Below are 72,089 nucleotides of genomic sequence, written 5' to 3' on the forward strand. Positions count from 1 at the left end.
ATGAAGAAGAGGAGATTGCTATGCTAGTGGCCATGCACAAGAGGAAGAAACCGAAGCACGGTGGTTCCGTTTATGGTCGTGCGTTCATTCGGAGAGAACGGATTGATGCGCACAAATGGTTGGTGCGCAACTACTTTGCATCATCACCTGTTTTTCCAGAGAATTACTTTCGACGCCGTTTCAGAATGTCGAAAGACTTGTTCTTCCGCATTTGCAATTCTGTGAAGCAGCATAATCCAGTCTTCGAGCAGAGAAGGAACTGTGCCGGATTGCTTGGCCATAGCACTGAGCAGAAGGTCACTGCCGCTTTGCGCATGATGGCATATGATGTTCCGGCAGATTACATTGATGACAACTTGGCGATGGCAGAGAGCACTTCTATCTTCTATGTCAAGCAATTTGCAATAACTATGATAGAAGTGGTCGTGCGTTCTATCAGTTGATGGGCATTCGTGTTAACCCCATGCGCAAAGAGGAGCGCCTCAGACGTTTCATGAAGGTGTACAGCGAGATTAGAGACACCGATGTGCATGACCAACTCCAGAAAGATTTGATGGAAGAGCATTGGAAATGGCATGGCGAATGATCCGCATAGATTCATTATTTGTTTGTTCAAAACTATGTTGTATTGTGCAAAACTATGTTATATTTGTGTTGCATTTCATCTCCGGGATCTGTAGAACTATGTAATAATTTGATATTATGGACATGAAATTTTTTATGTTGTTTTAAAACATGTTTTATGCAATATGTGCGGTTGTACAGTGGCTGGACAGCGGCTGAACAGCAGCCGCGCGGCTGCTGGACGGTTTTGGACCATGAATTTGGACCATCTATTGGAGTTGCTTTTTTGGACCATGAATTTGGACCATCTGTTGGAGTTGGCCTTTTTCCTAAGCTCCAAAACACACTTTTTGGCGGTCCAAATTTTACATCTCCGGTTTTGGACCGTCAAATTTAGACTATTTATTGAAGATGCTCTTAGCAGGGATCTTATCCGTTTGTTGCATTGAGGGTCTCTTTGTTTGTCGACGGCAGTGAAGTTGGAGTAGTCGTAAATATCAGTCCAAAAGACCGGACCAAAAATTCTAAACGGAGATAGTAGTAAATATCAGTCCAAAAGATCGGATCCTCATTGAGATACATATATATGTTAGCTGTTGCCTGTTGGAGCCTTTTGGAGGGCCAAAAAGCCTAAAAATTCAGTTTTTAGGTATCTGGCTCATTTTCAGTCTAGCTGTTGGTGATGCTCTCAACAAGTATAGCAACCTACTCACTCCGGTCATGTAAAAGATGGATTTATAAGACCAACAAATATGTATGGATGGTGGAAGTACTTTATTTGAAATTAAAAGTCCACACATGTGATCTTCAAATATCCAATCTATGTATATTCATAAACATATTATTCTACTCTTGACCACAAATTACAAAATTCACGCCAAAGAGCATATCTTGGCCACATCACCGATCCGAGGCATCAACCGCTCCACCAATCAGAGCCTACCTCCTCGCTCCCATATAATAGCGTCGCTCCCTTCTTCCCACCACTTCGCCTATGCAATTCCCCACCTCTCTTCTAGCGAAATCACACCTTTGCTCCCGTCCACCAAGCAGCAGTGGCAGCATCCATGGCCCCCAAGGCGGAGAAGAAGTCGGTGCCGGTGAAGGAGTCCGCGACGGAGAAGAAGCCCAAGGCAGAGAAGAAGCGGCCTCATCGTGGATGGCGTCGATGACAGTGGTGATGGAGGGGCTCTGGCCATCGAAGGTACAGTTTGGATTTTTCTGAAAACACATTTCATATATCTCCTTCTTCTCTCTAACTCAGTCGAAGAAGACAAGCTGCAGATTCGATCATGGTGTATTTTTCATCTACTATTGTTGTGTTACAAATTATTTACCATCCATAGCAACGTACGGGAAATTACCTAGTCATAGATACTTTGTTAGCGCGTGCAGTTACCTAGTCATAAAAAAATTGCAAATCAACCCATGGTTGAATGGTTAGGAATACACTGGTATCCCTAACCCACCAGAGTTCAGTCATAGACTTTTACAGGTGTACACATTTTCGCTGAGTTGTTCTAGGCCTTGCGACGATGTGCGTTCAGTGAGAGTGGACGTTCCCGTCGACTACGAAAGCATTTGGGACGACTTTGTTAATCTCAAGATGATGTGTCGACTCAGTCTTTCGAGGGTGCTAGGGTGGGCGTCTGTGTGTTCATAGGGGTGGCGTATATATGCGTATGCATAAGCGTCTGCGTCTATGTTGTGCCTAAAAAAATCGTCAAAAAATGTACTCTAGCGTATTACATCCAATTTTCCTCTGAATCGAAGTAGAACACGTCCGGATTCAAATTTTATGCAAGCTACAGTCCCGCAGTTTACCTCTCATATTTGGAGAGCGATTGTGGCAGGACGGGAGGCTCTTCAGACGGGCATGGTCATGTGCGTTGGTGATGGTCACTCCATCTCGATTTGGGACGAGAAGTGGATCCTAGGTACCATGCGTATGTCTCCTACGTTCAGACCTACTAATATCTCTCTACAATCAGTGAGCGAGCTTATTGATGATGGTAACTGGACATGGAAAACAGAACTTGTTCGTGAAACATTTCTAGCTCCGGATGCAGAAGCTCTATTGAACATACCAATCCATAATGGTGGTGGGGATGATTTCTTTGCTTGGGCTTTTGAAAATTCAGATGTGTACTCTGTCAAGTCGGCGTACCGCACTCTTGTGAATCAAAAAGAGTGTGTTGCCCTAGAGGAAGGGACGGTTACCGATACTTCAAAATCAGAACAGCAGATGTGGACATCGTTCTGGAAGCTCAAAGTTGTGTCCAAGGTGAGGGTATTTTGGTGGATAGTACTACGCGGAATTCTCCCTGATGAAGCTACCCTTAAGCATAAACACATTAAACCTCTTAGCCGTTGCAATGTTTGTCTCATGCTCCCATGCACGCATATTTTGGGATGAAGTGCAAACATGGTTCGACTTCCATCTTCCAAGGTTGTATCCTACCACCTAGGCGAGAGATATTTTATGTGATGATCGGTCTACGGATCCAGTTAGAGCAAAGAGCGTACCGGTGATGTGCGCTATTTGGCATTCACGGAATCAATGGACTCGTGAGAAGGAGCATGTGGATCCGGTGTACTCTGTTCGTCGCATAAGAGAAGATCTGGCCTTGCTAGATATCCCTATTGCACAGGCGACTATACTGCCAGGTCACGGCCGGCGAGCCCCTGATATTGGGTTTATTAAGACAAATGGCGCAATAAACTCTGAAGCAGAACTCGCTGGTGCCGGCAGTGTAGCTCCATCATCTATGGCGTTGCTCGCTTCATGGTGCAAGCCACATGTGGGTGTTACAGACCCCTTCATTGCCGAGGCCTTATCACCAAGGGAAGGAGTTCTCTTTGCTAGCTTGTGTGGATTCTCACATGTGGTAATGGAAACCGACTGCCCAAAGATTGTGAATCTCTGGAACACTCGGCACAACTCTCGTTCGATTGTGGATTCTTTACTTGTAGAGATTGGACAGCATGCTTTGTCTTTTAATTTCTTTGTTATTTAGCATGTAAACAGGTCTGCTAATTTCCCGTCCCATCTTTGTGCGAAGCGTGCCAGCTCGCTGATGGTGGCCGAGAGTTGGCTCGACTCTGTACCGTTGTTCCTTATCGGTAGCCTGATGGCTGATGATCCTAGGAGCTCCTTTGTTTGAATAAAGCTCTCAAGATTTTCTACAAAATAAAGTCTTTTCGAATGGGAAATGATTCCCTTCAGTTGGCCGATCTTTGTGCGAGCGTCCGTTAGATGGGTTCTTAATCAAATGGTCGGGAGCCAACCTCTACGTGTCCATCTTCAGCAACTGGTCCATAGTTTCAGAAGGGGTTCTACAACTAGTCCCTTGTTGCAAACTGACACACGGCTAGATTCTGCAGCGGCCCATGTTGTGAAAAAAATATTCTGCAAGACGACCCATGTTACAAAGAAATCCCGCAACACAACCTACGTTGTAAAGAACCCGCAATATAACTTGTGTTGCAAATGTTTCCGTAACCAGACCTCTATTGCAAACTAGAGGAAAACGTACGGCTAATCGATTGTGTTAGTTCTCATGGCTCGCGAGGTAGTAGATCTTTTTGAAATATCAAACCATGGGGATTCTTTCCCCGTCAATCTAGAAAAAAACACTTACTCCCTCCATTCCCTTATACAAGGCCACAAACTCAAATTATAGGTACCTAGGTAAAATTTAATAACTACTTTGCAAGACAATTTTTCTTCTTGTTAACTGAGACAATTAATACGCCCACATGCATGCAAGGAAGGAATGAGAAGAAAATAGCACAATATCATTATGACTACATGCATACAAGTATTAAACAAGTTGCTACTACGAGAAAATATCATTAAATTTTGTCTCGGTTACTGTTAGTGGCCTTATATAGATGCAAAATGTATTTTTTATAGTGGCCTTGTATAAGAGAATGGTGAAAGTATGACAAGTTCCCACCACCAGAGATCATATTAAATCCTACTCGCCTCCTCGTTACTCGTTGTTGTTATTATTTATTTGTGCTTGGAATTAGTGCATGGGGAAGTGGGGAGTGGAAGTCGAAATATTAGAATTCTCCTTTTGCTTCTTGGACTACCACGCGACCAGGAGCATATATACTGGGTACTCTAGCGATCCAAATGTTCAGGTCCAGTGCCAACTGCCAAACAAAGCTAGCCTAGAAACGGAAGAGCTCCAAGATGAGCAGGCCGGTGCCGGGGAAGGAGGAGGCCAGCAACGCGACCGTGGATCTGGTAGGTTTCAACTGCCCCAGTTGCTCGCAATCCCTCAAGCCTCCAGTCTACCAGGTTCGTGCCGTGCCCGTGCGTATATATCGCTGAAAGAAAATCCAACATCGACTGATCGATCGGCATCCATCTTCACCCTCTCGATCGATCCTTGACTTGACGAATTCGTTTCGTTTCAATTTGCTGCTGCAGGACACGGCTGGGATGCTTGTATGCTCTTGTTGCTACGACAAGGTTACCAAGACGCCACAGCTGGGTCCGTCGCCGCAGTACAGTCGATGCTTCACGGTGGAGCGCATGCTGGAGTCGGTCCGGCTCCCGTGCTCCAACGCCTCGCGCGGCTGCGCCGCCATGACGCCGTACCACCGATGGGCCGATCACGAGAGCAGCTGCCCCCACTCACCCCACCCCTCGACCCTGCGCGCAGTCATGGTGGCGGCGCCCATGCCCCAAGGCGTGAAGTTCCGGCAAATAAAATAGAGCGGGACCCCTTGTACGGGCTACTACTACGTACTAGTACCTCTTGTCCCAAAATATAAAAACTACAGCAACGTTTTATATTTGGGTACACAGGAGTAGTAGTACATTATCTAAGTGACCTTGGCTACATAATGAAAACGCACTGTATGCGTTTCATCTAATAAGCTTTTTAAAAGGCTGCCATTCACATATCGTCGCACCATTAATTTGAATTTGAATTTCAAAACTGCAACTCTATTTTAGTTTCATCGTCAGAATAATAGCTCACCAGAGCTTGAGACCCAAAAGCAGTTACCGATGGGTATACATGCCCAAATGACAAATTAGGTGTATTATATTACTCAGTTGTCTTTCATATTACTATGGAGCCTTTAGCAACAATTCTACTCACCATATTTTGCAAAACACACACACACACACACTTCTACTCACCATAACTTCAAGAAAGATAGGGCCTCTTTGAGTCGTAGGATTGTAAAAATGCAGAAATAGAGAAATCATATGACTGAAATGCATGCACATACGAATCTTGTATAATTTGAGTTTGTAGTTTTATCTCCAAAACTGTTAACCTGATCGATGATCCGATTACATCATTAGCTTCCTCGCGACGACCTCCTGAAAACTAGTCCCCTATCAGCATTTTTGACAACCTTTTTTCATCATTACTTGTGAGATGACTGTCACTTACTCGCCATGTTATTGGCCATGTAGTTAGTCAGATTGTTGAGCGTTGATGTACGTGACTAAATAGACTTTCTTCATGGTAGTTGTGTGTTTTAAGTTTTAAGGTTCGTGCAGGACAGGATTTTGATGTAGTCCAGGCAACCAAATGGCCTGAAATTGCACCCCATGGGCCTGAGGGATATGCAGGTAACCAAACATTGACCATTAGGGCATCACCATTGTAGAGCTCTTGTGTAGACGCTTATGAAGAAAAAAAACACTGTAAAAAAACAGCTTAGCGCTTTCCATCCCAATGCTGAGAACTAACAACGGGTGATATTTAATCGCTAAAACCCTGCATGAAAAATCTGTTGCTACATGCATCTCTCAAGTCCTGTAGAAGAACAATAAAAGACAAAGCGTCCGCCTCCACCCTTTGCGCAGATGCCATGTAGTAAGGCGCTAGGAGTAGCTTTTTCTTAACCGCAAATAGACTTTATTTGCCATATGATGGTAATGTCGTTTACAAGTACATGAGAAACAAAGTCAGGAATTACATTATCCCAAGAACCCGAAGATCTAGCACTAAAAGAATGCTTAGCTAGCTCATCTGCTACCTGGTTAATTAGCTTCCCAGAAACAGTGTTTAAATGATATTTTGGCAAAGTCCATCACCAAATGCTTGCATTCAGAGACCAATGCAATGTCGGGTCCTAAATAAGAGTCCAATTGCTGAATTGCCTCCACCGCAAACGAGCAATCAGATTCAATCTCCACATTGTTGCACTCCAAATTTGCCAATGAGTATATTCTATTTCTAATTGCAATGAGCTCCGCTGAATCAACAGCTCGGATATGCGGAAAGTCACTGCTGCTAGTTCATCATGCACGATAGCACCACAACCTCAAGTAAAGTATCCACATGCATGAAATGATGCATCTACATTAACCTTGACTAGTCCATGAGACGGTTTTTGCCGCATATGTTCTTCTGAGTCAGGAGCTTTGGAGACATCGATTTGATGTAATTTGTAGCTAGTCGTGAATAGACAATGTTGTTTTCACAGGATTTTGAATCATGATTCCTTTCATAAGTTGTTGTTGTTCCCACCAAAGGTACCACGCCGCCACAACAGCCAGTTCAGCCACAGATAGTCCATCTGAAGCAACATATCAAGCTTAGATAAGATCTCCATAGTGACTAAGCCTGGCCTGTCCACATCAGTTGCTCTTTGAATGGCATTTAGAAGTTTTAGCTGAGACCACACTTCTTTCACACAACGACATTTGAAGAGATAGTGCTGCAAGTCTTCGGCACCCACCAAACATCATGGGCATTGTGGTGAATAAGGTATGTGGGCTGCCAAAGCTCCACGGTAGGGTAGGACTCCATGTAGCGCCTTCCAAGCAAAGTGTTTGACTTTCCCAGGCACCTGTAACCGGCATATGTCTTAACAAACATGATTAATATGCTCACTACCCTGCCCATCTAGCCTTGTCAACCGGGAACCAAGCTCGGTATCTACCTATGTTAGTCTAATTACCCTCTCTCTTCTTTAATTGTCTGCCGCATCAGCGTGTTTGCTAGTCTCGAATGCATGATACTAGCTAAGATACAACCACTATGACCAGCCTTAGACAACATAGTTCCACCCCTAGGCGTAATATCTCTCCATGATGCGCTTGTAGGAATCCATGGGTCTTGCCATATATTTATCTGGAGCCAACCCTCTATATGCACCCTTGCTGAAAAGTTTGAATACCCGCTACGATACTCTGTCAAGTGTAAGACGAGCCATTCTTAGGTCCAACTTTAAGAATATTTCCATCTTGATAGTATGTAGATCGCAGGACTTGTGCACACAAAGAGTCTGGATTTTGGATCAGTCGCCAACACTGTTTTCCTAGCAAAATTAAAACTATGAAGGTCCCTAAACCCCAGTCCCCCTTTTCTTCTTTGGAATACACAATTTCCATCACGCGAACCAATGCATCTTATTCTGCTCTTCATTATCTCCCCACCGAAACCCCAAAATTTCATCGGCAATTGGCTTGCAAATTTCCTTTGGTGATTTAAACACTGACATAGCATAAGAGGGCATTACCTTGGTTACTGACTCTATAAGAATCTCTTTATAAGACGCTATGATTAGTTAGTCTAACTGAATTCAGTAGGATATTAATCCTGGTGTTTGGGCATAGCGCCTGGCATTGTAGATGCGCCTAGGGCATATACAACGTTGGGCGCTAGCGTGGTGCCCAAGGATTACGAGTCGACAAGTCGACAAGTCGTTCCGAGGTTGAGACTCATAGACTAATCGGACTAGTCTTAGACTAGTGCTAGGCTAGTCGACATAGTACTGTAGTACTCAACTACTAATACCTAGTAGTAGTACGTAGTAGTATGTAGTAAACTGTACAGCACATTACAGTATATACATAATAAAACCAGCAGTGCTAGTCAACACTTGTCAGGCCCAGCCCAGCTCAGCACCGTGCAGCACGCCCACCAGCTGGCCCATTTGGCCCAAGTGGCCAGCCTACTTAGTCCCCCAACCACTGGAACCCTAGCTCTCGATCTACCCAATTGCCGCCGCCAGCGCCATCACGCACAGAGCACGCGACCCGCGCCTCCTGCCGCCTTCCGCCGACCTCAGCCGCTCCCGCCGGCGAGCCCGCCGACCACCACCATGCCTCCTCCTTTCCTCTCCCCTCTCTCTCTCTTCCTCCTCTCTCGTCTCAAGGCCGCGCGCGCCTACGGGTCACGGCCATGGCCGCCGCCTGAGCACGAGCTCCGGCCGGCTGCCGCACTTGGCTGCGCCATCCGCCGTCCCAGCGGTGGGTGGCGGCGGCGGTGGCAGGCCAGTGGGTGCTGGCGGCGCCTCGTCCCAGCTGAGGCAGCTCTCTCTGGAGCAAGCCTGGAATTTTTTTTGAGTCGAACGACTCAAGATGCACGACTAGTCAAGACTAGTCGTCGATTAGTCCTTCGACGGCTCGATTCGTATTTGTAGTCTACACGAGAAAAGGAGTCGACAGCTGAAGTGCGACTCGTAGACTAGTCGTCGTTCGACTCGTAATCCATGGTGGTGCCATGATTCAATTCCTCTTCGATGGTGCAGTTGGGCCATCCAATCCTGGCGACAGGTGCGACACCGACCCAAGAAAAGGAGTCCAGCGCTTGTGCTATTTTCTTGTACGAGATGGAGCGCTGCGTGAAACGGCCGGTCCCCTAGGCGCCCCTGCAATTAGCACTCAGCGATGTAACAATAAGTGCTCTGATGGGTTTTTGCTTTTGTGAGATTTGTTTTATTTCCCTAAGCGCCTATCTAGGCATCTTTCATTGAAGATGCCCTTACTCCCCAAATAGGGCAAATTTTGGCCACGTCACTTATCCGAGGAATCAATCATCCACCAATCGAAGCTGGCCTCCTTCCTCCTATATAATCTCGCCGCCCCCTTTTTCCCATCACAACCGCTTTGCAATTTCACGCATCTCTTCAAGCGAAACAACAGCTCCCTCCATCTGGCAAGCAGCAGCAACCGCAGCTGCATCCATGGCCTCCAAGGCAGAGAAGAAGCCGGTGGCGGCGAAGCAGCCCGCCGCGGAGAAGAAGCGGCCGGCGAAGTCCAAGGAGGGGAGAAAGACGAACAAGAAGAGCGTTGAGAGTACAAGATCTACCGTAAGTTGCACGGATACGGCGATACGGATATGGATACGGACACTGTGATACCGGGATACGTCAAATTTTCAAAAGTACAGATAGGGGAATACGTTTGTATATATCTATACCTAATAATAAAGAGGATATTGCTTCTAGCGGTAAGTCGCAGAAATTGCTCCCCAAGTTTTAAAATATTACCCACCAATGCCACATATAAGTGATCAAAAATATATTTTTTTTGAGACAAGATCAAAAATATTTTACACAGTGGAATCCCCCGCCTGGGCCAGGCCATACAGTGCTCCGCTAGGAGAAGACGCAGCGTGCCCGTTTGGGCCGGCCCATGTTCGGGCGGCCTGTTTTTCAAATTGCTTTTTTCTGGTTTTTTTCTACATTAAATAATTTGGGAGTGCAATATATAAGAATTTTGATTTTTTTAAAATAAATCATAAATTATGGATTCAAAAAATGTTCATGTTTTTGTAAAAATGTTGGTTATTCAAAAAATGTTTGACATTTTGACAACAAATGTTTGGGAAATATGAAAAATCGTGATTTTGTAAAAGTTAATGTATCAAAATTGTTAATAAATTGAACAAAATTTCACCAATTCAAAAAATGTTCATGAATGGAAAAATATCCTAAAAATTCAAAAACTATTCGTGACTTAGTTTATTCATACATAAAATGCTCGCTGATTCAAAAAATGATCATGCATTTCAAAAAATATTCGTTAAATCAAAAAAATGTACATGAGTTCCAAAAATTGTTCCACCAATTTCCAAAAATATATTCGCCGATTCTAGAAATGTTTGCGGGTTCAAGAAAGTTGTTTAAAAAATGTGCAATTTTGTTAAAAATGTTTGCAAAAAATATAAAAGTGTTTTTGCGGATAAAATAATATAGATGTTCATGAATTCAAAATGTTCTTAATTTTATAAAATGTTCAAAAATTTATAAAGGTGTTCATGAATTTGAAAAATGTTTATGATTTCAAATACGTTAACCGAGTTTAGAAAATTCATGATTTAAAAAATTGTGATAGTGTATCTCGGTGATGCAGGAAAATGTGGTCATGGCAATTGGAGATTATGAATATATTTTTTCCGTTGCAACGCATGGGCCTTTTTGGTTAAATAAATAAAATATATAGGATATAATGGTTATATGAAAATATAAAAGTTTAAAGATATTAACAAGGTGATAGAAACATGAAAAATGTACCATAAGTATGATCTTAGTTGTCTTCAGCTGCTGCAACTTCAATTGGAAGCTGCCGAAGAGTAGGCTCGGTCACATTTGGGCACTTGGGGTGGAACAGAATGAGGCATGAAAAGGGAGGTGGCTGTTGTGGGTGTGGATAGATAGGATTTTCCTGTGTCCACAAGGTATCCCACAGGTATCCCCAAAGTATCCGATTTTATTTATTTATTTGAAAAACAGAAAATAAGGGGATATATTTTGACTTTTGAGAAGTATCCAAACGTATCCGAGTATCCAATACGCCTGATACGGCAGTATTCAGAAGTATCCGGGTAACTTAGGATCTACCTGTTCAAGGTGCCGAAGCAGGTGCACCAGGAGATGGGCATCTCCTCCAAGGCCATGCCCAGCATGAACTCCTTCACCAACGACATCTTCGAGAAGCTCGCCGCCGAGTCCGCCAAGCTTGCCCGGTACAGCAAGAAGCCCACCATCACCTCCAGGGAGATCCAGACCTCCGTCCGCCTCGTGCTCCTCGGCGAGCTCGCCAAGCACGCCGTCTCGAGGGCACCAAGGCCGTCACCAAGTTCAGCTCCTCCTAGATAGGCTCTGCTCCTCGCCTTCTTCGTGTGTTTTCCTCTGTAGTCAGATGCTGGACTGTAGTCTCCTGACGATGTTGGCTTTGCAATTGGAACGGCATTGACAGTAATTTTCCAAGAAATAGCGATGCTGCTGTTTGGATGTTGGGCGTGTTCAGATGATCTTTGAATGCCGATCTGATGTTTGAAGCAGAGAGGTTCTCTGCTTCTCAAATTGGAGCTTTTTTTTTTGCTCTTCTTGTCGGAGTAAAAAAATTATTATTTTTGGGCGCGATCGATGGGGCAGAAACATCAGATGGGCATCCAGATGATGCTAAGAAGAAATCGTTCAACCAGATGATGCTAACAAGATTGTAGAGATGACCGAACAGTCGTACCGAATTTGAGGGACTGAAATAGTGCCAGCAGCTCCTAGCTGCAATGTGATGTTCCGAGTGTTGAGTAATTTCAGGACAGTTGTCTACATTCTGCATTTTGTATTTGTAGAACCAACTCAACTCACAAGAATTAACCAATAAAGTTTGGGCTCAAAAGCTCAACGATAAATACATGCATGCATAGTTGCATATAGAGAAAAACCGCAAACACACTGTCGGATAAAAAGAAGTGCACATGGAACCAAACACCTGACAAATCTGCACTTATTCCATGAAAGGACTACTTTTTGAGTAAGTTCAGAACAGCTGCCTACATTCTTCTTCAGTGACACTACCCATTTTGTAGAACCAACTCACTGTTCAGGTTCAAAAGCTGACAAGAACACAAACAGAACATCTGAATGTGCTTGGCCATACAAATGTCTTCAACTTAATTAAACCATAAATTGTAATCCTATCACCAAACTTCGAAAGACAACAGAGATAAGATAGTACCAGCAACCAGAAGGGCACAGCTGAGAAGAGCACAAACAGAATGGAGTCTCCGAATTCTCCTACTGATGGGGTAGGTTTGCCAACTGAACGGCATACAGCTTATCCAGATTCATTTAAACTCGAGGTACACGGGAGAATCCAGGGGAGACCACACGGCGTCCGAGACAAACAGCGACGCGGTTGCCTGGTAAGGCCTCATCAGCCGCCCGACGCTCTGCGTCTCGCCGGACAGAGAGAGGACGCCTGCTCGCGTATGCACCTGGATCTTGTACTTGAAATCCTTCTCCTCCTCCTTGACCAGCTCGCTGACGAGCTTGACCACCGACACGGCACGCCCCGATGGCCCACTCCGCTCGACCACCAGCAGGAACACCGCCCTGGCGTCCAGGAACACCAGGCGCACCGGCTCATCGTCAGACACCCTCACGGGGAAAGGCTGCCGGCTGTGGCGTTGCCGTATGGGACCAAGCAGTGTTTCGTCTCGATGTGCTCGCTCAGGGACTGGCCACGGTTGGCGTAGAGGCGGCAATAGGGGATAGGGCAGTGGCACGGGGCATGGAGGCAGGACTCTTCATGGGTCAGCTTCTTCGTGAACGGGATCGTCGCGGAGCAGCCGAACTCCCGGAACGAGCACGGCGCGGTCATGCCGCCAAGTACGCGCTCCATGATGTCGCAGCGGGTGTTGGCGGGCTCGGCACACAAGCTGCAACTGTACTCTGCATTGGTGCGGCACTCTGAGCATGTGATGTGGCCATTTGTGCACTGCAAACAAAAACAGAGAAACAGAAACATACAGGTTTTACTGAAACTGTCAAAAACAGGACAAGTGCACAAGCATGACACAACACTGGATTACCACTGCTGTGCCAGTTTTGTGCCATAATATCTTCAGTAGTTCTACGATTGTGATGCAAAACATAGCATCTTCACGCATGTAGTGTTCAAGCTTGATAGCGGCCTTTCTAAACTTTGGCTCATACTCAACAACTAACAGTTGTAATCCAGAGAGTTGATACTTCATAGGCCAAGATTGGCAATGCATCATACACTCTTGACCATGGCAATTGGCATGCCCTGGGAGAAAATATATGTCTGCAGATTGCTCTGGAAGGGAACTTACCCAAAAGGACTAGAGAACGTCAAAGACACACTGAAATGAGTTGTAATGAACAAATACGTCCACATCTTGATTTTATTAAATTTCCTAGTAACATTCAACCAGTTCTACTAAAATCAGAAAGAAGAAAAACAGAATTCTATGAGCAGCAATACTGACCAAAACATCATAACTGATGCAAGATTTGCTACAAGTGAACTATCAGTAGCAATTAATACATCAACATAAAAAAATAAAACGTCAATTAATGGCGATACTTGGTGAAATCCAGACCAGATGAATGTCTAAGAAAATCATAACCTGCAACACAGAACTAAATTGCAGGGTATAACTGAATCTAGTAAAATGGAGCAAGCATTTGACAAAGGGAATACTAGTTCATCACACTACAAGGTTCTGTTATGTACCTGGAACAGGGGTGGAGCCAATGGGCTGCAGCAAGCGGAGCACTCCAGCAACTTGTGGTCTAAGTTGACGGTGATCTTCGACGCAGCAGCCCTGGCCTCGGACTCGACCTTAGCCTTCTTTCTGGCACAGCTCTCCGCCGCCGCGTCCCTCTCCGCACCAGCCTTCTGCAGATTGCTCCCAGCGAAATACAAAGTTACTGACCAGTAATACAGATGGCCATATATGACAGTGAAGTGAAGCTAAATAACATGTATGGCCGATCTGTCAGCTTCAGCAGAAGTTCAGATCGAAAACTTGATACAGGACACCAAAATGTTGAATTAGAAAACCAAGAAAATCTTGGATCAGAGGATGGCAACCAGCATTCTCGCGATACCATCTGCAAAATCGCTTCGAATGCGAGCGCGCGCGCTACGCTCAGTTTTCCCCCCAAACCCTAAACACCCGGCCGCCGCCGCCGCTCGCCGCCACGGCCAGCGGCGAGCTCCGCGGCTGCCACTTCCACGTACACCAGCGCCGCCTCCCCATCAGCTGCGCGCGCAACCCTCGTAAGCGGGCAACCCCATTCAGGTCCGCGCGCGGTGAATCGCGGCGGCGGCTGCTGCAAGATAAACTGGACGGGGAGAAATGCGCGGGAGGCATTCACCTTGGCCATGGTGGATGGATGGATGGATGGATGGATGCTCCGTCGATCGATCTCCCGCTCAGTCCTCCCAAATCCAGCTCCCGTCGAGCTCTCTGCGGTTTTCACAAATGGAGAATGAACAGTCTTCTCCGTGGCCTCCGTAGGCCATTTGGGAAACCTTTTTATTGAAGATATTTCTTGCTCTTCCAAATAGGAAAAACATAGGATTTTTTAGGATCGAAAAATATAGTATTGGCATGTCATATTTATCTGAATCCTATGAGATTCTCGTTTGTTTTACCCCATCGCAGGAAAAGCAAAGATTATTTCTAAAAGGTTTGAGAGGATACTAATTTTTCATTGAATGTATTTTTGCAGGGCATTTTTTTATTGAATGTTGTACAAAATAATCCTTGGAAAAAAAATCCTATTGGGTTCAATTATATGAATCAAACAGCCAATATAAGAAAAAAAATCTAAGTATTCTCATCCTCTAAAATCTCTATAGAAATCATTTAAGTCAAAGGAGCCCCTTGGTCCTAAGTAGTAACGATGGACATGAATCACATGTCCATTTTTTTTTTGGAAAAGCACATGTCCAATTCAATAGTATCTTGAGGAGGTTATCCCGCCGCCTCCCACTCCCATAACTATTCCTTGTTCTGATACGTGTGTTGGCTTAAGTTTGGTTGTTCGCTAATGAGAGTTATGTTGTGTGCCGGTATGGTCATGGGCACTTTACTTCGGCTGGATATATATAATGGAGCCCTCATTTCTCCCTTGAAACGATGTGTCACCCCTTCGGTCTCAACTTCTCATCACGGCGAGATCCTGGCTCACGCCATAGGTTGTCATCATCCTGGGCGATGATGCTTCCCAGCTGCTTCGGTTGAGCAACATTTGGTAGCTTGGCGTCGTGCTGATGCTGAACTGTGTGGACTTTGGAGGAGCAAATATTCTCACTGGTGCAGGAACACATTTTCTCCTAGTTTTCTTATATTTATAGAATTGGTCTTTGTCTGATACGATTGAGGGGTGAGAGAGCAATCTGTCTCGACTGAAATTAACACTCTTTGTCCATCTCGGTTGCCTCTACTCCTTTGACAAAGCTATGTTTCGTGCGGCCTTTCCTAACCATGTTCATCTCGGTTGCGGCTACTACTTTGATGAAGATCACTACCATGACCAAGACTACAGTCACTACACTAATCTCGGCCATCACTAGGAAGACTTCCACGCTGACCCAAACAAGATCAAGGAACTTCACAATCCATGGGATCCCGAGAGATAGCCTTCGATCTCCCTCAAAGATTCAGCTTAGGGGCAAAGAGAGTTTCACGGAGGGAGGAGTGTTAGAAGTTCTGTTTTACGGGTAAGTGTTAGAAGTTGCTCACAGCCAAGAAATGATGAACTTTTTCCACAGACGTTGTTGCTGCTTTGACTAAGCCTACTGTTACTCCGATCAAGTCTATGTCGCCCACCACCACTACTTCGACACCTTCCTCGAGCAAGTCCCCGACGGCACGACTACTACACCGAGGATGCCTCCCCCTTTGATCTTGTTCAAGTCGACCTCAATGATGGTTACTATTGTAACATCTACCATGGCGATTTTGGCATATTTCAAGAAGAGAGGGATGTTAGCGACCGTCTGCTGTGCGGGCAAACGACAGATCAAGGCTCAGTCCACCACCAGCTCCCGACGACACACAACTACATATACAAGAGAGAACACAAGGAAGAAGCTATCCTTCCCCTAAAAAAACCTATCCTGGCAGAGATCAGACTTAACTGGAACTTGTTCTTCCCCAACACTTTGTAACCTGTATATGTGAGTAATTCAAGCGAGAGATTGGACGGAGTAGTGAGTCCTTATCAGTAAACACCTGGATCTTGTATTTAAAATCCTCGCATTCGATGAGGTCGCGCACGAGCTGGATCATCGGCATGCTCGGGTCGAACACAAGGAGAAACACCGCCCTGCTGCCAAGGGACACCAGGCGCGCCACATCATCGTCCGGATATAGGGGGTACGTGTCCCCCGAGAGCCAAAAATCCGCATCCAGCGTCGGCACTCCCTTTTTTTCTTTGTTCTGCGCAATTTCGTAGACAAAAGTAGTAATAACAGTTTTGGCCACACCATCATCATGGAATTAAGCGTCAAATACTGTACAAGAGAGCAGTCAAGGGTCAAGCACGCCTAGTTGCTTGTCCTAACGTGCCACGCAAACGGCGATGACCCGTCACTCTCTGGAGGGTGGTGCATCAACATCAGGTGGGGAGGTTACTTGTCAAACATAACGTGGCTATTCCCATCTCTTTAGGATCACGTCGGAGCACCAGTCCAAGACGGGTGCTGGACTCTCACAACCTTGCCGGCGTGTATAAATCCTCTCCCAGCCACTTCACCGTCACGACCACCGATCGAGCGGCGGGAAATGGCTTCAGCTCGCCGTTGCACCACCATGGCCACCAACAAACTCATCATGTTCGTCGTGATGCTGGTGGTTCTACAGAGGGTGCGTTCTGATGATTCTCCGTGTGACTTCCCGGCGATCTTCAACTTCGGCGACTCCTACTCGGACACCGGAGCCTTCCCAGCCCTCTTCCCGGCCGTGCAGCCACCCTACGGCCGGACCTTCTTCGGCATGCCGGCCGGGAGGCAGAGCGACGGCCGCCTCACTATCGATTTCATGGGTACTCACATCTATCTACAACATCTCGGGCGTAACTAGGATTAAGTTTAGATATTTTTTTCTGAACAAATAGCTCAACTGAAGGTTTTTGTTTTGTTTTGTTTCCGGACTTGCAGCTCAAAGCCTGGGGCTGCGTTACCTGAATGCGTATCTGGATTCACTGGGAAGCAACTTCACGCAGGGAGCCAATTTCGCGAGCGCCGCTGGAACCATCAGACGAGTGAACGGGAGCTTGTGGACCTCCGGGTACAGCCCCATTTCCCTGGACGTGCAGATCTGGCAATTCCAGCAGTTCATCAATAGGAGCCAGTTTGTCTACAACAACATAGGTGAAAATGAAACTTCACCATGCAAAAATCGATATATTTTCAACAATTTTTTTACCGGAGGATCTTCGACCTATCCTCCGCAGGTGGAGTCTACCGAGAAATCCTGCCGAAACCCGAGCACTTGGTCTCCAAGGCGCTTTACACCTTCGACATCGGCGCCAACGACCTCGCCATGGGCTACCTAGACAACATGACCACGGAGCAAGTCGAGGCCTACGTCCCCGACCTGATGGAGAGGCTCGCGTCGGCGATCCAAACGGTGTACGACCTCGGTGGGAGGTACTTCTGGGTGCACAACACAGGGACGCTCGGGTGCCTGCCGTACGCCCTGGCGTACCGCCCGGACCTCGCCACGGAGAAGGACAGCGCCGGCTGCTCCGTTGCGCTCAACGCCGGCCCCCGGTTCTTCAACGCGCGGCTCAAGGAGACCGTTGCGAGGCTAAGGGTGGCTCTCCCCGAGGCCGCCTTCACCTACGTCGACGTGTACACCGCCATGTACCGGCTGATGAGCGAAGCCAAGAAGATCGGTTTTGGGGACCCTCTACGCGTGTGCTGCGGGTACGGCGGCGGCGAGTACAACTTCGACAAGGACATCGGATGCGGCGTTAAGGTGGAGGTGAATGGCACGGTCATGGAGGGGAAGTCATGCGAGGACCCGTCCAGGAGCGTGAGCTGGGATGGCGTGCACTTGACCGAGGCGGCTTACAAGTTCATCTTCGACCAGATCGTGGAGGGCGCGCTCTCCGACCCGCCGGTGCCTCTACGGCGGGCTTGCCAAACGAAAGGACAATGAGCATGCTGTTCATTTATTAGGCTGCCGATGTCGGATTTTTTTCAAACGTCCGTACTCCAAATAAAATCTGTATAAAATCTGGAATGCTTATATGTACTTCCAAATAAAATCTGCAGTGAGTATCTATTTGTAAATGATACAAAAAAAATCTATGAATAATATATATCTAATGCTATGTGTGGATGGTAACGTCGCACAATGAACTTACGCAATAAATAGTACTCCCTCCGTTCATTTTTATAAGTCGTTTCAGACAAGTGAAATTGAGTTGTTTTGCACAGTGTCTGAAACATCTACAAAACCTTATAAAGGTGAACCAAGGGAGTATGTAAGATTTGTAATTTAGTTGAATCAACTAATATGTTGAGCTACATGACAAATATGTCAGTATACTCGGGTGCGAGCTGTACTAGCTCCTGGCCCTAGCCCCACGCCAGCCCCTCCGTGTAGTCAGCCCCTCGCCGGTGGCGACCACTGCCCCCCTAGCGCTGGCCACGCCGGCCGCGTCAGCCACCCCTCTCCATGTGGTGGACACCCGCTAAACATAGCCACCACACCGTCCCATTTCTTTTCGGGTTTCCGATCATGGCACTTCCAGACCTCAACTTTCAGGTTTGGTTGGATTTTGAAGACAATTTGTGCTCGAGCAGGGTTGGTCGTTCGGGATTCTTTTTGGTGGCTTAATTTTCTAACCAAAAAATTGTCTCAATGTTGACTCAGTTGGTCTGATCCTTAATCTTGCTTCAGAGGCAATGCTATTCGTTTCAAAGTGTCTTTCCTTAGAAACTGGTGTTTCAAGTTCTTTATCTCCTCAAAAGATGTGGGTTTATCCATCTACAATGGTGGATATATTGCAAATACCACATTCAATCTTCATTTATATCTTTGGTTAAATGGTAGCTCAAATTTTCAAAAGGAATTTGAACTATATTGCTGGAACAGGAGGCTAAATGGAGCACGGTCTCCAAATCGAAGAAACATGGTAAACCTTTTGCAGATGCGGTTCTTCTCAGTTTTTTGTGAATTTTTATCGTGATTATTCAAAGAGGTTTTCCTTGGATCATCGTCAATCTTGGTATTCTTCAGCTTTTAATTTGCCCGAATTACCAAATACTACCTCCGTCCTGGTTTATTAGTTTCCATTGTATTTTGTGTCAAATTTTGACAATCAATTAACTAACAAAATGTTCATGCATGTCACAAAAATTTGTATTATTGAAAACTATGTTCAAATACGAATTCAACGGTATAATTTTTGTTAACATGCATTAAAATTTTGTTAGTTAAATATTTGATCAAAATTTTGTACAAATTACAAAGGGAGCCAATAAATCAGGACGAAGGTAGTAATATGGTAACGGAAGAGCCTTCAAAGAGAATTAACAAGACGGGATCTCAGAAGGTTCAATATTTCAAATCTGGCAATAAAGATCTTCCTGGCCCAACATGAGGTCAAAGCCATTTTGTGTGTGATGTCTAATGGTGGGCCATTTCGGCCTGAATGCAGGATTTTACGAGATGGGCACGTGTGGCAAGTTCCCGCTGGTTTATGTCCTAAAAAAAAGGTTCCCGCTGGTTTATGTCCTAAAGAAAAAGTTCCCGCTGGTTTATGTCCTAAAAAAAAAGTTCCCGCTGGTTTAAGAAAGCTCCACCTTACTCGTAGATTTTTTTTACATGACTTATACACTGCAGATTTTATTTGGAGTACGGATACTCACTGCAGATTTTATTGTAACAACAGTACGGGTGCATAGAAAAAAAATCCTAGCTACATCCGCAGCCTAATTAACGAACGTCATGCTCATTGCCGTTTGCCCTGGCAGGCCCGCCGCAGAGGCACGGGAGGGTCGGAGAGCGCGCCATCCACGATCTGATCGAAGACGAACTTGTTGGCCGCCTCGGTGAAGTGCACGCCGTCCCAGCTCACGCTCCTGGACGGGTCCTCGCACGACTTCCCCGCCAGCGCCGACGTGCCGTTCGCCTGCACCTTATCGCCGCACCGGATGTCCCTGTCGAAGTTGTACTCGCCGCCACCGTACCCGCAGCACACGCGCAGGGGGTCCCCGAAACCGAGCTTCTTGGCCTGGCTTATCAGCCTGTACTTGGCGGCATAGATGTCAACGTAGGTGAAGGCGGCGCCGGGGAGCGTCGCCCTGAGCCTCGCCACGGTCTCCTTGAGCCGCGCGTTGAAGAACCGGGCGCCGGCGTTGAGCGCGACCGAGCAGCCGGCGGCGTCCTTCTCCGCGGCGAGGTCCGGGCGGAAGACCAAGGCGTACGGCAGGCACCCGAGCGGCGCCGTGTTGTGCACCCAGAAGTATCTCCCACCAAGGTCGTACACGCCCTGGATCGCGGACGAGATCCTCTCCATTAGATCGGGGACGTAGGCCGCGACTTGCTCGGTGGTCATGTTGTCGAAGTAGCCCACGGTGAGGTCGTTCTGGCCGATGTCGAAGGTGTAAAGCGCCTTGGAGACCAGGTGCTCTGGGTTCGGCAGGATCTCCCGGTAGATTCCACCTATGTTGTTGTAGATGAACTGGCTCCTGTTGATGAACTGCTGCAATTGCCAGATCTGGACGTCCAAGGAAATGGGGCTGTACCCGGAGGTCCACAAGCTCCCGTTCACCCGTCTGATGGTTCCGGCGGCACTGGCGAAATTGGCTCCCTGCGTGAAGTTGCTCCCGAGTGAATCCAGATACGCACTCAGGTAACGTAGCCCCAGGCTTTCAGCTGCAATAGAAAAATCTATAGTTTTGAGTTGTTTGCTCAGAAAAAAGCTGCTACGCTTGAGATGTTGTGGATAGACGTACGTACCCATGAAGTCGATGGTGAGGCGTCCGTCGCTTTGCCGCCCGGCCGGCATGCCGAAGAAGGTCCGGCCGTAGGGCGGCTGCACCGCCGGGAAGAGGGCTGGGAAGGCTCCCGTGTCCGAGTTGGAGTCACCGAGGTTGAAGATCGCCGGGAAGGCACACGGCGAATCATCGGAGCGCGCCCACGCCCCCGCCCCCGCGGAGAGTTCTAGCATCACCAGCAACACGGCGGGCATGAGTTTGGTCGCCATGGTAGTGCAACGTTGAGCTGAAGCCGTTTAATTCCAGCCGCTCGTCCGGTGGTGCGAAAATGATTTATACTACACGCTGGCCGGCTGGTCAGAGTCCAGCATCCGTGTTGATCTTCTGCTCCGACGCGGCAGCGATTTTCCTGCTACCAGAATATTAAGTGTCACATGCATTACTGTTGGGCTGGTCCGGTTTTTTCCTTTTCTTTTTAAGAATGGGATGGGAGTGGTCAGGATTCATACACGCCGGCACCGGCAGGTCGTCGGAGTCCAGCACCCGTGTTGGACTGCTGCTCCGACGTGATCCTATTTCCTAAAGAGATCGATGGGCAGAGAAGATTCAGCCAGGATAGCTGCGTACGTCTTGCTGACAAGTATGCACCACCCGAGTCATATCCAGAGAGTGACGGGACTATCACCGTGTTTACGTGGCAGGCAGGTTAGGACAAGCAACTAGGCGTGCTTTACCCGTGATTGCTCTCTAGTACAATATTCGACGTTTAATTCCACGATGATGTGGCCAAAACCGTCATTACTTCTGCCTGAGAGATTGCGCAGAACAAAGAAAAAGAATAGGCGTGATGTAAGAAAAATATTGAATTCAAGAAAGAAGAAGGAAGAGAAAGAAGCATCATTTTTTTCATAAATATAAATTGTGAAGGCTTCTTTGCATATAATATGAACGTATGCAAGTTTCATAAACTTTGGTGAAGTTTGAACCCTAAAATAAATTCATAACCTAAAACTTAGAAACATGATGAATGTTAAAGGCGATCTAAATAATTTCTTATACCCATAATATGATGCAGAAAAGACTCATATATTTGCAGAAGAAAGTGCTCGATCTTTCGATTCAGGAGTCTAGACTTCATCGTGGCAAACTTCGCCTTGCTTCGGCTGCTTGCCTCTCATCTCTCCTCCCTTCAACTGACGGCCTCCCTTGCTTACATTGCAAGACAAGGAATGCAACGGCAAGGAGAAACTTCACTCAACAAATCGGGGCCAAAGGGCAAGGCACTACCGGAAAACGGCTCTACGCCGACGGCCAAAACTATGCCGACGGCTGCCGTCGGCCTACTTGGATCTATGCCGACAGCCTAGTCCTGGCCGTCGGGCCACCCCTATCTACGCCGACGGCAACCGTCGGCACAGATCAGCCGTCGACCTAGATTAATAAACGCCGACAGCGGCCGTCGGCATAAGTCAGCCGTCGGCGTACATGTGGGCCTGGCGACCCCGCCCCTGACCAGCGGCTAACGGCGTCAAAGCTATGCCGGCGGTCGGGACGGGCGGCTGTCGGCATACCTCCGCACGCCACGTCACTGATCCGCGGCGCAGATATGCCGACGGCAGCCGTCGGCATAGGCGCCACGTCATCGATCCGTGGCACGGCGCCCGCCTAAACCCAGCCGTATCTATGCCGACGGCAATGGCGCGGCATAGTTATTTTTTTTACATGTGTTTTTTTACATATGTTTTTATGCTTTTTTACATATGTTTTTATGCTTTTTTTACATATGTTTTTATGCTTTTTTTATGTATTATATGAATATATGTGTAGTTTGTAATTTTTTTCATAGATTATGAATATATATATATAGTTTGTATTTTTTTCGAGCACATTAATAATGTGCCGTCATGTTCTTTTGAATATAGAACATTATATTTTATTAAAATCAAAACAGCTATGCCGAAACATCTGGAGGGCAGCGCCGCGGTGTGCCCCCCTCACGAACAGCGCCGCCGCCGGCATCTGGAGGGCGGAAACAGTCGCATCGGGTCTATACGGAGGGGACACATCTTTGAAGTGTTTCTATGGGATGACCTACCACAACCGGGTGGTGTTGTGGCATGTCCGAAGTGGCGGCACGCATCTTCGGGGCATGGTCCCCCTAACGGACGGCGCCGCTGCCGGCACCTGGAGGGGGGAAACGGACGCATCGGGTCTACACGGAGGGGATGTAGTTGTCGGTTTGGCCCCGGATGTTGCTCCCAGGTGTCCCTCTGGGCTAACCTGACACAGCCGGGTGGAAAGGTCCACTGTTTAAAGCCGGTCCATGCAAAGTTAAAGGGCTAGATCTCGTGGTCAACCGCTCCAGGGTTAGGCGGGACAGGGGCCCTGGGGATAGCAATGCCACCGGAGCGTCGCACCGGCCCCTCATACATGCGGGGTGGTGTTGTGGCATGTTCGAAGAGGTGGCACGCGTGTCCGGGGTGTGCCCCCCCTCACGGACGGCGCCGCCGCTGGCACCTGGAGGGGGAAAACGGACGTGTGGGGTCTACACGGATGGGATCTTGCTGTGGGTCTAGCCCGGTTGTTGCTCCAAAGTGTTCCTATGGGCTGACCTAACACAACCGGGTGGGAAGGTCCGCTGGTCAAAGCCCGTCCGTGCAAAGTCAAAGGGCTAGATCCCGTGGTCAAACGCTACAGGGTTAGGCGGGACGGGGCCCTGGGGGTACCAATGCCACCGGAGCGTCGCACCGGGCCCTCATACATGCGGGGTGGTGTGGTGGCATGTCCGAAGAGGCGGCACACATCTCCGGGGCGTGGCCCCCCTCACGGACGGCGATGACATGGTAGTAGACGTTCTGCGGTAACGATGCGGCGTGAATATTATTAAATACTCGGAGCGCGATAAAATCATGAGTTTTTTTACACGACGTGGGCACATGTGCTATAGGAACGATGGTATTTTTTCATAATTTTTGGTGATGGAGAAGTATCCGAAAAATTCCCTCTACGCGGATTGCCCTTCACGCGTCTACGGCTGTGGCCGGCGGCCTCCGGGGGCTAGCATGCCGCCAAATCTTGCGTATGCGGCCTCTCACAAGTCTGGAAGTGTTGTGGCGGTTGCAAACGCACGGCACGCGTGTCCGGGGCGTGCCCCCCCTCACGGACGGCGCTGCCACCGGCACCTGGAGGGGGGAAACGGACGCATCGGGTCTACACGGAGGGGATCTTGCTGTGGGTCTGGCCCGGATGTTGCTCCAAAGTGTTCCTATGGGCTGACCTAACACAACCGGGTGGGGAGGTCCGCTGGTCAAAGCCCGTCCGTGCAAAGTCAAAGGGCTAGATCCCGTGGTCAAACGCTAAAGGGTTAGGCGGGACGGGGGCCCTGGGGGGTGGGGGGTAGCAATGCCATCGGTGAAGGAAATATGCCCTAGAGGCAATAATAAAGTTATTATTTATTTCCTTATATCATGATAAATGTTTATTATTCATGCTAGAATTGTATTAACCAGAAACATAATACATGTGTGAATACATAGACAAACAGAGTGTCACTAGTATGCCTCTACTTGACTAGCTCGTTAATCAAAGATGGTTATGTTTCCTAACCATGGACAAAGAGTTGTTATTTGATTAACGAGATCACATCATTAGGTGAATGATCTGATTGACATGACCCATTCCATTAGCTTAGCACCCGATCGTTTAGTATGTTGCTATTGCTTTCTTCATGACTTATACATGTTCCTATGACTATGAGATTATGCAACTCCCGTTTGCCAGAGGAACACTTTGTGTGCTACCAAACGTCACAACGTAACTGGGTGATTATAAAGGAGCTCTACAGGTGTCTCCAAAGGTACATGTTGGGTTGGCGTATTTCGAGATTAGGATTTGTCACTCCGATTGTCGGAGAGGTATCTCTGGGCCCTCTCGGTAATACACATCACATAAGCCTTGCAAGCATTGCGACTAATGAGTTAGTTGCGGGATGATGTATTACAGAACGAGTAAAGAGACTTGCCAGTAACGAGATTGAACTAGGTATAGGATACCGATGATCGAATCTCGGGCAAGTAACATACCGATGACAAAGGGAACACCGTATGTTGTTATGCGGTTTGACCGATAAAGATCTTCGTAGAATATGTAGGAGCCAATATGAGCATCCAGGTTCTGCTATTGGTTATTGACCGAAAACATGTCTCGGTCATGTCTACATTATTCTCGAACCCGTAGGGTCCGCACGCTTAAGGTTACGATGACAGTTATATTATGAGTTTATGCATTTTGATGTACCGAAGTTTGTTCGGAGTCCCGGATGTGATCACGGACATGACGAGGAGTCTCGAAATGGTCGAGACATAAAGATTGATATATTGGAAGCCTATGTTTGGATATTGGAAGTGTTCCGGGTGAAATCGGGATTTTACCGGAGTACCGAGAGGTTACCGGAACCCCCCGGGAGCGATATGGGCCATAGTGGGCCTTAGTGGAAAAGAGAAGAGGCAGCCCAACATGGGCCGCGCGCCCCTCCCCTCCCTTGGTCCGAATAGGACAAGGAGAGGGGGCCGGCCCCTCTGTCTCTTTTCCCCCCTCCGCGAATCCTATTCCAACTAGGATTGGGGGGGGGAATCCTACTCCCAGAGGGAGTATGACTCTCCTGGCGCGCCTCTCCTAGGCCGGCCGCACCCCCCCTTTAGTCCTTTATATACGGAGGCAGGGGCACCCCAGAAACACACAAGTTGATCCACGTGATCATATTCTTAGCCGTGTGCGGTGCCCCCTTCCACCATAGTCCTCGATAATATTGTAGTGGTACTTAGGCGAAGCCCTGCGACAGTAGTACATCAAGATCGTCACCACGCCGTCGTGCTGACGAAACTCTTCCCCGACACTTTGCTGGATCGAAGTCCGGGGATCGTCATCGAGCTGAACGTGTGCTAGAACTCGAAGGTGCCGTAGTTTCGGCGCTTGATCGGTCAGGCCGTGAAGACGTACGACTACATCAACCATGTTAACGCTTCCGTTGTTGATCTACAAGGTACGTAGATCACACTCTCCCCTCATTGCTATGCATCACCATGATCTTGCGTGTGTGTAGGAAAATTTTGAAATTACTACGTTCCCCAACAGTTGTATCAGAGCCTAGGTTTTATGTGTTGATGTTATATGCACGAGTAGAACACAAGTGAGTTGTGGGCGATATAAGTCATACTGCTTACCAGCATGTCATACTTTGGTTCGGCGGTATTGTTGGACGAAGCGGCCCGGACCGACATTACGCGTACGCTTACGCGAGACCGGTTCTCCCGACGTGCTTTGCACAAAGGTGGCTAGCGGGTGACAGTTTCTCCAACTTTAGTTGAACCGAGTGTGGCTACGCCCGGTCCTTGCGAAGGTTAAAACAGCACCAACTTGACAAACTATCGTTGTGGTTTTGATGCGTAGGTAAGATTGGTTCTTGCTTAAGCCCGTAGCAGCCACGTAAAAATTGCAACAACAAAGTAGAGGACGTCTAACTTGTTTTTGCAGGGCATGTTGTGATGTGATATGGTCAAGCCATGATGCTAAATTTTATTGTATGAGATGATCATGTTTTGTAACCGAGTTATCGGCAACTGGCAGGAGCCATATGATTGTCGCTTTATTGTATGCAATGCAATCGCGCTGTAATGCTTTACTTTATCACTAAGCGGTAGCGATAGTCGTGGAAGCATAAGATTGGAGAGACGACAACGATGCTACGATGGAGATCAAGGTGTCGCGCGGGTGACGATGATGATCACGACGGTGCTTCGAGGATGGAGATCACAAGCACAAGATGATGATGGCCATATCATATCACTTATATTGATTGCATGTGATGTTTATCTTTTATGCATCTTATCTTGCTTTGATTGACGGTAGCATTATAAGATGATCTCTCACTAATTATCAAGAAGTGTTCTCCCTGAGTATGCACCATTGCGAAAGTTCTTCGTGCTGAGACACCACGTGATGATCGGGTGTCATAGGCTCTACGTTCAAATACAACGGGTGCAAAACAGTTGCACACGCGGAATACTCAGGTTATACTTGACGAGCCAAGCATATACAGATATGGCCTTGGAACACGGAGACCGAAAGGTCGAGCGTGAATCATATAGTAGATATGATCAACATAGTGATGTTCACCAATGAAACTACTCCATCTCACGTGATGATCAGACATGGTTTAGTTGATTTGGATCACGTAATCACTTAGAGGATTAGAGGGATGTCTATCTAAGTGGGAGTTCTTAAGTAATATGATTAATTGAACTTAAATTTATCATGAACTTAGTCCTGGTAGTATTTTGCAAATTATGTTGTAGATCAATAGCTCGCGTTGTTGCTTCCCTGTGTTTATTTTGATATGTTCCTAGAGAAAATTGTGTTGAAAGATGTTAGTAGCAATGATGCGGATTGGATCCGTGATCTGAGGTTTATCCTCATTGATGCACAGAAGAATTATGTCCTTGATGCACCGCTAGGTGACGGACCTATTGCAGGAGCAGATGCAGACGTTATGAACGTTTGGCTAGCTAAATATGATGACTACTTGATAGTTTAGTGCACCATGCTTAATGGCTTAGAATCGGGACTTCAAAGACGTTTTGAACGTCATGGAGCATATGAGATGTTCCAGGAGTTGAAGTTAATATTTCAAGCAAATACCCGAGTTGAGAGATATGAAGTCTCCAACAAGTTCTATAGCTAAAAGGTGGAGGAGAATCGCTCAACTAGTGAGCATGTGCTCAGATTGTCTGAGTACTACAATCGCTTGAATCAAGTGGGAGTTAATCTTCCAAATAAGATAGTGATTGACAGAATTCTCTAGTCACCATCACTAAGTTAGTAGAACTTCGTGATGAACTATGATATGCAAGGGATAACGGAAACGATTCCCAAGCTCTTCGTAATGCGGAAATTGATGAAGGTAGAAATCGAGAAAAACATCAAGTGTTGATGGTAGACAAGACCACTAGTTTCAAGAAAAGGGCAGAGGGAAGAAGGGGAACTTCAAGAAGAACAGTAAGCAAGTTGCTGCTCAAGTGAAGAAGCCCAAGTCTTGTCCTAAGCCTGAGACTAAGTGTTTCTACTGCAAAGGGACTGGTCACTGGAAGCAGAACTACCCCAAGTGATTGGCAGATAAGAAGGATGGCAAAGTGAACATAAGTATATACATGTTATTGATGTGTACTTTACTAGTGATTATAGCAACCCCTCAGTATTTGATACTAGTTCAGTTGCTAAGATTAGTAACTCGAAACGGGAGTTGCAGAATAAACAGAGACTAGTTAAGGGTGAAGTGACGATGTGTGATGGAAGTGGTTCCAAGATTGATATGATCATCATCGCACACTCCCTATACTTTCGGGATTAGTGTTGAACCTGAATAAGTGTTATTTGGTGTTTGCGTTGAGCATGAATATGATTTGATCATGTTTATTGTAATACCGTTATTCATTTAAGTAAGAGAATAAATTGTTGTTCTGTTTACATGAATAAAACCTTATATGGTTACACACCCAAAGAAAATAGCTCGTTGGATCTCGATCGTAGTGATACACATAATCATAATATTGAAACCAAAAGATGCAAAGTTAATAATGATAGTGCAACTTATTTGTAGCACTGCCGTTTAGGTCATATTGGTGTAAAATCGCATGAAGAAACTCCATGCTGATGGGATTTTGGAAGCACTTGATTATGAATCACTTGATGCTTGCGAACCATGCCTCATGGGCAAGATGACTAAGACTCCGTTCTCCGGAGCGAGCAACTGACTTATTGGAAATAATACATACTGATGTATGCGGTCCGATGGGTGTTAAGGCTCACGGCAAGTATCGTTATTTTCTGAACTTCACAGATGATTTGAGCAGATATGGGTATATCTACTTGATGAAACATAAGTCTGAAACATTTGAAAAGTTCAAAGAATTTCAGAGTGAAGTGGAAAATCATCGTGACAAGAAAATAAAGTTTCTACGATCTGATCGCGGAGACAAATATTTGAGTTACGAGTTTGGTCTTCAATTAAAACAATGTGGAATAGTTTCACAAACTCATGCCACATGGAACACCACAGCATAATGGTGTGTCCGAACGTCATAACCGTACTTTATTGGATATAGTGCAATCTATGATGTTTCTTACCGATCTACCACTATCGTTTTGGGGTTATGCATTAGAGACAGTTGCATTCACGTTAAAAGGGCACTATCTAAATCTGTTGAGACGACACCGTATGAACTGTGGTTTGGCAAGAAACCAAAGTTGTCGTTTCTTAAAGTTTGGGGTTGCAATGCTTATGTGAAAAAGTTTCATCCTGATAAGCTCAAACCCAAATCGGAAAAGTGTGTCTTCATAGGATACCCAAAAAGTTACTGTTGGGTACACCTTCTATCACAGATCCAAAGGCAAGACATTCGTTGCTAAGAATGGATCCTTTCTAGAGAAGGAGGTTCTCTCGAAAGAAGTGAGTGGGAGGAAAGTAGAACTTGATAAGGTAATTGTACCTTCTCCCTTATTGGAAATTAGTTCATCATAGAAATCTGTTCCTGTGACTACTACACCAATTAGTGAGGAAGCTAATGATGATGATCATGTAACTTCAGATCAAGTTACTACCGAATCTCGTAGGTAAACCAGAGTGAGATCCGCACCAGGGTGGTACGGTAATCCTGTTCTGGAGGTCATGCTACTTGACCATGACGAACCTACGAACTATGAAGAAGCGATGGTGAGCCCAGATTCCGCAAAAATGGCTTGAGGCCATGAAATCTGAGATGGGATCCATGTATGAGAACAAAGTATGGACTTTGGTTGACTTGCCCGATGATCGGCAAGCAATTGAGAATAAATGGATCTTCAAGAGGAAGACGGACGCTGATAGTAGTGTTACTATCTACAAAGCTAGAATTGTCGCAAAAGGTTTTCGACAAGTTCAAGGTGTTGACTACGATGAGAGTAACTCACTCGTATCTATGCTTAAGTCTATCCGAATCATGTTAGCAATTGCCGCATTTTATGAAATCTGGCAAATGGATAAACAAAACTGCATTCCTTAATGGATTTATTAAAGAAGAGTTGTATGTGATGCAACAAGAAGGTTTTGTCAATCCTAAAGGTGCTAACAAAATATGCAAGCTCCAGCGATCCATTTATGGACTGGTGCAAGCATCTCGGAGTTGAAATATACGCTTTGATAAGTTGATCAAAGCATATAGTTTTATACAGACTTGCGGTGAAGCCTGTATTTGCTAGAAAGTGAGTGGGAGCACTACAGCATTTCTGATAAGTATATGTGAATGACATATTGTTGATCAGAGATAATGTAGAATTATTCTGCAAAGCATAAAGGAGTGTTTGAAAGGAGTTTTTCAAAGAAAGACCTCGGTGAAGCTGCTTACATATTGAGCATCAGGATCTATAGAGATAGATCAAGATGCTTGATAAGTTTTTTCCAATAAGTACAAACCTTGACAAGATTTTGAAGTAGTTCAAAATGGAGCAGTCAAAGAAAGAGTTCTTGCCTGTGTTACAAGGTATGAAATTGAGTAAGACTCAAAGCCCGACCACGGCAGAAGATAGAAAGAGAATGAAAGTCATTCCCTATGCCTCAGCCATAGGTTCTATAAAGTATGCCATGATGTGTACCAGATCTATTGTATACCCTACACTGTGTTAAGCAAGGGAATACAATAGTGATCTAGGAGTAGATCACTGGACAGCGGTCAAAATTATCCTTAGTGGAATAAGGAAATATTTCTCGATTATGGAGGTGACAAAAGGTTCGTCGTAAAAAGTTACATCGATGCAAGTTTTGACACAGATCTGGATGACTCAAAGTCTCGATCTAGATACATATTGAAAGTGGGAGCAATTAGCTAGAGTAGCTCCGTGCAGAGCATTGTAGACATAGAATTCGCAAAAATACTTACGGATCTGTATGTGACAGACCCGTTGACTAAAATTATCTCACAAGCAAAACATGATCACACCTTAGTACTCTTTGGGTGTTAATCACATAAATGATGTGAACTAGATTATTGACTCTAGTAAACCCTTTGGGTATAGGTCACATGACGATGTGAACTATGGGTGTTAATCACATGGTGATGTGAACTCTTAGTGTTGAATCACATGGCGATGTGAACTAGATTATTGACTCTAGTGCAAGTGGGAGACTGAAGGAAATATGCCCTAGAGGCAATAATAAAGTTATTATTTATTTCCTTATATCATGATAAATGTTTATTATTCATGCTAGAATTGTATTAACCAGAAACATAATACATGTGTGAATACATAGACAAACAGAGTGTCACTAGTATGCCTCTACTTGACTAGCTCGTTAATCAAAGATGGTTATGTTTCCTAACCATGGACAAAGAGTTGTTATTTGATTAACGAGATCACATCATTAGGTGAATGATCTGATTGACATGACCCATTCCATTAGCTTAGCACCCGATCGTTTAGTATGTTGCTATTGCTTTCTTCATGACTTATACATGTTCCTATGACTATGAGATTATGCAACTCCCGTTTGCCAGAGGAACACTTTGTGTGCTACCAAACGTCACAACGTAACTGGGTGATTATAAAGGAGCTCTACAGATGTCTCCAAAGGTACATGTTGGGTTGGCGTATTTCGAGATTAGGATTTGTCACTCTGATTGTCGGAGAGGTATCTCTGGGCCCTCTCGGTAATACACATCACATAAGCCTTGCAAGCATTGCGACTAATGAGTTAGTTGCAGGATGATGTATTACAGAACGAGTAAAGAGACTTGCCAGTAATGAGATTGAACTAGGTATAGGATACCGATGATCGAATCTCAGGCAGGTAACATACTGATGACAAAGGGAACACCGTATGTTGTTATGCGGTCTGACCGATAAAGATCTTCGTAGAATATGTAGGAGCCAATATGAGCATCCAGGTTCCGCTATTGGTTATTGACCAGAAACATGTCTCGGTCATGTCTACATTATTCTCGAACCCGTAGGGTCCGCACGCTTAAGGTTACGATGACAGTTATATTATGAGTTTATGCATTTTGATGTACCGAAGTTTGTTCGGAGTCCCGGATGTGATCATGGACATGACGAGGAGTCTCGAAATGGTCGAGACATAAAGATTGATATATTGGAAGCCTATGTTTGGATATCGGAAGTGTTCCGGGTGAAATCGGGATTTTACCGGAGTACCGGGAGGTTACCGGAACCCCCCGGGAGCGATATGGGCCATAGTGGGCCTTAGTGGAAAAGAGAAGAGGCAGCCCAACATGGGCCGCGCACCCCTCCCCTCCCTTGGTCCGAATAGGACAAGGAGAGGGGGCCGGCCCCTCTCTCTCTTTTCCCCCCTCCGCGAATCCTATTCCAACTAGGATTGGGGGGGGGAATCCTACTCCCAGAGGGAGTAGGACTCTCCTGGCGCGCCTCTCCTAGGCCGGCCGCACCCCCCCTTTAGTCCTTTATATACGGAGGCAGGGGCACCCCAGAAACACACAAGTTGATCCACGTGATCATATTCTTAGCCGTGTGCGGTGCCCCCTTCCACCATAGTCCTCGATAATATTGTAGTGGTGCTTAGGCGAAGCCCTGCGACAGTAGTACATCAAGATCCTCACCACGCTGTCGTGCTGACGAAACTCTTCCCCGACACTTTGTTGGATCGGAGTCCGGGGATCGTCATCGAGCTGAACGTGTGCTAGAACTCGGAGGTGCCGTAGTTTCGGTGCTTGATCGGTCGGGCCGTGAAGACGTACGACTACATCAACCAAGTTAACGCTTCCGTTGTCGATCTAAAAGGTACGTAGATCACACTCTCCCCTCGTTGCTATGCATCACCATGATCTTGCGTGTGCGTAGGAAAATTTTGAAATTACTACGTTCCCCAACAACCGGAGCGTCGCACCGGGCCCTCATACATGCGGGGTGGTGTGGTGGCATGTCCGAAGAGGCGGCACGCGTCTCCGGGGCGTGGCCCCCCTCACTGACGGCGATGACATGGTAGTAGACGTTCTGCGATAACGATGCGGCGTGAATATTATTAAATACTCGGAGCGCGATAAAATCATGAGTTTTTTTGTACGACGTTGGCACATGTGCTATAGGAACGATGGTATTTTTCCATAATTTTTGGTGATGGAGAAGTATCCAAAAAATTCCCTCTACGCGGATTGTCCTTCGCGCGTCTACGGCTGTGGCCGGCGGCCTCCCAGGGCTAGCATGCCGCCAAATCTTGCATAGGTGGCCTCTCACAAGTCTGGAAGTGTTGTGGCGGTTGCAAACGCCCGACACGCGTGTCCGGGGTGTGTCCCCCCCCCTCACGGACGGCGCCGCCGCCGGCACCTGGAGGGGGGAAACGGACGCGTCGGGTCTACACGGAGGGGATCTTGCTGTGGGTCTGGCCCGGATGTTGCTCCAAAGTGTTCCTATGGGCGGACCTAACACAACCGGGTGGGGAGGTCCCCTGGTCAAAGCCCGTCCGTGCAAAGCCAAAGGGCTAGATCCCGTGGTCAAACGCTAAAGGGTTAGGCGGGACGGGGGCCCTGGGGGGGGGTAGCAATGCCACCGGAGCGTCGCACCGGGCCCTCATACATGCGGGGTGGTGTGGTGGCATGTCCGAAGAGGCCGCACGCGTCTCCGGGGCGTGGCCCCCCTCACGGACGACGATGACACGGTAGTAGACGGTCTGCGGTAACGATGCGGCATGAATATTATTAAATACTCGGAGTGCGATAAAATTATGAGTTTTTTTGCACGACATTAGCACATGTGCTATAGGAACGATGGTATTTTTTCATAATTTTTGGTGATGGAGAAGTATCTGAAAAATTCCCTCTACGCGGATTGCCCTTCGCGCGTCTACGGCTGTGGCCGGCGGCCTCCGGGGGCTAGGATGCCGCCAAATCTTGCGTAGGCAGCCTCTCACAAGTCTGGAAGTGTTGTGGCGGTTGCAAACGCCCGGCACTGAATATTATTAAATGCTCAGAGCACGATAAAATCATGAGTTTTTTTGCACGACGTGGGCACATGTGCTATAGGAACGATGGTATTTTTCCATAATTTTTAGGGTATCCGAAAAATTCCCTCTACGCGGATTGTCCTTCGCGCGTCTACGGCAGTGGCCGGCGGCCTCCGGGGGCTAGCATGCCACCAAATCTTGTGTAGGCGGCCTCTCACAATCTGGAAGTGTTGTGGCGGTTGCAAACGCCCGGCACGCGTGTCCGGGGTGTGCCCCCCCTCACGGACGGCGCCGCCGCCGGCACCTGGAGGGGGGAAACGGACGCGTCGGGTCTACACGGAGGGGATCTTGCTGTGGGTCTGGCCCGGATGTTGCTCCAAAGTGTTCCTATGGGCTGACCTAACAAAACCGGGTGGGGAGGTCCCCTGGTCAAAGCCCGTCCGTGCAAAGTCAAAGGGCTAGATCCCGTGGTCAAACGCTAAAGGGTTAGGCGGGACGGGGGCCCTGGGGGGGGGGGTAGCAATGCCACTGGAGCGTCGCACCGGGCCCTCATACATGCGGGGTGGTGTGGTGGCATGTCCGAAGAGGCGGCACACGTCTCCGGGGTGTGGCCCCCCTCACGGACGGCGATGACACGATAGTAGACGTTCTGCGGTAACGATGCGGCGTGAATATTATTAAATACTTGGAGTGCGATAAAATCATGAGTTTTTTTGCACGACGTCAGCACATGTGCTATAGGAATGATGGTATTTTTTCATAATTTTTGGTGATGGAGAAGTATCCGAAAAATTCCCTCTACACGGATTGCCCTTCGCGCGTCTACGGCTGTGGCCGGCGGCCTCCGGGGTCTAGCATACCGCCAAATCTTGCGTAGGCGGCCTCTCACAAGTCTGGAAGTGTTGTGGCGGTTGCAAACGCCCGGCACGCGTGTCCGGGGTGTGCCCCCCCTCACGGACGGCGCCGCCGCCGGCACCTGGAGGGGGGAAACGGACGCGTCGGGTCTACACGGAGGGGATCTTGCTGTGGGTCTGGCCCGGATGTTGCTCCAAAGTGTTCCTATGGGCTGACCTAACACAACCGGGTGAGGAGGTCCGCTGGTCAAAGCCCGTCCATGCAAAGTCAAAGGGCTAGATTCCGTGACAAACGCTACAGGGTTAGGCGGGACGGGGGCCCTGGGGGGTAGCAATGCCACCGGAGCATCGCACCGGGCCCTCATACATGCGGGGTACATGCGGGGTGGTGTGGTGGCATGTCCGAAGAGGCGGCACGCGTCTCCGGGGCGTGGCCCCCCCTCACGGACGGCGATGACACGGTAGTAGACGTTCTGCGGTAACGATGCGGCGTGAATATTATTAAATACTCGGAGCGCGATAAAATCATGAGTTTTTTTGCACGACGTGGGCACATGTGCTATAGGAACGATGGTATTTTTTCATAATTTTTGGTGATGGAGAAGTATCCGAAAAATTCCCTCTACGCGGATTGCCCTTCGCGCGTCTACGGCTGTGGCCGGCGGCCTCCGGGGGCTAGCATGCCGCCAAATCTTGCGTAGGCGGCCTCTCACAAGTCTGGAAGTGTTGTGGCGGTTGCAAACGCCCGGCACGCGTGTCCGGGGTGTGCCCCCCTCACGGACGGCGCCGCCGCCGGCACCTGGAGGGGGGAAACGGACGCGTCGGGTCTACACGGAGGGGATCTTGCTGTGGGTCTGGCCCGGATGTTGCTCCAAAGTGTTCCTATGGGCTGACCTAACACAACCGGGTGGGGAGGTCCGCTGGTCAAAGCCCGTCCGTGCAAAGTCAAAGGGCTAGATCCGTGGTCAAACGCTACAGGGTTAGGCGGGACGGGGGCCCTGGGGGTAGCAATGCCACCGGAGCGTCGCACCGGGCCCTCATACATGCGGGGTGGTGTGGTGGCATGTCCGAAGAGGCGGCACGCGTCTCCGGGGCGTGGCCCCCCCTCACGGACGGCGATGACACGGTAGTAGACGTTCTGCGGTAACGATGCGGCGTGAATATTATTAAATACTCGGAGCGCGATAAAATCATGAGTTTTTTGCACGACGTGGGCACATGTGCTATAGGAACGATGGTATTTTTTCATAATTTTTGGTGATGGAGAAGTATCCGAAAAATTCCCTCTACGCGGATTGCCCTTCGCGCGTCTACGGCTGTGGCCGGCGGCCTCCGGGGGCTAGCATGCCGCCAAATCTTGCGTAGGCGGCCTCTCACAAGTCTGGAAGTGTTGTGGCGGTTGCAAACGCCCGGCACGCGTGTCCGGGGTGTGCCCCCCCTCACGGACGGCGCCGCCGCCGGCACCTGGAGGGGGGAAACGGACACGTCGGGTCTACACGGAGGGGATCTTGCTGTGGGTCTGGCCCGGATGTTGCTCCAAAGTGTTCCTATGGGCTGACCTAACACAACCGGGTGGGGAGGTCCACTGGTCAAAGCCCGTCCGTGCAAAGTCAAAGGGCTAGATCCCGTGGTCAAACGCTACAGGGTTAGGCGGGACGGGGGCCCTGGGGGTAGCAATGCCACCGGAGCGTCGCACCGGGGCCCTCATACATGCGGGGTGGTGTGGTGGCATGTCCGAAGAGGCGGCACGCGTCTCCGGGGCGTGGCCCCCCCACGGACGGCGATGACACGGTAGTAGACGTTCTGCGGTAACGATGCGGCGTGAATATTATTAAATACTCGGAGCGCGATAAAATCATGAGTTTTTTTGCACGACGTGGGCACATGTGCTATAGGAACGATGGTATTTTTTCATAATTTTTGGTGATGGAGAAGTATCCGAAAAATTCCCTCTACGCGATTGCCCTTCGCGCGTCTACGGCTGTGGCCGGCGCTCCGGGGGCTAGCATGCCGCCAAATCTTGCGTAGGCGGCCTCTCACAAGTCTGGAAGTGTTGTGGCGGTTGCAAACGCCCGGCACGCGTGTCCGGGGTGTGCCCCCCCTCACGGACGGCGCCCGCCGCCGGCACCTGGAGGGGGGAAACGGACGCGTCGGGTCTACACGGAGGGGATCTTGCTGTGGGTCTGGCCCGGATGTTGCTCCAAAGTGTTCCTATGGGCTGACCTAACACAACCGGTGGGGAGGTCCTGGTCAAAGCCCGTCCGTGCAAAGTCAAAGGGCTAGATCCCGTGGTCAAACGCTACAGGTTAGGCGGGACGGGGGCACTGGGGGTAGCAATGCCACCGGAGCGTCGCACCGGGCCCTCATACATGCGGGGTGGTGTGGTGGCATGTCCGAAGAGGCGGGACGCGTCTCCGGGGCGTGGCCCCCCCTCACGGACGGCGATGACATGGTAGTAGACGTTCTGCGGTAACGATGCGGCGTCAATATTATAAATACTCGGAGCGCGATAAAATCATGAGTTTTTTTGCACGACGTGGGCACATGTGCTATAGGAACGATGGTATTTTTTCATAATTTTTGGTGATGGAGAAGTATCCGAAAAATTCCCTCTACGCGGATTGCCCTTCGCGCGTCTACGGCTGTGGCCGGCGGCCTCCGGGGGCTAGCATGCCGCCAAATCTTGCGTAGGCGGCCTCTCACAAGTCTGGAAGTGTTGTGGCGGTTGCAAACGCCCGGCACGCGTGTCCGGGGTGTGCCCCCCCTCACGGACGGCGCCGCCGCCGGCACCTGGAGGGGGGAAACGGACGCGTCGGGTCTACACGGAGGGGATCTTGTGGGTCTGGCCCGGATGTTGCTCCAAAGTGTTCCTATGGGCTGACCTAACACAACCGGGTGGGGAGGTCCACTGGTCAAAGCCCGTCCGTGCAAAGTCAAAGGGCTAGATCCCGTGGTCAAACGCTACAGGGTTAGGCGGGACGGGGGCCCTGGGGGTAGCAATGCCACCGGAGCGTCGCACCGGCCCTCATACATGCGGGGTGGTGTGGTGGCATGTCCGAAGAGGCGGCACGCGCTCCGGGGCGTGGCCCCCCTCACGGACGGTGATGACACGGTAGTAGACGTTCTGCGGTAACTATGCGGCGTGAATATTATTAAATACTCGGAGCGCGATAAAATCATGAGTTTTTTTGCACGACGTGGGCACATGTGCTATAGGAACGATGGTAATTTTTCACATTTTTTGGTGATTTAGAAGTTGCCGAAAAATTCCCTCTACGTGGATTGCTCTTCGCGCGTCTACGACTGTGGCCGGCGGCCTCCGGGGCTAGCATGCCGCCAAATCTTGCGTGGGCGGCCTCTCACAAGTCTGGAAGTGTTGTGGCAGTTGCAAACGTCCGGCACGCGTCTCCGGGGTGTGCCCCCCCTCACGGACGGCGCCGCCGCCGGCACCTGGAGGGGGGAAACGGACGCGTCGGGTCCACACGAGGGGATCTTGCTGTGGGTCTGGCCCGGATGTTGCTCCAAAGTGTTCCTATGGGCTGACCTAACACAACCGGGTGGGGGAGGTCCGCTGGTCAAAGCCCGTCCGTGCAAAGTCAAAGGGCTAGATCCCGTGGTCAAACGCTACAGGGTTAGGCGGGACGGGGGCCCTGGGGGTAGCAATGCCACCGGAGCGTCGCACCGGGCCCTCATACATGCGGGGTGGTGTGGTGGCATGTCCGAAGAGGCGGCACGCGTCTCCGGGGCGTGGCCCCCCCTCACGGACGGCGATGACACGGTAGTAGACGTTCTGCGGTAACGATGCGGCGTGAATATTATTAAATACTCGGAGCGCGATAAAATCATGAGTTTTTTTGCACGACGTGGGCACATGTGCTATAGGAACGATGGTATTTTTTCATAATTTTTGGTGATGGAGAAGTATCCGAAAAATTCCCTCTACGCGGATTGCCCTTCGCGCGTCTACGGCTGTGGCCGGCGGCCTCCGGGGGCTAGCATGCCGCCAAATCTTGCGTAGGCGGCCTCTCACAAGTCTGGAAGTGTTGTGGCGGTTGCAAACGCCCGGCACGCGTGTCGGGGTGTGCCCCCCCTCACGGACGGCGCCGCCGCCGGCACCTGGAGGGGGAAACGGACGCGTCGGGTCTACACGGAGGGGATCTTGCTGTGGGTCTGGCCCGGATGTTTCTCCAAAGTGTTCCTATGGGCTGACCTAACACAACCGGGTGGGGAGGTCCACTGGTCAAAGCCCGTCCGTGCAAAGTCAAAGGGCTAGATCCCGTGGTCAAACGCTACAGGGTTAGGCGGGACCGGGGGCGGGTAGCAATGCCACCGGAGCGTCGCACCGGGCCCTCATACATGCGGGGTGGTGTGGTGGCATGTCCGAAGAGGCGGCACGCGTCTCCGGGGCGTGGCCCCCCCTCACGGACGGCGATGACACGGTAGTAGACGTTCTGCGGTAACGATGCGGCGTGAATATTATTAAATACTCGGAGCGCGATAAAATCATGAGTTTTTTTGCACGACGTGGGCACATGTGCTATAGGAACGATGGTATTTTTTCATAATTTTTGGTGATGGAGAAGTATCCGAAAAATTCCCTCTACGCGGATTGCCCTTCGCGCGTCTACGGCTGTGGCCGGCGGCCTCCGGGGGCTAGCATGCCGCCAAATCTTGTGTAGGCAGCCTCTCACAAGTCTGGAAGTGTTGTGGCGGTTGCAAACGCCCGGCACGCGTGTCCGGGGTGTGCCCCCCTCACGGACGGCGCCGCCGCCGGCACTTGGAGGGGCGAAACGGGCGCGTGGGGTCTACACGGAGGGGATCTTGCTGTGGGTCTGGCCCGGTTGTTGCTCCAAAGTGTTCCTATGGGCTGACCTAACACAACCGGGCGGGGAGGTCCGCTGGTCAAAGCCCGTCCGTGCAAAGTCAAAGGGCTAGATCTCGTGGTCAAACGCTACAGGGTTAGGCGGGACGGGCCTTTATACCAAAAATACCAAAAATATTATCTCTATCAGATCTCACTCTCGTAAGTGACCGTGCAGGGATTGACAACCCCTAAGCGTTGGTTGCGAGTTGCTACCATTTTGTGCAGGTACGAGGGACTTGCGTGTGACCTCCTACTGGATTGATACCTTGGTTCTCAAAAACTGAGGGAAATACTTACGCTACTGTTCTGCATCACCCCCTCCTCTTCGGGGAAAACCAACGCTAGCTCGAGACGTAGCAAGAAGGATTTCTGGCGCCGTTGCCGGGGAGGCCTACGCCAAGTCAAGTCAAGATGTATTCACCCGTCAACGAGCCATTTCTGGCGCCGTTGCCGGGGAAGCCTACGCAAAAGTCAACATACCAAGTACCCATCACAATCTCTATCTCTCGCATTACATTATTTGTCATTTGCCTCTTGTTTTCCTCTCCCCCACTTCGCCCTTGTCGTTTTATTCGCCCTCTCTTTCCCTTTGCCTTTTGTTTGCTCGTGTGTTAGTTTGCTTGCTTGTTCGTCACGATGGCCTTACCTAATTTTGGTGATCTTCACCTTAAAAGGCTAGAAGATATCGAAAACGATGTCAGGAAGTTTATGGTCTTGCAATTTGAGCATAATAATTTCTTTAGAAACGAGCTTAAGGAACAAAAGAGTTTTATGAGTTATATGAATAAAGAGCTCGATGATATGTCCAAAGAATTTGATGGTGTAAGAGCCCAAATTGCTCATCTTGAAAAAATGACCGCTGAAATTTCGGATATGCAAGCCACCTTAGTCAATAAGATGGCCGCTAAACCGAATTCCTATGAAAATCAAGATGAAGATCTGAAAGTTATTGATGTGTCCCCTATTAAATCGTTGTTTTGCAATGTGAATCTTGATGAATCTGATTATGATCTTCCCTTACCTAGAAGGCGTTCTAAGAATTCTGAGTTTTTAGATCCTGATGATGAAATTGATAAAAAAGGGATTGAAAGAAATAAAAATCTAGATATTGCTAAACCCACTATTTTGGATCTCAAGGAATTCAACTATGAAAACTGCTCTTTAATTGATTGTATTTCCTTGTTGCAATCTGTGTTAAATTCTCCTCATGCTTATAGTCGAAATAAGGCCTTTACCGAACACATTGTTGACGCCTTAATGCAATCTTATGAAGAAAAGCTTGAGTTGAAAGTTTCTATCCCTAGAAAACTCCATGATGAGTGGGAACCTACAATTAAGATTAAAATTAAAAATTATGAGTTTTATGTTTTGTGTGATTTGGGTGCTAGTGTCTCTACTATCCCCAAAGCTTTGTGTGATTTGCTAGATTTCCGTGACTTTGATGATTGCTCTCTAAACTTGCATCTTGCGGATTCCACTATTAAAAAGCCTATGGGAAGAATTAATGATGTTCTTATTGTTGCAAATAGGAATTATGTGCCCGTAGATTTTATCGTTCTTGATATAGATTGCAATCCTTCATGTCCTATTATTCTTGGTAGACCTTTCCTTAGAACGACTGGTGCAATTATTGATATGAAGGAAGGGAATATTAAATTCCAATTTCCCTTAAAGAAGGGCATGGAACACTTTCCTAGAAAGAAAATAAAATTACCATATGAATCTATCATGAGAGCCACTTATGGATTGCCTACGAAAGATGGCAATACCTAGATCTATCCTTGCTTTTATGCCTAGCTAGGGGCGTTAAACGATAGCGCTTTTGGGAGGCAACCCAATTTTATTTTGTGTTTTTTGTTTTTTGTTCTGTTTAGGAATAAATAATCCATCTATATTATGTTTAGATGTAGTTTTACATTTTAATTAGTGTGTGTGCCAAGTTAAACCTATTAGATCTTCTTGGAAGATAGTTATTTGATCTTGCTGTAATTTCCAGAATCTTTGCGCTCAGTGCCTGAATTGTCAAAAATCACCAGAACGTGATAAAATAGTGATTCAAATTGCTGATGATCAATAAACAAATTGCCCAGGTCTTCTAATTTTGGTAGAATTTTTTGGGTTCCAGAAGTTTGCGTTAGTAACAGATTACTACAGACTGTTCTGTTTTTGACAGATTCTGTTTTGCGTGTGTTGTTTGCTTATTTTGATGAATCTATGGCTAGTAAAATTGTTTATAAACCATAGAGAAGTTGGAATACAGTAGGTTTAACACCAATACAAATAAAGAACAAGTTCACTACAGTACCTTAAAGTAGTCTTTTGTTTTCTTTCTCTAACGGAGCTCACGAGATTTCTATTGAGTTTTGTGTTGTGAAGTTTTCAAGTTTTGGGTGAATTCTTTTGATGGATTATGGAACAAGGAGTGGCAAGATCCTAAGCTTTGGGATGCCCATGGCACCCCCAAGATAATCCAAGTACACCAAAAAGTCAAAGCTTGGGGATGCCCCGGAAGGCATCCCCTCTTTCGTCCACTTCCATCGGTAATTTACTTGGAGCTATATTTTTATTCACCACATGATATGTGTTTTGCTTGGAGCGTCTTGTATTATTTGTGTCTTTGCTTGTTAGTCTACCACAATCATCCTTGCTGTACACACCTTTTGAGAGATCCATGTATGAATTGAAATTTATTAGAATACTCTATGTGCTTCACTTATATCTTTTTGAGCGTGATAATTTTTGCTCTAGTGCTTCACTTAGATCTTTTAGAGCACGGTGGTGGTTTGTTTTAAAGAAACTTGATCTCTCATGCTTCACTTAGATTATTTTGAGAGTCGTTAATAGCATGGTAATTTGCTTAATGTTAATATACTTGGTATTCAAGATATGTGAAACTTTCTTTTTAGTGGGTTGAATACTAAGATAAGTTTGATGCTTGATCAATGTTTTGAGATATGGAGGTGACAATATCATAGTCGTGCTAGTTGAGTAGTTGTGAATTTGAGAAATACTTGTGTTGAAGTTAGCAAATCCCGTAGCATGCACGTATGGTTAAAGTTGTGTAACAAATTTGAAGCATGAAGTGTACCTGGCTTGTGCATCCTTATGAGTGGCGGTCGGGGATGAGCGATGGTCTTTTCCTACCAATCTATCCCCCTAGGAGCATGCGCGTAGTACTTGATTTTTGATGACTTCTAAATTTTTGCAACAAGTATATGAGTTCTTTTGACTAATGTTGAGTCCATGGATTATACGCACTTTTACCTTTCCGCCATTTGCTAGCCTCTTCGGTACCGTGCATTGCCCTTTCTCACATTGAGAGTTGGTGCAAACTTCGCCGGTGCATCCAAACCCCGTGATATGATACGCTCTTTCACACATAAACCTCTCTATATCTTCCTCAAAACAGCCACCATACCTACCTATCATGGCATTTCCATAGCCATTCCGAGATATATTGCCATGCAACTTCCATCATCATCATCATCATGACATGCTTTACTTTTGTCATATTGCCATTGCATGATCTTGTAGTTGACGTCGTATTTGTGGCAAAGCCACCATGCATTATTTTTCATAGATGTCACTCTTGATTCATTGCACCATCCCGGTACACCGCCGGAGGCATTCATATAGAGTCATATCTGGTTCTAGTATCGAGTTGTAATCATTATGTTGTAATCAATAGAAGTGTGATGATCATCATTATTAGAGCATTTCCCAATCAAAAAAAAAGAGAAAGGCCAAAAAGAAAAAAAAGGCCAAAAAAAAGAAGGAGAAAATAAAAAGGGCAATGCTGCTATCTCTTTTTCCATACTTGTGCTTCAAAGTAGCACCTTGTTCTTCATGTAGTGAGTCTCATATATTGTGCTTCAAAGTAGCACCATGATTTTCATATAGTGAGTCTCGTAAGTTGTCTTGTTCATACTAGTGGGAATTTTTCATTATAGAACTTGGCTTGTATATTCCAACGACGGGCTTCCTCAAAATGCCCTAGATCTTCATGAGCAAGCAAGTTGGATGCACACCCACTAGTTTTCTTTTGTTGAGCATTCTTAGCTCTAGTGCATCCGTTGCCTGGCAATCCCTACTCCTTGCATTAACATCAATTGATGGGCATCTCCATAGATCATTGATTAGCCTCGTTGATGTGAGACTTTCTCCTTTTTTGTCTTCTCCACACAATCCCCATCATCATATTCTATACCACCCATAGTGCTATGTCGATGGCTCGCGCTCATGTATTGCGTGCAGGTTGAAAAAGTTTGAGATTATTTGAGTATGAAACAATTGCTTGGCTTGTCATCGGGGGTATAGAAGTTGGGAACATCTTTGTGTGACGAAAATGAAGCATAGACTAACTATATGATTTTGTAGGGATGAACTTCCTTTGGCCATGTTATTTTGAGATGACATAATTATTTGATTAGTATGCTTGAAGTATTATCATTTTTATGTCAATATGAACTTTTGTCTTGAACCTTTCGGATCTGAATATTCATACCATGATTAAGAAGATTTACATTGAAATTATTCCAAAGTATCACTCCGCATCAAAAATTCTCTTTTTATCATTTACCTACTCGAGGACGAGCAGGAATCAAGCTTGGGGATGCCTGATACGTCTCCAACGTATCTATAATTTTTGATTGCTCCATGCTACTTTATCTACTATTTTGGACTATATTGGGCTTTATTTTCCACTTTTATATTATTTTTGGGACTAACCTATTAACCGGAGGCCCAGCCCAGAATTGCTGTTTTTTGCCTATTTCAGTATTTCGAGGAAACAGAATATCAAACGGAGTCCAAACGGAATGAAACCTTCGGGAACGTGATCTTCTCACCGAACGTGATCCAGGAGACTTAGACCCTACTCCAAGAAGTTTCTGGGGAGGTCACGAGGGTGGAGGGCGCGCCCCCCTGGGCGCGCCCCCTGCCTCGTGGGCCCCTTGGAGCTCCACCGACGTGCTCCTTCCTCCTATATATACCTACGTACCCCCATTAGACCAAAGAGGGAGCCAAAAACCTAATTCCACCGCCGCAACTTCCTGTATCCATGAGATCCCAGCTTCGGGCCAGTTTCGGAGCTCCGCCGGAGAGGGCATCCATCACGGAGGGCTTCTACATCAACACCATAGCCCTTTCGATGAAGTGTGAGTAGTTTACTTCAGACCTTCGGGTCCATAGCTATTAGCTAGATGGCTTCTTCTCTCTTTTTGGATCTCAATACAATGTTCTCCCCCTCTCTCGTGGAGATCTATTCGATGTTATCTTCTTTTTTACGGTGTGTTTGTTGAGACCGATGAATTGTAGGTTTATGATCCAACTTATCTATGAATAATATTTGAATCTTCTCTGAATTCTTTTATGTATGATTGAGTTATCTTTGCAAGTCTCTTCGAATTATCCGTTTGGTTTGGCCAACTAGATTGGTAGTTCTTGCAATGGGAGAAGTGCTTAGCTTTGGGTTCAATCTTGCGGTGTCCTTACTCAGTGACAGAAAGAGTTGCAAGGCACGTATTGTATTGTTGCCATCGAGGATAACAAGATGGGGTATTTATCATATTGCATGAATTTATTCCTCTACATCATGTCATCTTGCTTAAGGTGTTACTCTGTTTTTAACTTAATACTCTAGATGCATGCTGGATAGCGGTCGATGAGTGGAGTAATAGTAGTAGATGCAGGCAGGAGTCGGTCTACTTGTCACGGACGTGATGCCTATATACATGATCATACCTAGATAACCTCATAACTATGCTAAATTCTATCAATTGCTCAACAGTAATTTGTTCACCCACCGTAGAATATCTATGCTCTTGAGAGAAGCCACTAGTGAAACCTATGGCCCCCGGGTCTATTCTCATCATATCAATCTCCATTACTTTATTTTACTTGTTTTGCTTTTACTTTTCACTTTGCATCTTTATACCAAAAATACCAAAAATATTATCTCTATCAGATCTCACTCTCGTAAGTGACCGTGAAGCGATTGACAACCCCTAAGCGTTGGTTGCAAGTTGCTACCGTTTTGTGCAGGTACGAGGGACTTGCGCGTGACCTCCGACTGGATTGATACCTTGGTTCTCAAAAACTGAGGGAAATACTTACGCTACTATGCTGCATCACCCCCTCCTCTTCGGCGAAAACCAACGCTAGCTCGAGACGTAGCAGGGCCCTGGGGGTAGCAATGCCACCGGAGCATCGCACCGGGCCCTCATACATGCGGGGTGGTCTGGTGGCATGTCCGAAGAGGCGGCACACGTCTCAGGGGCGTGGCCCCCCTCATGGATGGCGATGACACGGTAGTAGACGTTCTGCGGTAACGATGCGGCGTGAATATTATTAAATACTCGAAGAGCGATAAAATCATGAGTTTTTTTGCACGACGTGGGCACATGTGCTATAGGAACAATGGTATTTTTTCATAATTTTTGGTGATGGAGAAGTATCCGAAAAATGCCCTATACACGGATTGCCCTTCGGGCGTCTACGGCTGTGGCCGGCAGCCTCCGGGGGCTAGCATGCCGCCAAATCTTGCGTAGGCGGCCTCTCACAAGTCTGGAAGTGTTGTGGCGGTTGCAAACGCCCAGCACGCGTGTCCGGGGTGTGCCCCCCCTCACGGACGGCGCCGCCGCCGGCACATGGAGGGGGGAAACGGACGCGTCGGGTCTACACGGAGGGGATCTTGTTGTGGGTCTGGCCCGGATGTTGCTCCAAAGTGTTCCTATGGGCTGACCTAACACAACCGGGTGGGGACGTCCGCTGGTCAAAGCCCGTCCGTGCAAAGTCAAAGGGCTAGATCCCGTTGTCAAACGCTACAGGGTTAGGCGGGACGGGGGCCCTGTGGGGGGTAGCAATGCCACCGGAGAGTCGCATCGGTCCCTCATACATGCGGGGTGGTGTGGTGGCATGTCCAAAGAGGCGGCACGCGTCTCCGGGGCGTGGCCCCCCTCACGAACGGCGATGACACGGTAGTAGACGTTCTGCAGTAACGATGCGGCGTGAATATTATTAAATACTCGGAGCGCGATAATCATGAGTTTTTTTGCATGACGTGGGCACATGTGCTATAGGAACGATGGTATTTTTTCATAATTTTTGGTGATGGAGAAGTATCCGAAAAATTCCCTCTACGCAGATTGCCCTTCGCGCGTCTACGGCTGTGGCCGCCAAATCTTGCGTAGGCGGCCTCTCACAAGTCTGGAAGTGTTGTGGCGGTTGCAAACGCCTGGCACGCGTGTCCGGGGTGTGCCCCCCCTCACAGACGGCGCCGCCGCCGGCACCTGGAGGCGGGAAACGGACGCGGCGGGTCTACACAGAGGGGATGTAGCTGCGGGTTTGGCCCAGATGTTGCTCCCAGGTGTCCCTCTGTCGACGACCCCTTCCCCCTTCACTCACCTGACGAACTAAGCTACCCCCGCCCCCACCCCCACCCCCACCGTCGACGACCCCCTCCCCCTTCACTCACCTGACGAACTAAGCTCCACATCGAGCATGCGAGGCGGCGGCCATGGCGCTCCCATACCCGCGACCAGGCCACGGCCTTGGCGAACGAAGTCGAGATAGACCAAAACGAAGTCATTGGTGTAGGCGTTGAAGATGAAGTTCATCATGCGAGAGAACGTCGGAGGAGCGTTAGCGAGGCCAAAAGACATGACGGTGTTTTCATATGAACCAAAGCTTGTTCTGAACGCCGTCTTGGGAATATCTTGCTCACGAATACGAATTTGATGATAACAACCCATACGGAGATCAAGCTTGGAGAATACTTGGGCACCCTTGAGTTGTTCGAACAGCTTGATGTTGGGAAGTGGGTATTTGTTCTTGATGGTCTTCTTGTTCACTGGACGGTAATCAACACAAAGTCGACTCGATCCATCCTTCTTCTTCACAAAAAGAACACCACAACCCCACGGAGAAGTACTAGGCCGGATGAGACCCAATCTTTCTTGCTCATCGAGTTGTTTCTTCAACTCCTTCAACTCTTCGGGGCCGAGCTTGTAGGGACGTTTGCACACAGGTTCCGTACCGGGCTCAAGTTCAATAACAAATTCAACCGGCCGGTTTGGAGGCATCCCTGGGAGTTCTTCTGGAAAAACGTCTTGATACTCGCAAACGACTGGAATTTGAGAGATGGCATCCAATTCACCCTTCTCATTGAGAGAAAACAGACGGATGGTATTATCCCGAGCGGCAAAGACAATTACATCCTCAGACGAATGAGTCAATTGAATCTGCCTGGCAGCACAATCGAGGTGAGCCTTGTGTTTAGAGAGCCAGTCCATCCCAAGAATAAGATCAATGTCAGAATTGCCAAGAACCACCGGAGAAGAGAGAAACTTGCAGTCGCCCAAAGTGATAGTAACATCCGGAACACACGCTCGAGATGTCAAGAGGCTGGCCGGAGAGTCAATAGACAACGGTCTCGGCAACATTTGAGTAACAAAATCATGCTTGGAAGCAAAAGGTCTCGAGATGAAACAATGCGATGCACCAGTGTCAAAAAGAACTTTTGCAGGAATATCATTAACAGGAAGGTTACCCATGATCACATCTGAAGAATCCTCTGCCTGAGCTGCATTCACCATATTGACCTTGGCATGCTTGGGATTGTGCTTGACCATAGCTGTACTTGCCGATCTGACAGGAGGAGGAGGAAGACGCCTCTGGTTGGTACACTTGTTGGCATAGTGACCCTTCTGTTGGCACTTGTTGCACGTGACCTCTGAAAGCGGACGGTGATACGGAGCACTCGGTCTTGGAGCTTGAGACGAAGACTTGTTCTGAAAGCCTGGGTTGGGTGGGTGGGAAGAACCACTGCCACCTTTGCTCTTCTGCTGGTATGGCTGACAGAACAGAGGAGGAGGAAGCCAAAACTTCTGCTGCTTGGCCACTTGAGTGGAGGAAGACGGAGTAACATCTCTGGCACGCTTCCTGGAAGCATCACACCTCAACTGAGCAGCCTCTTGTTTCAGTGCCATGTTGTAGAACTCATCGTATCTCAACGGCTCGAAGAGGACAAGAGCGAGCTGAATTTCCTCACGAAGACCACCTCTGAACTGATAGATCATGATCTTCTCATCAGGAACATCCTGCTTGGCAAAACGGGCGAGCTTCTGGAACAACTTGTTGTAGTCATAGACAGACAAAGAGCCTTGCTTCAGATTGCGGAATTCCTGACGCTTACTTTCAACCACACTTTGAGGAATGTGATGAGCGCGGAAATCTTGACGGAAATCATCCCAAGTGATCACACGTCCACCTCTGGAATCCTTGTACTGCTGAAACCACTCTGCAGCCTGATCTTTGAGCTGGAAAGAAGCGAACTTGACGAAATCTTCAGGCCTGACGTTGCTGCATTCAAAATGCTTGCCCAGATCCACTAGCCAATCGTCAGCATCGGTAGCCTCAACACAATTGCTGAACGTCTTTGGACTATTTGCGAGGAACTGGTTCAGAGTAGCAAAGTGGTACTGATTGCTGCCTTGATTCCCTTGACTGCCTTGATTGCGCTCTTGGAGGATTTGCATGATCAACTGTGTGTTTGCATTAGTAGCGGCCATCACAGCTTGCCATGCTTCCGGAGGAGGCGGAGGTGGAGGCGGGTCAGGATTCGGAGTCGTGCGCGTTGGAGGAGCCATCCTGAACAGGTTGACCACCATTAGCACACAAATAGACAAATATTGAAGCTGAATCCAACGGAATGAAAATTGCAACATAAAGTCTTCACATCCGAACAAAATGAACGAATGCACTTCTCTTGAAGTGGTCACATATTCCTAAATTGCGAAGCCACGAAGAATCAAGTAGAAGGGGTACAACAACGAGGGATGGAATCAACATATGACGTCGAAGCAAAACGAATGCCACAACTCGAAATAAAACCGAGGGCTGGCTTGCGGAATAAGCCGGAACAAATACGTGATAGAAATTTCGTCCGAAGTTTTCGTGGTGGGACCTACACGGGCTCGATCGTACAGCACCATCATGTACAAGGCAGTGCACATGACATACGAAGCGTCCCCGAGTCAGCATAGCCAAGGACTCTTTAAGACACAACGAGACCACTGTAAAATCGACCGTGAATAGGCGAACCACTAGACGTCGAACCCCAATTTCATATCATACATCTGTCGGAAAGATATCCTAAGGCTACTTGAATTCCCACCTATGAAATTCCCGAAATTTTCCCGGTTATGCAATCAGGTGTTGGGGATACAGGGGAGCATAATATCTCACTCAAGCTAGCAATCCTACATCCAGCTGTATCCATCCTTCAACACATAACCAAGAAACCTTCGGAAACCATCTATCTCAACCTTCGAAAAGCATCCGTTATACAAGTTATGGCGATACTCCCGAACTCTCGCCCCAGTACTGGGTGGCGTCGAGGTTATCTCACCAACGAACTGCATAAAGGAGATTTTCGATGTCGCGCACATATCTCAAGTATACCAGAATTGCAACGATAAAATTGTGACGACAACACCTCGGAGCTCAACTCCCCGGGACACTGCCACAACCCCTAAAGACAGGAGGCACCAAGAACAATGTTCTCGTCACAAAACCATCGGAACAAAACCAAGATACTCGCGTGATCCTAAAAAAAAATGTGAAATTTGAGAAGAGAAGAGTCAAAACTCTAAGTCAGGATGCCTTACCAGAGCGATGAGGAGGCTGGGAAGTAAAAAGAATTCCTAAGCTCTCCGATATATAATTCCTAAGGACTCAAAACATTTTTCTAGACACAACTCGGCTGCTAAAAATGATCAAGCAATGGGGGCTCCTAAGGTCGGGGAAGGCTCTGATACCAACTTGTAACGCCCTCGATGCGGCTATATCTCCCACGTGTCGAGGCACGACTTAGAGGCATAACCGCATTGAAAGCAATGTCGCAAGTCAGGAAATCATTACACATCCCATGTACATAAATAATATAAAGGGGAGATACATAGTTGGCTTACACTCGCCATGTCACATCAAGGTACATAAATAACATCCATCATACAAATCACTCATGGCCCGACTACGGTGCCAAAATAGAAAAGACCCCCAACATGCGACAAGGCCCTGAATCGATAACCCCAACTAGGCACCACTACTGATCATCCGGAAAAGACACGTAGTATCGCTGAGAGTCCTCGTCGAACTCCCACTTGAGCTCGTAATCGTCAACTGGAGCAGAAACACCTGAACCTGCATCTGGAGTTGTAGTATCTGTGAGCCACAGGGACTCAGCAATCTCACACCCACGCGATCAAGACTATTTAAGCTTATAGGACAGGTACGGCAATATAAGTGGAGCTGCAGCAAGCGACTAGCATATATGGTGGCTAACTTATACGCAAATGAGAGCGAGAAGAGAAGGCGAAGCACGAGCGAGAAGCTAAAGGAACATCCTGCGCAAGCATAACTCCAACACCGTGTCCACTTCCCGGACTCCGCCGAGAAGGGGCCATCACGGTAACACACACGGTTGATTCATTTTAATTAAGTTTAGTTAAAGTTATCTACAACCGGACATTAACAAATTCCCATCTGCCCATAACCGCGGGCACGGCTTTCGAAAGATCAATCCCTGCAGGGGAGTCCCAACTTAGCCCATAACAAGCTCTCACGGTCAACGAAGGAATAGACCTCCACCCAAGACACACCGATCAGACTCGGTATCTCGGTACAACAAGATGATTCGACAGGTTAAAACAAGTCCAGCAACACCGCCCGAATGTGCCGACAAATCCCGATAGGAGCTGCACATATCTCTTTCTCAGGGCACACTCAGATGAGCAATCCGTACAACTAAAACCAGCCCTTGAGTTTCCCCGAGGTGGCGCTGCACAGGGCTCTAGTTCGGACCAACACTCAGAGGAGCACTGGCCCGTGGGGGGCTAAAATAAAGATGACCCTCGGGCTCCGGAAACCCAAGGGAAAAGGGGGTAGGCGGCAAATGATAAAACCAATGTTGGGCATTGCTGGAAAAGCTTTAATCAAGGCGAACTATCAAGGGGTTCCCATTATAACCCAACCGCGTAAGGGACGCGACAATCCGGGAACATAACACCGATATGACGGAAACTAGGGCGGCAAGAGTGGAACAAAACACTAGGCGAGAGGCCGAGCCTTCCACCCTTTACCAAGTATATAGATGCATTAAGATAACATAGCAATATAATGATATCCCAACAAGTAAATAAATGTTCCAACAAGGAACGGCTCCAATCTTCACCTGCAACTAACAACGCTATAAGAAGGGCTGAGCAAAGCGGTAACATAGCCAATCAACGGTTTGCTAGGACAATGGTAGGTTAGAGGTTCAATCATGCAATTGGGAGGCTGACAAGCAAGTGGTAGGCATCGTAGCAGTGGCAAAGCAAAAGAGCGAGCAAACTAGCATAGCAAAGATAGTAGTGATTTCGAGGGTATGATCATCTTGCCTGCAAAGCTGTCAGAGTTGACTGGATCCTCAAAAGCACACTCAACGGGCTCCTCGTTAGCAAACTCGTCTCCCGGCTCTACCCAACAACACAAACAAGCAACAAGAATACATTCAACCACGTGCAAGGACAAGCAATAAGATGCAAAGATGATATGCGATGCGGGATGCGATGCGGGATGCAAAATGCAAGACGTTACAGAAAATGCATGAACCTGGCCTCAACTTGGATGACCAAGTGGGCCACTGGATAGAGGGGAAGAAAACACCTGAAAACGATATAAATATCATAGGAATCGGAGCTACGGTTTGGAAATGGCGAGCGTTTTACGAAACGAACCGATCTGCGATATACAACAAGTAGGCTCCTAAATGCAACGAAATGAACATGCTACAGCCACCAAACATGAACACAAAATACATGGAAGTGATGTACACAAGATGGTTAACAAAACACTAGCACTGAGCCATAGGCAAATTCATCCATTAAGAGGTTCAAACAAGCATGGCAAAAATGAATATGCAAAACAGATTCCAGACTTAGTGAAATTAACACTAGCCTGAAATTTCAGATCACGAAGCCCTCTTCGGAGCAGCAAAACAACATGATACAAAACCTGAACATGACAAGTAAGAACATGGCATGGAGCTACTCAACAAGCTTAACAAATCACCCAAAGTGACCTGGGGCCAAAAGGGTTCACAAAATACTCTTACCGAGCTCACGAACATAGCTCGAACACAATCAGTTTTCAGACTTAGTGAAAACTGAGACATGCAGAAATTTAACTCACGAAGGCATGTAAACGAGCTCGATGCACTCACTACGGTGCAAGTCATGGCAAGGAGAGCATATAACCAGCACGAAGGCACAATATGCTAGCTACACATGGCAAGAACAAAGGCATAGCATGCATGGAACACTAACGGTAGCATCGGCAAAATCGCAAACAAGTTGACGATCTGCCCAGATTAACAACGAAGCAAAAGTTGAGCTCGATTGAGTCAACCTAGAGCACTCCACATATGCAAACAAAGACATGGATGGATAGAGCATAACATAAATATCAAAACTCCCTTACTGATCATCCTCAAAAGAGGCACGGATCACTAGGAAACAAGCTGGACATATAGCATCATGAACTAAAATATCCCAGACTTAGTGAAAATCACTAAGTCCATGAAATCAGCAATCTCAGGTACCTCTCTTCGCAAGCTTGCACAAGACAACACACACATCCTAAAAATGCATGGGTGGCACCTCTGGAAAGAAGACAAAATGCTTAACAATTCATCCCAAAGGGGCATAGGCATATCATGCACGAATTAAACATGGCAAAAATGACAAAAGTGCATGATGAACTAACGGATCTGCAATTTAACTCACGAAGCCTCCTTCTAACAGCATTTTGGGTAACAAGATGACCTCAATTGCAAATGATGCAATGGAATGAAATGATGTACATGTCGAGGTGAAGATTTTGATATATCATATGCCCAAAACGGAGCTACGGTTGCGGAGATACGAGCAGTCAAAGAATGCATAAAAAATCTGGGAGCTAGGGTTTCGGGGGAGAGGGGGTCAACCCCAGATCTAGATCCAGCGCACGGATCCCGAGGCGGCGCCAGAGTACTGTTCACGCCGGAGCTCCTGTAGCTCGCCGGCGAGGGGGCCGTGGCCGTGGCGGCTGCCAGCGACGAGGAGGCGGCGAGGAGGCGGCGGAGGGGCGCGGCGCCGGCCGGGCGTCGGTGGTGGCGGCCGCGGGCGGCGAGGAGGCCGGCGGAGGGGCGGCGAGCGGTGGCGGGGCGGCGGCCCACGGCGGCGCCGGGCGCCGGAGACGAGGAGGGAGGCGGCGCTGGCGGCGGGAGGCACCAGGCGGCGGGGCGAGGCGGCTGGGCCGCGGGGGCTTCCCGCGGGCCTGGCGGGCCGGCGGCGGCGAAGCGGTCCCCCGGGCCACGTGGCGGCGGCTGAGTGGCGGCGGGGTGGAGCGGACGCTGTCCGGCGCGGGCCAGACACGTCCGTCGGCGGCGGAGATCTGTTTTTTTAGGAGGAGGACGGGGAGAAATCTGAGATCCGAATGGAGGGGTGTTTAAATAGGCATAAGTGGAGCTAGGAGAGTCCAAATGAGGTGCGGTTTTCGCCCACGCGATCGTGATCGAACGCTCTAGGACATGGAGCAGAGTTTGATGGGTTTTGGGACAAATTTGGGGGGTGTTGGGCTGCAACACACACAAGGCCTTTTCGGTCCCTCGGTTAACCGTTGGAGTATCAAACGAAGTCCAAATGATCCAAAACTTGACAGGCGGTCTACCGGTAGTAAACCAAGGCCGCATGGCAAGTCTCGGTCCAGTCCGGAAATGTTTGAACCCCACACACAAAAGAAAGCTAGAAATGGCCACCGGAGGAGAACGAAGCGCCGGAATGCAAAACGGACAACGGGGAAAATGCTCGAATGCATGAGATGAACATGTATGCAAATGCAATGCACGAGATGACATGATAAGAGATGCACGAAAAAGAAAAACAACACACGGAGACAAAGACCCGAACCCGAGAAATAAATATAACTTAGCGCCGGAGACGGCAAGAGTTGGATACAAATATGGAAAGTATATCTGGGGCGTTACAGAAAGCTTCTACGCGGATCAGTGACGTGGATAATAAAAAAGAAAAAAATATGCCTACGACTAAGCCGTCGGCATAGGTGCCACGTGGCGCCCTCACCTATGCCGACGGCTTCGCCGTCGGCATAGTTCACCTTATCCATTCGCAGGGCGACCCCGATCCACTCATTCTCTCCCCCACACCCCGACCTGCGCCGCCGCCGCACCCCCCGACCCCGACCTGCGCCGCCACCGCACCCCCACCCCGACCTGCCGCCACCGCCGCACACCCCTCCCCTGCCGCCGCACCTCCCATTCCACCACGCCCCCTGCCGCCGCCGCACACCCCACCCCTGCCGCCACCCTCCCCCGCCTCCACACCCGCGTCGCCGCCCTCGCCTCCACACCCGCCGTCGCCGCCATCTCCACCCGCCGTCGCCCCGGCCTCCCCCGACCGTGCGCTGCCTCGGCCTCCCCCGACCCCGCCGCTGCCCCGGCCTCTCCCGACCCCGCCGGTGCTCCTGCAGCCGGCCGCGGCTCCTGGAGCCAGCCGCGACTCCGTCCGGCCCTGTCCCTCCCGTCCCCGACCGCCCCTGCCTCACCATCCCCTCCACCGCCGCGCCCCCTGCCACGCCCCTCTCAGTGAGCTATGTTTTTTTTCATTTTTTTGCATTTTTCTTCTGTTGGATGGGTGAATGAATGCATGGATGGATGTTGGATGTTAGATTGTTAGGTTGGATGTTAGATGTTAGGTTGTTAGGTTGATATATAGGTGAATGTTGGATGTTGGGATGTTAGATTGTTAGGTTGCATTATTTTTATCATGATGATCTTGTCATTTGAGATGTGCTCTAAAATTGGTATAAGATGAGTGATTATTTTTATCATGATGATCTTGTCAAAAAATTGAACCGGACAAAATTTGACACTTGACAAAATATGAATTTTTTTCATAGTTTTAAGTGTCAGTGCTTAATGTTAAGTAGCTATGTCAGATGTGCTGCAAAATTATGATATGATGAGTGGTTATTTAATCATGATGATCTTGCTAAAAAAATTGAAGGACAAAATTTGACACTTGACGAAACATGATTTTTTTTCATAGTTAAAAGTATCAATGCTTAATGTGAGGTGATGACCTAAATTTTTTTCACTCGGTGTAATTAACAGGATTTGTGGTGTTCCATCTTTGTGGAGTGATTGTCGACATTGGAGGTGTTGGTCCACGATCGTCCCTCTCCTTTGATCGACTACATCGGAGGGTGAGCAACAATTCCATGACCTCGTCCACTTTTTTTCCATGTCACTAGATTAAATTTTCACATCAAGTCACGTAACCTAGTTCTCCTATCCGAAAGGGTTGCATCGATAAATATGCATTCAATTGCATATTTATCACCGCAGCTCTTTCGGATTGTCCAGCGCTTTCCACGGATAGCCCGAGGATGTGTAGATTGGGTACGTTGTTCATGCTCTACCCCGTTCCGAGACAGGATTTCGGCGGCGCCTCCCTGTTGTTCTCCGGATGCACATTCTCTCGGCATTTTGCCGAGACGTGTATTTGGAGAACAACGGGGAGGTGCTGCCGAAATTTTGTCTCGGAATGGGGTAGATCATGGACAACGTACTCAATCTACACATTCTCGGGTGGGATTAGGACCCATCTTTACCTATTAGAGATATAGGTGGATTAAATGTCATTTCTCGTCAACCTTGTAAAAAATAAAATATTGATGTGAGTAATTTAAATGAATCCTTAATTTTGTTGTCTGGCTTACAATAAAGCAGAGATGGCAGATAATCAGTGGATGTATAGTGGGTTTTTCCGTCGGAATCAAGTAACAATAGAGTGGGTCGAGAAAACTGATGTGTTTTTGAAAGAGATATTCCGTAGTCCAATGAGGATGGTGCCAGAATGCCCGTGTGCCAGATGTAAGAGACGTATCCGCAGAGATAAGAGTGAGATGACTAAGCACCTTCGCACGCATGGATTTATGCCCAACTTTAATATGCCGATAAACTTTTCCTAGCGGGACCGTGGTAGAGAGGATGTGATACGACAACACGTCGCTGGTTATGAGGACAATGGGGTTAGAGACATGCTAGATGATGTCTTTGCTGCACAGCTGACACCTCCGTCACATTCAGCGAATGAACCGGAGGAGCCGGAGGAAACCGCAAAGGCCTTCCTAGAAATCTTGGCCTCGTCAAAGAAACCTCTCTATGAGGGTGCCAAGCTGTCTGTGCTGGATGCCATCTCGCAACTGATGGCAGTCAAGGCTGAGTACGGCTGTAGCCGAGGTTGCTTCGAAGCATTTCTAGGAGTATGGGCTAACAGCCTGCCTGAGGGCCATGAACTGCCGAAAACCATGTACGCTACGAAGAAAATCATGAAGGCGCTCTCCATGGACTATGAGAAAATACATGTTTGTCCAAAAAAATGCCTTTTGTTTAGGCATGAGTATGCGGATGACAAGTACTGTAGGAAGTGCGGTTCCTCTCGGTATATTGAGGTGGTCGATAAGCATGGTCAGAAGCAGCAGCTAAAAATCCCTGTGAAGGTTCTTCGGTATCTTGATTTTATAAAAAGACTACATCGCATTTTCATCACCGAGGAGTCTGCCAAAATGATGAAGTGGCACAAGGAAGGGAAAAGGTACAATCCAAAAAAATTGTACATCCATCAGGAGGTGAAGCATGGAAGTCATTCGATATAGAGTACCCGGAGGAAGCAGCCGAGGCTGGGAATGTCAGAATTGCTATAACAGGTGATGGGTTCAATCCATATGGTATGTCGTCTAATCCATACAGCTGTTGGCCCGTATTTGTTATTCCGCTCAATCTCCCTCCCGGCGCCATAATGCAACGCAAGACCATGTTCCTGTCGCTTATAATTCCGGGGCCTGAATATCCGGGGAAGAATTTGAGTGTGTTTATGCAGCCGTTGGTGGATGATTTGCACCATTCTTGGTACTTCCCGAGGTTGACATACGACCGACATCTGCAGAAAAATTTCTTGATGAAAGTTTGGCTACAATATTGCATGCATGACTTTCCCGGTTATGCCCTGTTCTGCGGATGGTGTACAAGTGGAAAGATGCCTTGCCCAGTGTGCATGCAGGCCTTGATTTTCATTTGGCTGAAGAAGGGTGGCAAGTATGTTGCATTTGACCTGCATCGACGGTTCCTCCCTCCAGACCATCCTGATAGGGAAGACAAGAAGAACTTCAAAAAAGGCAAAGTTGTCCATGAAGTAAATGAGATTCCAACGTTTTCTGGTGCGGATGTGCTTGCTCAGCTGAAAGCTCTTAAGCCTGCCGGTGAAGGGAAAGGCAAAGGCAAAGGCAAAGCCACAGGCGAAGACGAGGGCGAGGGCAAAGGAAAAGGTAAAGGGAAAAATGTTTTGAAGGATATGGTGAGACGCACAACTGGACTCACATTACCCCCTTCACGCAGCTTCCCTATTTTAAGGACCTCAAACTTCCATACAACATAGACGTGATGCACACCGAAAAGAATGTCGCAGAGTCCCTTTTTCGCATGATCCTCAACATTCCTGATAAGACAAAGCATAATGTTAATGCTAGAGTCGATCAACAGAATATTTGTGATAGACCACGTCTACACATGCAGCCTCCCACAGGCAGTCAAAAATCTTGGTTCAAGCCAGATGCTGACTTCGTACTTAAAAAGGATCATAAGATGGAGGCATTCAAGTGGCTGAAACACGTCGTGAAGTTCATTGATGGTTATGCGTCGAATATAAGTAAGGGGGTCAATCTTTCAACGAGCAGAGTGACCGGGCTCAAGAGTCATGACTATCATGTATGGATTAAGCGGATTATGCCGGTGATGGTTCAGGGCTATGTTCCCGAGCGTGTCTGGCGTGTGCTTGCGGAGTTAAGCCATTTCTTCCGCACGCTTTGTGCTAAAGAAGTATGTCCTGAGAAGATAAAAGAAATGCATAAGAAGGCGCCGGAGTTGATATGCAAGCTAGAGAAAATCTTCCCGCCAGACTTCTTTACTCCGATGACACATCTCATTTTGCACCTCGCGAACGAGGTATTGTTGGGGGGCCCTGTGCAGAATCGTTGGCAATACGGCCCTGAGAGACAGAACAAGCATCTGAGACAGAAATGTGGAAACAAAGCTAAGATTGAAGCTTCCATAGTTGAGGCAGTTATCCTAGAGGAGGTGGAAGACCTCAGGACAGCCTACTATCCGGACCATGTTCCCACGTTGCACAATAAGGTGTCTCGATACAATACAGAAGAACCCAAGTATAAACCCAAGTTGCCTCTATTCATCGGGCAAGGTGGCAGGGCTGGATGCTCGACACCTTATCTCATGCCACGAGATGAGTGGGAGGATGTCATGTTCTATATCTTGCACAACATCAAGGAAGTTGAGGATGAGTGGATGAGGTAATACCTTTGCACCATTCTTTTAGTCAATTCGTTATGTTCACTTTGCCTAGTTCTTATACCGCTTTTCTTATTGTAGTCGATTCGTTGAAGAAGAATGGACGGGAATGCTGCCTCCTACTGAAGCGGAGGCACTTGCTCTTCTCCGAGAGGGTGCTGATGGAAGGAAAAATTTCGTTGTGTGGTTCATGGAGAAAGTAATTTTTCACACTTCCCTATTACCTATTTCAATTAAACTCATGCACCCTATAATTTCAATTAAACTCATGCACCCTATAATTTCAATTAAACTTGTAAGGAAATGATCCGACCGAATCAATGGATGAAGAATTGAGATGGGTTTCCATGGGTTTTGACCTTGCCGTCATGACATGCCAAAAGTATGATGTGAATGGGTATCACTTCCATACAGAGGAGCACCAGAACAGTCGGCCTGATCCCAAAACCATAAATACCGGAGTCTTCACTGAACGAGATAATAAAGTAGATTACTACGGAAGGGTAGGAAAAATATACGAGCTTACACTCAAACGTGGCCGCGAACACCTAAGTCTCACTGTGTTCAAATGCCGATGGTTCGACCCCAAAAAGGGTCTGAGACATACGCCTTCTGTTGGTTTAGTTGAACTTAAACCATCAATCGTCTATGCCGGAGCTGATCTCTTTATCGCCGCTACCCAGGCCACACAAGTATATTATCTGCCTTACCCATGCCAGAAAGAGTACCTAAAGGGTTGGGAAGTTGTGTTCAAGGTGTCGCCACATGGTAAGCTACCGGACCCGAACGATGATGATTACTACAACATAAACCCCATGACATACGAGGGAGTGTTCTATCAAGAGGAACATGATGACGTGGTCCGAAACAACGAGGATGATGACTTGGGTTATGTTGACCTGGACCCAAACGACGACGGCGCACGGATTGATGGTGAGGTAGTTGTGAATCAAAGAGACATAATTATGCTTGAAAAGTTAAATGAAGACGCTGACGATGAGGAAGAGCCTCCACCTCCGTCAGACAACGAAGAAGATATGCGTGATAGTGATGATGAGACCGGTCCACAAATAGATTACAATAGTGATGATTCATATGGGTTCTAGAAAATGTAAGTTCTTTTAATGATCATTACAATAGTATGCTTAATGTGCTCTTCTGCTATTAATGTTTTTCCTGTATGCTTGTTTAATTGATATCCTTACTAATTGTTTATTCTCTTCTCAATGCAGGTTTGCTAATCATGGGCAAGTCCAGCAACGCCAGTTTCCTCAGTAAATTCAAAGGACTTACTCGGAATGGACGAGCCCACAAGGTTCCCTCCCGACTACGCGAGGATGACACCTCACAGGGAGGTGGAGGGGTCGGGGGAGGAGACCCTAGAGGAGGATGCGGTGGGGGAGAGCCCCTAGAGGAGGAGGAGGTGGGGGGAGAGCCCCTAGAGGAGGAGGAGGTGGGGGGAGAGCCCCTAGAGGAGGAGGAGGTGGGGGGAGAGGCAGCCGGGGCAAAAAACACCGGGCCGTGTCCGAAATAGGAGGGTGTTCTTCGATGCCCTCCTATACAGAGGCACCTTCTGAGTCTGAGGAGGAGGAGTATGTTCCTGATGGCGAGAAGGAGGAGTATGTTCCTGATGGCGAGAAGGAGGAGGGCGAGGAGGAGGAGGCCGAGGAGGAGGGTGAGGAGGAGGGCGAGGAGGGTGGTGGAGGGGAGGTTGATCCCGAGTTGTGGGGTGACTTGCCACCAGGTGCTCCGCGGGGGTGGCTGCGTGGTAATGCCGGACTACCTACACCACCTTCTATCGAGGAGCACAAGTGGCTCACTAGACCTGTGGGGACAGAGTAAGTGCCTTTCAATCATATTTTCAACACATGACAACATTTTCTTATTGTACACATGGCAATCCTTTGATTCTTTTGCAAAAACTGGATCCTTCGCGGAAAGGGCCGTAAACCGAACGACCTTATCACTGTCCTGTTGAAGGAGTTTTGGCCTGGCCTATTCTGCCCGCGGCCAGACAGAGACCCGCAGCTACGGGTTTTGGCCACGAGTTGGGCCCACTACGAGGCTTGCAGCAACGCGGAGTATGGGACGGCCGCTAAGGCCGTGATCACCAAATTTTGGGTAAGTTCTCTTCTGAATCACTTGTCTTCAGTTTCGTTCATAGTTTATCATTGAATCACTCAACTCATGCCTTGTTTGCTTCTGGTTTATGCATGATTGCAGCAACTCTATAGAGTTCTTGACGAGCACAAGGCCAGAGCCGACGTGGTATTGCTTGCGGCTGCGAAGAAGAAAGCTCATCAGTTGCAGTACGAGGTGCACTGGGTTGCCGTCTCGTAGTACTACCACATCTACCTGCACCAAAAGGTGACCAAAACTCAAGCGCAGAAGCAACGACTTACCTTGAACAGGGAGCAGTTCATGATGGTAACTATTACTAACTTTTCATTGTTTCAAGCAGTCATCTATATGTTTCGTGCTCACATGTCATGCTTCCAAAATTTGCATAGGTTGTTCCTCGTTGGTGCTATGGAAGGCATGACGGATGGGCGAGTTTGGTGGATAGGTGGCTCGGCGACGATGCAGAGTTTGCTGCCAAGAGCATCAAGGCCCGGGCTAACCGTGGAAACGACGGGACACACGGCCAAGGAAACAGGAACCGCTAGGGCTTCAAGGCCATGAAGGTATATCTATGTGCATGATGCATTTTTGTTCTTCTTTACCGTCATGTTCTTATGTATGGCTAACTTTTGTTTGACGTTGTAGGAGGACAAGTTGAAGAGGCCGCTCTCAGACATTGAGTCGTGGAAGTTGGCCCACGAGCGGAGTCATCCCAAGGAGGGCGAGAGCCAGTACTACGGCAAGACCAAGGAGCACCTGGGGTCTTACACTCAGCACTATCAGAAGTTGCATCCGGATGTTCCTGTTGCTGAGGTCGCCCAGTCTCAGATCGACGACACGGCGGTGGTGGCCATCCAAGGGAAGTCACATGGCCGGTATCCGTGTTTCGATGGCTTGATCACTCCTTCGATCTCGTACACACGGCTTCGGGCTACCAACCCGAGCCAGTTAGAGAGTACGGGGCATTCACAGACTCCCTTAGCTCGCCAGTATGCTGTAAGTACTTCCCCTTTATCTTTTTCTCTCTAGCATTCTCAGTTTATTTTCAGCATTTCTCACTTAGAAACAACCTAAATTATGTAGGCATATAAGGAGTTTATCGAGGCATAGGAATCTCGAGGTGCGGGAGTACTTGAAACGAGTGAAGGCAAATGATGATTACAACCGTCAGATGATGATGGTTAGTTTTGCCCTCTTAAAACCAAGCTAAATTTTTGCACTTTCATTTCTTCTGATCTTCTAGTTTGCTTGTTTAACTAACATCCAGGCTATGTTGGCGTCTTGGAGTAACCGCACGGATCCACCACAAATGTGACCCCCACCACCACCTGCGGGAGAATCCCCACACGTGCCCACGTTCGATGAATGGGTGGCACTAGGCAGTGATAGTCCGGTTAGTACATTTGCCTAACTACTGGCAAACTAGTTCTCGTTCATTCAACACTATCATATCATATTTACCGTTAGAATCTTTTCTGAAACATGTAGGGGACCGGTGGCTCGACTCCTGCTCCGTCGACCCAGTCACTCCGATCTGGCAGAGTGATGGTGGTCGCGGTGGCGGTTTTGGCGGAGGTGGTCTTGGCGGTGGTGGTTTTGGCGGAGGTGGTCTTGGTGGTGGTGGTTTTGGCGGAGGTGGTTTTGGCGGAGGTGGTCTTGCTTGATGTCGATGATGATTCCGTGCATGTGGCCATCGTGCCATGCCTTTCATGTTCCTACTTTTATGATGTTCCATGTCTTGCACTACTTTTATGTTCATGAACTTCCGCCGGTGATGATCTTTAGATGATGAACTTGAGTATGTTTAGATGATGATGATGAACTTGAGTATGTTTAGATGATGATGATGAACTTGAGTATGTTTAAATGATGAACTGTCATATTTCTGCATAATTCCATATTATTCTGCTTTGAAATGCTGTCAAATGAATTGAAAAAGAGAAAACAGGGAAAATAAAAATTAAAAAAACTATGCCTACGGCAAAGCCGTCGGCATATATAAGCCCAGGAGTTACCAGGGCTCGCCACGTGGCAGATCTATGCCTACGGCAAAGCCGTAGGTATAGATTTCCATATATGCCGACGGCTTTGCCGTAGGCATAGCACTGCCACCAGGAGCACCACGGGATGCCACGTGGCACAGGTATGCCGATGGCTAGGCCGCCGGCATAGATTTCTACCTATGCCGACGGCCGAGCCGTTAGCGTACCCCTGCCACGTGCCATTCCATGATTCGTCAGCGCTTTTGACGGCGCCGTCCGTTGCTGTCAGACAAAAAACACTGCCGACGGCTAAACTATGCCGACGGCTAACGTCCGGCCGTCGGCATAGGCCCCTATGCCGACGGCTATACTACGCCGACGGTCTGACAAGACTACGCTGACGATATCTACGCCGACGAGTCTATGCCGACGGCAGCCGTAGGCATAGATCTATGCCGACGGCAAAGGACCTATGCCGACGGCCCCTGGCCGTAGGCATAGACCGCGAGTCCGGTAGTGAGGTCAACAAACGTGAGGGCATTGGCGAGGAGGCCACAAGGTTGGCACTGGCGCAGGCACCTTGCGCCTTCTGGTTCATGTCACCAGGTAGTGGCCATGATCTAGGCCGACTCCTTGCTCTGCGTCGGCATGCACAAAGAAAAACTACAACCTTTTGTTTAGATTTTGTGTATAGGATGTGTGGATGCAAGCAAACCAATATTCTTCTGCAGTTTCTGTGTGTGATTCTAAGAATCCTAACAAAAATAGAATGATGATGTCTTGAAAACAATAGGAGGGTATGATATTATTGTCATTGTTCCACTAAAAAAATGTTGTACCATCTCATCGCCTCGCGAGGCGGGCCCCTCCTGCAATCATGGGCAGGATTCCTCGCCCGCTCCCTCTATGACACTTGGTGGCCCAGAAGCAGTTCTGCCCATGCAGCCCGCTCCCCCTGCGACACTTGGCGGCTCGCAAGCAGTCCAGCCCATGCATGATGCTGCCCACGTACCGGACGTTGCCCCCGCTACCCCAAGTGCCACGCAGTGTGCTATTCAAGGCTTCATCCAATCCGTCCAGCGGGACGTGGCTCCTCTCCTCCACCTGACGCCCAGGCGTCGTTGTCGTGAGATCTCGCCCAACTTCATCCCCCCCCCCCCCCCCCCCCCCCCCCCCCCCCCCCGCAGAAGCGACCGCATCGCGAAGGCAGACCGGGGCCTAGACTCGGAGATGAAGGCCAAGAGGGTTCTCCTGCTACGCCTGGGGCTGCTGAAGTAGGACGAACCAGTCGACGCCGTGGCACTTGCTCGCTACGCCAGGCTGTTCGAAGAGCCGCTTGCCCCTGGTGCCTCATGGGCCAATCTTCTCGTGGTCTCCCGAAGCTTCCATGGTCTCTTATTGACAGAAAAAAAAATCTCCAAAAAGTTTTGTGGCAATTGAACTTCATTTGATATGGATATTCTGTAAAACCAAAAATATGCAGAAAACAACAAGTGGCACTAGGTACTAAGTTAATAGGTTAGTCCCAAAAAATGATATATAATTGCTTGTAAATGTATGTAAAACATCCAAGATTGATAACATAACAGCATGGAACAATCAAAAATTATAGATACGTTGGAGACGTATCAGTCCGCATGACGTGTGATTTAGATTATCCAAAAGGCAAAATTGTTCATTTCTAGGAGATGAACAACTTTCTTGTTGACCATAGTTTGTATCCATTTTAGGTTAACTTGTACATAAGAACAAGGTAGTCAGTTTGAATCTCGCAGTCTCAATTTTTTGTTTGTATACTCCATTCACTATCTCGTCCATTATTTTCAGTGAGAGTAATAACCGTCCCAAAAATGGGTGTGCTAGTGATGCCCAAAAGCGTTGCCTAAAATTAGGCCATAATGTCGCCAAAGTTGCTGAGGGCTTTGCCCCGGGAGGAGAACGCATGGTGGCGGTTGACCGTCACAAAACATGATCTTTCGTGATGTTCCCTGTTTCATCACCGGTGTTTTTGTCACTGAATAGAGCATATTTTGTAGTGTTGCATCTGAAAGATTATTAAAAGCATAAAATACAACCTTAGTTTTCTAGAGCGCAAGTTTACACCAGATACAAATAGTTTATACCACGCCGAGGCAAACCAATCCAAATGGCGAAGTTGAGTTTAAATACGCCGGTCTCGCTTTAGGATGGATGTCATAGTATTGTAATAAATTTATGATAACTAGATTTCAATTTTAAACCAACGCACAATTTTTCATTTGAGAAACAAGGAGTTGATCTTATTTGTACTATATTAAACCAAGTGAATCTAGACGAGCATCACAGATAATCGAATCAAGTACAATCAACAATATTTTTGGTTCTTCGATGATTCTATTATGGAACCCAACTTGCAAGTCACATTTGCTATGCCCTAGAAGTTTCAGTGAATATGGTTGCTTAATATACACTAGAAACCATTATTAAAATATGTGTTATTGTGTATATGATTTAGAAATATCCACCCTGATATGGAATAATATTAAAAAAAAGAACTCACACATACATATGCAAATATACACTATATTGTTTATGCAATATTGGAAAATTATTCAAATAGATTTTTAATAAGAAAGAGAATTTTTCATACATCATACAATTTAATTTTTGCATCATCAGAATTTCAGTGACAAACACTAGAACTATATAACAATAAATAATATAACTAATGTTTGGCAACATTGTCATGTGGCTAAGTAATAGAAAATTATATTAATTAAAATAGTAATATGCTAAACTTATTTAAAATAAGTATAAAAGCTCGGTATAAAGAGGGTTGAGAAGCACAAAAAAAACAAATCGGCATCATCTCGGTGGGGAGCACGACTTGAAACTCAAATCCCTAAGCAGCCTAAACCCTCCCCAAATCAAGCATAACCCAGATGACACGCGTAACCTCTTTTAAGGACAGACGAGAGCGACCGAAATCCAAGCCCAAATCGAAAAGACTAAACCCTAATCAAGAACTCGGAACCGCCCTAATCGGCGCCGAGCACGGTGAACCAACCCCGCGCCATGCCGGAATGCGGACAATGCCGGCCCCGAACTCCTATTCACAAAACCGGCATCAGACGCAAACGTCCAGCGAGTCGACGGGGGGAGCGAGAGGAGGGGGAGGGGGAGGAAGAACGCACGGGCGCGGTGGATGATCCGGAGGAACGGCGACGAGGCGGGGAGGAAGCCAATGACGACAGCGAGCGCGAGGCGGGGCGGGGCGGTGTGGGGCGGGGAGCAGACTCCGAGGACGACAAAGCGGTGGAGCGAAGCGCAATCCCCATTCCGTGCGGGAGAAAAACATAGGGGCAGTCAGCGAGAGTGGGGCCCACACGTCAGCCAGGAGGAAACGGCTATACAAACTCCGGACCGGTTGCGAACAACTCCAATACGAACTCCCCCTAAAAATAGTTTTTATGATGTGTTCATATAATTTAGGGAGGTTCTTATGTGTTGTGTTTAGCAAATCTGGTATACAACTTTCCCTAAAACATTTAAACTAGCATACAAAGTAAAATAATAATTATATTTGGGTCCCTCAAAATAGAAAAACAAGCTCAGAATGAAAACTACTAATGAAATAAGGTATTTGGCTCTGCTGAATGCCCCTCGAGCCGTTGTCGTCGAGCAGATAAAGGCACAGCAGGGCGAGGTGGTGCTGCGGCATGACTACACGGTCGGGGCGGCACAGCGGGCCGATGGGCGAGTAACGGCAGGCGGGGCTAGGCTGATGCCGGGTTACCGGCATCATGCCGGTGTGAAATTTGCACTGCCAAAGTTTTGAAGAAGGTTAGGAAAAACAATAGGGGAGAGAAGTTGGGGTGCTTATACAGGTCGCTATTACAGTACATCTTTTGGCCAAACTTACCTAAACCAGTTTTTTCACAAAAGAAAGGGGGGCTTATGATACCTCTATTAGAGTATTTTTACCTTTATGTGCCGCATGCGAGCTTTTCTCGTTCGTTCGAGTAGGGCCGTGCTCGGATCCGGCGCCACCTATGGCCATGGGATCGTGGCAACTGGGTGGCAAGGCTGGCGGGCTCACGACCTTTTCCTTCCTGTTGGAGACGCGTATGTGTGAGTTGTCTGCCCTTCTGCATGGTGCCGCTGTTGCAGCTCTGTCCCGTGCCGCTGGATGACCAGAGCCACCATATATCGTCGCGCCACTACCGCACATCAAGTGTTTGATCAAATGCTTGGGCAATTTAGACAGGCAAATGGTTTTTTTCTTAAGGAATAGCATTATATGCTCTCCTCCGGACCGGTTGACAACGACTCCCATAAACTCCCCATAAAAATAGTTTTACGATGCATTCATATAATTTAGAGGAGGTTCTTACGTGTTGTGTTTAGCATATCCGGTATACAACTTCCCCTAAAACCTTTAAACTAGCATACAAAGTAAATGAATACTTACATTTGGGTCCCTCAAAATAGAAAAAACAAGCTCAAAACCAAAACTACTAATGCAATTAGGACGTGTTTGGTTGCCTGCATACACCTCGACCAGACCCGCGCGGGAAGAATCTGGCCTGTTTGGTTGCATGTATACACCGTTGGGCCTGCATAGCACGGAACTTAAAGCACCTTTGGGTCTGGCTCGCTGGAAACGCTCAGATCGGCGGTTTCTCGCGAGCCAGGCCGAGCCGAGCGCAAGTGAGTGGGCCCTTGCACGAGTGGAGACAGGAGGGATGCGAGGTGATTACGTGAGATCTTCTTCAACCTCCAATAAGTTCCTATATAATCTCCTCCCTCTGATCTACACAAGGGTGCTTTGGTTCGAGGTAAGCTCTAGACGAAAAAGATGCACATCGATGATACGGTTCCACTAGATAGGGAGCGCGCCTTGGCGCGAGGGTGCCGGTCCCAACATTTTGGTCAAGCAGTTGGAAGCGATGCCATCCAAACATAGATAGTGGTAGGGCCTTTGTCTTTGTTATTAATCAAAGAACATGTACTGTGCTTTTAGATGATCATCAATGAAAACTCCTACTTCCTCTTTCCATGTTCCAAGGAGAAGCTAATGCAGCTTGTAGTGACGGATACTTGAAAGCAAAGGATATGTAGCATCCTCGGGCTTCATTTTCCTAAGGATACTATGAAACCTCTAAAAAATCGTTACAATGGGCTAATATACCTAGGAAAGCTATACAACAGAAATGATGAAGTGGTGTGTTCTTAACGAAAATAGGAACATATTTTTAGAGAACAAATATATATCAATCTATTTAATACATGTAATAGCAACTCCTTGTGTACACAATGAGTAAGGAATGCATTCCAGTCACTTTCAATATAAGGAAACGGAAAGTAGCAGTTCTGATAATTGACAGCAACATGTAACCATAAGTTAGCTCATCACAAATGAAAGAAATGATTAGAGCTCCAAGGACCAATATGTAGCTTTGTTGTCCCAGTTATAAAATATAATAATATCCGCTTCACGGGTACATGAATAATTTCTCTTATAGTGTGAAATAAACCTCAACACAATTAGTATGCTATGGATCCCTTTATGGATATACTAATAAAACTCTAAAAAAGGATAAATCACCTCATATAATCCTGACTTACTTGCAAACAATCTATACTTATCTATTTATGGTCTTCATAATACAGTCAAGCTCTTGCTTTCCTGAATCAGAAACAACAGTCACAACAGTCGGGCAGGACCACCACATGCACCAAAAAAGGTTAAACATGTTGGAAATATGCCCTAGAGGCAATAATAAATTGGTTATTATTATATTTCCTCGTTCAAGATTCGTTTATTATCCATGCTAGAATTGTATTGATAGGAAACTCAGATACATGTGTGGATACATAGACAACACCATGTCCCTAGTAAGCCTCTAGTTGACTAGCTCGTTGATCAATAGATGGTTACGGTTTCCTGACCATGGGCATTGGATGTCGTTGATAACGGGATCACATCATTGGGAAATGATGTGGACAAGACCCAATCCTAAGCCTAGCACAAAGATCGTGTAGTTCGTATGCTAAAGCTTTTCTAATGTCAAGTATCATTTCCTTAGACCATGAGATTGTGCAACTCCCGGATACCGTAGGAGTGCTTTGGGTGTGCCAAACTTCACAACGTAACTGGGTGGCTATAAAGGTACACTACAGGTATCTCCGAAAGTGTTTGTTGGGTTGGCACAAATCGAGACTGGGATTTGTCACTCCGTGTAAACGGAGAGGTATCTCTGGGCCCACTCGGTAGGACATCATCATAATGTGCACAATGTGACCAAGGAGTTGATCACGGGATGATGTGTTACGGAACGAGTAAAGAGACTTGCCGGTAACGAAATTGAACAAGGTATCGGGATACCGACGATCGAATCTCGGGCAAGTATCGTACCGATAGACAAAGGGAATTGTATACGGGATTGATTAAGTCCTTGACATCGTGGTTCATCAGATGAGATCATCGTGGAGCATGTGGGAGCCAACATGGGTATCCAGATCCCGCTGTTGGTTATTGACCGGAGAGTTGTCTCGGCCATGTCTGCATGACTCCCGAACCCGTAGGGTCTACACACTTAAGGTTCGATGACGCTAGGGTTATAGGGAAAGTATGTACGCGGTTACCGAATGTTGTTCGGAGTCCCGGATGAGATCCCGAACGTCACGAGGAGTTCCGAAATGGTCCGGAGGTAAATATTGATATATAGGAAGTATGGTTTTGGCCACCGGAAGTGTTCCGGGCATCACCGGTAGTGTACCAGGACCACCGGAGGGGTCCGGGGGTCCACCAGGTGGGGCCACCAGCCCCGGAGGCATACATGGGCCAATAGTGGGAAGGGACCAGCCCCTAGGTGGGCTGGGGCGCCTCCCCACCAAGGCCCATGCGCCTGGAGAGAAGAGGGGGCAAACCCTAAGGGCAGATGGGCCCTAAGGCCCATGCCTGGTGCGCCTGCCTCTCCCCCCACTTGGCCGCCACCCCAGATGGGGATGGGGGCTGCCGCCACCCCTAGGGTGGAAACCCTAGGTGGGGGCGCAGCCCTCCCTCTCCCCCTATATATAGTGGAGGCAAAGGGGCATCCCAACACATGAGGTCCTTCTCCTGTTGGCGCAGCCCTACCCCTCTTCCTCCTCGTCTCTCGTAGCGCTTGGCGAAGCCCTGCTGGAGTCCCACGCTCCTCCACCACCACCACGCCGTCGTGCTGCTGCTAGATGGAGACTTCCCCAACCTCTCCTTCTCCCTTTGCTGGATCAAGGCGTAGGAGACGTCATCGGGCTGTACGTGTGTTGAACGCGGAGGTGCCGTCCATTCGGCACCAGGATCATCGGTGATTTGGATCACGACGAGTACGACTCCATCAACCCCGTTCACTTGAACGCTTCCGCTTAGCGATCTACAAGGGTATGTAGATGCACTCTCCTTCCCTTCGTTGCTAGATTACTCCATAGATTGATCTTGATGATGCGTAGAAAATTTTAAAATTCTGCTACGATCCCCAACAGTGGCATCATGAGCTAGGTCTATGCGTAGTTTCTATGCACGAGTAGAACACAAAGCAGTTGTGGGCGTCGATATTGTCAATTTACTTGCCGTTACTAATCTTATCTTGATTCGGCGGCATCGTGGGATGAAGCGGCCCGGACCGACCTTACACGTACTCTTACGTGAGACTGGTTCCACCGACTGACATGCACTAGTTGCATAAGGTGGCTAGCGGGTTTCTGTCTCTCCCACTTTAGTCGGACCGGATTCGATGAAAAGGGTCCTTATGAAGGGTAAATAGAAATTGGCATATCACGTTGTGGTTTTGGCGTAGGTAAGAAACGTTCGTGCTAGAAACCTATAGCAGCCACGTAAAAACATGCAACAATAATTAGAGGACGTCTAACTTGTTTTTGCAGCATATGCCTTGTGATGTGATATGGCCAAAAGGATGTGATGAATGATATATGTGATGTATGAGATTGATCATGTTCTTGTAATAGGAATCACGACTTGCATGTCGATGAGTATGACAACCGGCAGGAGCCATAGGAGTTGTCTTAATTTATTTATGACCTGCATGTCAACAAAAACGTCATGTAATTACTTTACTTTATTGCTAAAGCGTTAGCCATAGTAGTAGAAGTAATGGATGACGAGACAACTTCAAGAAGACACGATGATGGAGATCATGGTGCCATGCCGGTGACAACGATGATCATGGAGCCCCGAAGATGGAGATCAAAAGGAGCAAAATGATATTGGCCATATCATGTCACTATTTGATTGCATGTGATGTTTATCATGTTTTACATCTTATTTGCTTAGAACGACGGTAGCTTAAATAAGATGATCCCTCGCAATAATTTCAAGAAAGTGTTCCCCCTAACTGTGCACCGTTGCGAAGGTTCGTTGTTTTGAAGCACCACGTGATGATTGGGTGTGATAGATTCTAACGTTCGAATACAAAGGGTGTAAGCCAGATTTACACACGCAATACACTTAGGTTGACTTGACGAGTCTAGCATGTACAGACATGGCCTCGGAACACGGAAGACCGAAAGGTCGAGCATGAGTCGTATAGAAGATACGATCAACATGAAGATGTTCACCGGTGTTGACTAGTCCGTCTCACGTGATGATCGGACACGGCCTAGTTGACTCGGATCATGTTTCACTTAGATGACTAGAGGGATGTCTATCTGAGTGGGAGTTCATTAAATAATTTGATTAGATGAACTCAATTATCATGAACATAGTCTAAA

At 47.8% G+C, this 72,089-nt stretch overlaps 3 protein-coding genes across 3 annotated transcripts; 1 reads left to right on the plus strand and 2 right to left on the minus strand.

Annotated features, from left to right (window-relative positions):
• Positions 1–12,111: 12,111 nt before the first annotated feature.
• On the minus strand, positions 12,112–14,613 carry LOC125547594 (putative E3 ubiquitin-protein ligase SINA-like 6). Its single transcript, XM_048711414.1, has 3 exons — positions 14,467–14,613; positions 13,820–13,984; positions 12,112–13,057 (listed from the first exon to the last, which is right to left on the minus strand). Exons 1-3 carry the CDS (start codon positions 14,473–14,475, stop codon positions 12,719–12,721), a joined length of 513 nt encoding a protein of 170 aa, XP_048567371.1. The 5' UTR covers positions 14,476–14,613; the 3' UTR covers positions 12,112–12,718.
• A 2,173-nt stretch (positions 14,614–16,786) lies between these two features.
• LOC125542360 (GDSL esterase/lipase ACHE-like) lies at positions 16,787–18,438 on the plus strand. Its single transcript, XM_048705369.1, has 3 exons — positions 16,787–17,142; positions 17,258–17,470; positions 17,554–18,438. Exons 1-3 carry the CDS (start codon positions 16,884–16,886, stop codon positions 18,261–18,263), a joined length of 1,182 nt encoding a protein of 393 aa, XP_048561326.1. The 5' UTR covers positions 16,787–16,883; the 3' UTR covers positions 18,264–18,438.
• A 1,458-nt stretch (positions 18,439–19,896) lies between these two features.
• LOC125547595 (GDSL esterase/lipase ACHE-like) lies at positions 19,897–21,393 on the minus strand. Its single transcript, XM_048711415.1, has 2 exons — positions 21,075–21,393; positions 19,897–20,990 (listed from the first exon to the last, which is right to left on the minus strand). The coding sequence occupies exons 1-2, from the start codon at positions 21,319–21,321 to the stop codon at positions 20,065–20,067; spliced, it is 1,173 nt and encodes a 390-aa protein (XP_048567372.1). The 5' UTR covers positions 21,322–21,393; the 3' UTR covers positions 19,897–20,064.
• Positions 21,394–72,089: the final 50,696 nt, after the last annotated feature.

This window comes from Triticum urartu, chromosome 3 (genome assembly GCF_003073215.2).
Source record: "Triticum urartu cultivar G1812 chromosome 3, Tu2.1, whole genome shotgun sequence".
Taxonomy (NCBI): Eukaryota; Viridiplantae; Streptophyta; class Magnoliopsida; order Poales; family Poaceae; genus Triticum; species Triticum urartu.

Excerpts from the sequence above, each read along its gene's own strand:
- LOC125547594 (XM_048711414.1), bottom strand. Across the intron at positions 13,058-13,819 it reads TGGCTCCACCCCTGTTCCAG|TGCACAAATGGCCACATCAC; the intron begins GTACATAACAGA and ends TTTTGTTTGCAG.
- LOC125542360 (XM_048705369.1), top strand. The coding sequence starts at position 16,884 with ATGGCTTCAGCTCGCCGTTGCACCACCATGGCCACCAACAAACTCATC. Across the intron at positions 17,143-17,257 it reads CCTCACTATCGATTTCATGG|CTCAAAGCCTGGGGCTGCGT; the intron begins GTACTCACATCT and ends CCGGACTTGCAG. Across the intron at positions 17,471-17,553 it reads GTTTGTCTACAACAACATAG|GTGGAGTCTACCGAGAAATC; the intron begins GTGAAAATGAAA and ends TATCCTCCGCAG.
- LOC125547595 (XM_048711415.1), bottom strand. The coding sequence starts at position 21,321 with ATGGCGACCAAACTCATGCCCGCCGTGTTGCTGGTGATGCTAGAACTC. Across the intron at positions 20,991-21,074 it reads CCTCACCATCGACTTCATGG|CTGAAAGCCTGGGGCTACGT; the intron begins GTACGTACGTCT and ends TTTCTATTGCAG.